Source organism: Capricornis sumatraensis, chromosome 7 (assembly GCF_032405125.1).
Source record: "Capricornis sumatraensis isolate serow.1 chromosome 7, serow.2, whole genome shotgun sequence".
Taxonomy (NCBI): Eukaryota; Metazoa; Chordata; class Mammalia; order Artiodactyla; family Bovidae; genus Capricornis; species Capricornis sumatraensis.
In genome coordinates, this window is record NC_091075.1 from 79155571 (window position 1) to 79227659 (window position 72089).

The window sequence follows — 72089 nt, forward strand, 5'->3', positions numbered from 1 at the left end:
TACTAATCATTTCATTATATATTCATCTATTTGCTTATTGTCAACTTTCCCTGTCAATTAAAATCTCTAAACAGAACCTTGTCTAGCTTACCTAATTTTTATACCTATTACCTAAAATAGTATTTGTCTCAGAGGAAACTATATATGTTGAAGGAAAGAAGTGCAAGTATATATAGATGTGTCTATTCACAATATGTATGAAAATGGTATCAGATATTTGAGCAGACTTGAATAGTCTCCAGGAAATTATCAAAATGGCAACTTGGCTTAGGCTAAGAGGAGATTTATATAATTTGGTAATAATCAGAAATCAATAATTTTTAGTACTTGTGAACAGCATAGAAGAAATGATTTTTTGTCTTTAGAACCTGTATTTATTTTCTAAAGAACATCTTTCCCACACCAAAGCAATTCTAGCATGCAGCACAGTGGTAAAGAATCTGTGCCAATGCAGGAGATGCAAGAGCCAAAGGTTTGATACCTGGATCAAGAATATCCCCTGGAGTAGAAAATGGCAACGCCCTCCAGTATTGTTCCCAGCAAAATTCCATGGACAGAGAAGCCTGGTGGGGTACAGTCTATGAAATGGCTAAGAGTCATACATGACTGAGCAAATGAGTACACACACACAGGCAGCCACTGAAAACAATAGATACTAGAGGAAAGCAGTGTCTAAAGGTCAATAACTGTTGACTTGTTAACAGTTGTGCTAGTTGGCATATGAGTGTGAATCCGTAATTAAGTCTCTGTCTCTAACTTAACCTGAACAGGAAGAACTGGACAAAACAAGTCAGGACAACCATTTCTATATAATTTCACTGGCAAGTTCAGTTTTGGGGAGTTCCAGGCACAGGCCTGATAGTTTCATTCTTCCAGAAGTCATTGTATTGATATATGGACACAACACAAATATTGAGATTTGGAACTGGGCCACATTTTCTAAGTCAAGAGTCAATTTTCCTATTGTTTTTGGAAAATCTAAAATTGCCTCTAATAATTTACACTATTGTTGGCATATCTTTAAGGATTACTAATATAATGGGACACAATTTCCTTAAGAATTTTCTAAAGAGTTACCACAGTATTGGAAACAATATGTGATTAACCTTAAGTATCTCTAATAAGCACAAAGAAACCCCTTCCCTGCTATGTAATTCAGAGCTTCACTTAGCAAAGAAAAGGTTAGTATTTAGTGACCTGAATCTTCCAAGTACTTTCTTGAGTGGCTGTTGTCAAACAAAGACTGCATTGCTGAGGGTTTAGGAACACTTGCCTATTTGCAGATTCTCATCTCTGTAGACAGCTCACCATTAGACCAATGTAACAGGACACAGACAACCCTCTTTTTCACAAAAAAATTATCTTTCCTTATTCTTTTCCTCACCAGCACAAAAAAACCTGATAATGACACAGTTCTTTAACAAGCCTAACCTCATTTATCACTATATGTGGTCTAATTTGATTTCTTTAATTATTCTCCATTTTGCTAATTGTGATTATCCAGAGTAGCACAATTTATCATATTCCTCTACCTCTTAAAAGACTCATTTACAGTTCTTGTTCTTTCATGAATTCTTATTAACATTTTCAATTGCAGCTGCTTTAAAGGACCTTCCATACTTCCCTCTTCTTCTCAAAGGGTAGAAGTATTTATCTTTAATGTTTCTAATTATTTTTTTCTTATTTGCTCTATTCCATGTTGCCTTTGTAAGTGTATTTTCTTACTGTAGGCTTCTCTACAAAAGAAACTTAAGTCTGTCATTGACTTTCTGTTAAGACAGTAATGGCATGAATGTCACCTTAGGAATGTAAAAGCAGATAACTTGAATGTTTTATTTAATAACCAATAAAATACACTGGACTCAATTCAATGAGTTAGATTTAAAAATATTTCACAAATAAATAAATAACACCTAAGTTCTACAAAACAAACATGGATTTTCATGCAAAGTTTCTAACTTGTGATATCTTGACTTTCACCTATGTCTATATTCAAGAAACATATATTGTTTATCCACAGATTTACAATGCTATTTTAAGTGATGATAAAAACTAAAGATGGCTTCCCAGGTGGTGGTAGTGGTAAAGAACCCTCCTGCCAGTGCAGGCAGACTTAAGAGATGTGGGCCCTATCCCTGGGTCAGGAAGATATCCTGGAGGAGGGCATGGCAACCCACTCTAGTATTCTTGAGTGGAGAATCCCAAGGAAAGAAGAGCCTGGCAGGCTGTAGTCCATCGAGTTGTGCAGAGTTGGACAAGACTGAAGTGATTGAGCATGAAAACAAAAGATGTATTCCTATATTAAATATGTAGCACCTTATATATTTATAAGATATGTATGGTAATACAGGAAGATGCAATGTGCTTTAAGAAGCCAGCAGAAGTTTCTTCTAACTAGGAAATTCATGGAAGACTTTTAGGAAGAGATGACATTTGAGTTGGAACTTGAATAAGATTTGGAATATATTATAAAATTACTAAAGCTTGTATCCCAATAAAACACAGAAGCGAAAAAAAATATATGGGATATATTTTGAGAAAATAAATATGGTAAGGAGAGAGGAAAAGTTCCAAATGGAATGGTATAAGATAAAACTTAAGCATAATTTGGGCTTTGATCACAGGGAACCTGAAATTAAAATATTGCCCTATTAGGCAATAATAAGCATTCAACAATTTAAGTTTGAGAGGAATATGGTTGCCTGTATAATTGGAAAACAAATCTTATAATGAAAGGCAAACCAGTTATAAGCCTACTAAAATGACAAGAAGTGAAAGAGAAGCAAGGTTGATTTAATGTTATATTTCAAGATAAAATCAATAGAGGGAGAGGGTGGGATGATTTGGGAGAATGGCATTCTATCATGTATGCTATCATGTAAGAATTGAATCGCCAGTCTATGTCTGACGCAGGATACAGCATGCTTGGGGCTGGTGCATGGGGATGACCCACAGAGATGCTATGGGGAGGGAGGTGGGAGGGGGGTTCATGTTTGGGAACACATGTAAGAATTAAAGATTTTAAAATTAAAAAAATAATAAATAAAAAATAAATAAATAAATAAAAATAAAAATCAATAAATCAGAAAAAAAATCAATATATTGGTAGCTAATTAGATTAGAATAAAGCTGAAACTAAAGCAAGTCAAATATTCTGTAGCCAGGTTACTAAAAATAATAAAAACAATATCTAACACTTTCTGAGAGGTTGTTAAATTATAAGTGCCCCAAATGTATTCATGTGTTTATTCCTGAGACCATTTATATGAAGCTGAGGAACCAGTGTGCCATTAACAGAAATTAGAGAATTTAATGAAGTAGTAGATTTGGAGTGAAGGATAATGAGTTCTGCTTCAATTTTGTGGTTTTAGACACAGTTTTAGTCAAGCCAGGGTAAGTAAGGCTGCAAAAAGTTATTTCCCATATTTTAGAAATCAAATCCGATGCAGGTTGATTCTTCACACTGATTAAATATCCCACAAAGACTGTCTGAGAACTTTTTCTATATAGTACCAGGATGGTAAAGGTTTTGCCCTCTTTTATTTTACATCTGAAACAGAGGACTTCTGAACAATCCACACAAGGAGAAAGTAGGAATGGAGGATGTATCCATTTTTTACTGCATCAGCCGAGACAGCACAGGCATCACTTCCTCTCACAGTTTTTTGTACAAAATGTATCACATGGTTTTAACACACTAGTTGCAAGGGAAGCTAGGATATGTAGGTGAGCAGGTGGGTTTCCAGGTGCTGCTTGTGGTAAAGAACCTGCCTGCCAATGCAGGAAGACCTGAGAGATGTGAGTTCGATCCTTGGGTTAAGAAGATCCCCTGGAGGAGCTGATGGCAACCCACTCCAGTATTCTTGACTGGAGAATTCCATGGACAGAGGAGACTGTTGGGCTACAGTCCATGGGGGTCACAAAGAGTCGGGACAGGACTGAGTGACTAACACTTTCACTTTCACACGTGGACAACTTGGTGAACACTACCATCTCTGACCCAGTCACAATCTGTTCCTTTAGAAGACATTGTATTGTAATAGAAACATGGTCCCAAACTAAGTGTAGAATTCCAAACTAATTTTTCCACTTATGTGCCAAACAGGAAAAGGAGTACGTCAAGGCTGTATATTGTCACCCTGCTTATTTAACTTCTATGCAGAGTACATCATGAGAAACACTAGGCTGGAAGAAGGACAAGCTGGAATCAAGATTGTTGGGAGAAATATCAATAACCTTGGATACGCAGATGACACCACCCTTATGGCAGAAAGTGAAGAGGAACTCAAAAGCCTCTTGAAAAAAGTGAAAGAGAAGAGTGAAAAAGTTGGCTTAAAGCTCAACATTCAGAAAACGAAGATCATGGCATCTGGTCTCATCACTTCATGGGAAATAGATGGGGAAACAGTGGAAACAGTGTCAGACTTTATTTTGGGGGCTCCAAAATCACTGCAGATGGCGACTGCCACCATGAAATTAAAAGATGCTTACTTCTTGGAAGAAAAGTTATGACCAACCTAGATAGCATATTCAAAAGCAGAGATATTACTTTGCCATCAAAGGTCCGTCTAGTAAAAGCTATGGTTTTTCCAGTAGTCATGTATGGATGTGAGAGTTGGACTGTGAAGAAAGCTGAGTGCCGAAGAATTGATGCTTTTGAACTGTGGTGTTGGAGAAGACTCTTGAGAGTCCCTTACACTGCAAGGAGATCCAACCAGTCCATTCTGAAGGAGATCAACCCTGGGATATTTTGGAGGGAATGATGCTGAAGCTGAAACTCCAGTACTTTGGCCACCTCATGTGAAAAGTTGACTTATTAGAAAAGACTCTAATGCTGGGAGGAATTGGGGGCGAGAGGAGAAGGGGACAACAAAGGATGAGATGGCTGGATGGCATCACTGACTCAATGGACGCAAGTCTGAGTGAACTCCGGGAGATGGTGATGGACACGGAGGCCTGGCGTGCTGCGATTCATGGGGTCACAAAGAGTTGGGTACGACTAAGCGACTGAACTGAACTGAACTGAACTGAACTGATGTACTAAATTAATTATAGGTTCTAGATTCCACTATTTTATTAATTGTGCTTTTGTCTTCCACCATTTGACCGCATTTCCTGAAAATCCCTTTCTTGTCTACATAGTTAATCCCTATTAATTATTCAAAATGGTGCTGTGGTGCTTAGCTATCTGTATCAAAGGGAAAAAGATTCATCTCAAAAGAATAGATGCTGAGTAAAATAAAGATTAAACATTAATTTAAAATTTTATTAAACATTAGAAGAAAATCTAAGTTAAAATTTTAAGTATGCCCTGGGCTTCCCTTGTGGCTTAGTAGTTAAAGAATTCACCTGCAATGCAGGAGACCTGGGTTTGATCCCCTGGGTTGGAAAGATCCCCTAGAGAAAGGAACAACTACCCACTCCTATATTCTGTCCTGGAGAATTTGATGGGCTGAGGAGCCTGGCAAGCTACAGTCCATGGGGTCACAAAGAGTTGGACATGACTGAGTGACTTACAAATAAATAAATAAATAAATAAATAAATGTATAGGAAGAGTCACAGTAAAGATCAATTTGATCTCAGATCAAAGATCTAACTATATAACTGCAAAGTTTCTAGATAGAAAATACATTGAAAAATAAAAAAAATAAGCAAAAAACATTTGCAAGAAGTAAATCTTAAAAATACTTTGCATCCCCAAAATGAAAATTACAAAGAACAAGCCAATTTACAAAATAAATGTCAATAACCATGAGAAACTTTTAAAATTAAAAATTATTAATTACTGAAGAAATTTTTAGATGTTTGTAGCAATGAGGTTTACTTCTACTTCCCTAATATTGGCACTCAGAATTCTAAACACAAGTAATGAAAATGCTGACATTTTTGTCAGTATCATTGATAGAGACCATTTCTGGAAAGTATTTTCTAAATTTTTTCATTCATTCCATAAATATTTGCATATGTACTCTGCACTTGATTCTATTTTAAGCCTTTGAGATATGATAATTAAAAATACTACTAATAATAACAATAAAAGAAAAAATTCTTTCTTTATGAAACTTACACTACTGTTGATAGCTTGGTTTCCTTCAGAAGCAGATTCTGAAAAATATATTGATATTTGAGTGGAAATAATTTGTATCTTCTTTGACTTAGAAGATATGGTAGTGGGTAATTGAATTAGAAATAGAAAAACAACCAATCAGTGATGGATTTTTTTGTTATTTATCATGATGGGAGACTGTCAATCTTGTTCAGAAAGTCTGGCTCAGAGTGCAAAATATAGGCTTGAGAATTACCCACAAGAGGATTGAGAAAGCTCACATATTTATGAACTAACTCATGTGAGTTGGTGGAGAGCTGGTTTGGGGGTGCTGGTGTCTCCACACATTCAGTCTGCCACACATAGACATCTACAGATCCAGAGGAAAGTCATAGTCCATAGTTTCAGAAACTGGCCCTCAGGTAGGAGTAGGAATACAATAAAATATCTACTAGGTATAGGTAGGATACTGACAGATATGCTATACTCAGAAAAACAATAAGAACAAACATTATGAAATATAAGTCACAAGTATGCAAGATAGCCCATGTTATTGGCAAAAACAAATAGAAAGGTGAGAAATATTGGTATTTCTGGGCAGAAAAATGCCAGTTTCCAGTATCTAAATAGGGAGATCAGGGAAAACTTGAAGGAAAATTTGATCTGGAAAAACCTGAAGGAGGATAGAAAATCAACCAAACAGACATCTATGCAAGATTATTATAGACAGAAAGAACATTTGAGCAAAGGAAACATTGGATTTTGTCTGGAAAGTTTGAGGAACAACAATGAGGCTAAAGTAACAGAAATAATGGCAACAGTAGGAGAAAAACTAATAAGTTGGCTAGAGAAAGATGGTATGTGAATTGTGTAGAAACTTAGAAACCTTGCAAAGTTTTTTTTTTGTTTCTTTTGTTTTGTTCACTGTAACTGAAATGGAAATGAACGTCAAGTTTTCGAACAGAGGGAGATACAAAATGTTTTCTCTTACAAAGATATTGTTCTAGCATTTTCATTTCTGGTCATGAGAAAGTAACTGGTGTCAGACTTACTTTAAAGGAATACACAAAATAATAGATGAAACAGCTGAGGTAACTTTTTTCATACTTTAGAAAAGAGGCAGTTCAGGGCCCTGATTCTTGAGAGAAAAGAAACTTACAAGTTCACATAAAAACACTATGAATAGACTTAATGAACAACAAGCATAACCTCTACAGTGAAAACACTGCTAGGAGAAAATAAAGAATATTTAAATGTGTGCTGAGCTCAGTCAGTGCAGTCATAACCGACTCTTTGTGACCCTATAAACTGTAGCCCTCCAGGATCTTCAATCCATGGGATTCTCCAAGCAGAAATACTGTAGTGTGTTGCCATGTCCTCCTCAAAGGAAACCTAAATAAATAGAGAAATATACCATGTTCATGAATTGTAAGACTCAGTATTGTTAAAATATCAGTTTATCCAAATCAATCCAAATATTTCAATATAGCCTCAATCAAAAACCCAATACAAATTTTGGTAGAAATTTGGAAGTGAATTTAAAGTTTATATAAAAATGCAAAGATATAGATAGCATAAGTAAAACTATCTTTAAAACTTTTTCCCCAGCTTTATTGAAATATAAATTAAATATAACATTGTGCATTGTGTATGTTTAAGTTCAGTTCAGTCGCTCAGTCATGTCCAGCTCTTTGCAACCCCATGAATCACAATACGTCAGGCCTCCCTGTCGATCACCAACTCCTGGAGTTCACTCAAACTCATGTCCATCAAGTCGATGATGCCATCCCGTCATCTCATCCTCTGTTGATCCCTGTTCCTCCTGCCCCAATCCCTCCCAGCATCAGAGTATTTTCCAACGAGTCAACTCTTCTCATGAGGTGGCCAAAGTACTGGAGTTTCAGCTTTAGCATCAGTCCTTCCAATGAACACCCAGGACTGATCTCCTTTAGGATGGACTAATTGGGTCTTCTTGAAGTCCAAGGGACTCTCAAGAGTCTTCTCCAACACCACACTTCAAAAAAGCATCAAATCTTCAGCGCTCAGCTTTCTTTATAGTCCAATTCTCACAAACATACATGACCACTGGAAATGCCATAGCCTTGACTAGACGGAACTTTGATGGCAAAGTAATGTCTTTGCTTTTCTATCTAGGTTGGTCTTAAAGTTCCTTGCAAGGAGTAAGGGTCTTTTAATTTCATGGCTGCAATCACCATCTGCAGTGATTTTAGAGCCCCCCAAAATAAAGTCTGACACTGTTTCCACTGTTTCCCCCATCTATTTCCCATGCAGTGTTGGAACCAGATGCCATGATCTTCGTTTTCTGAATGTTGAGCTTTAAGCCAACTTTTTCTCTCTCCTCTTTCACTTTCATCAAGAGGCTTTTGAGTTCCTCTTCACTTTCTGCCATAAGGGTGGTGTCATCTGCATATTTGGGGTTATGGATATTTCTCCCGGCAATCTTGATTCCAGCTTGTGCTGCTTCCACCCCAGCATTTCTCATGATGTACTCTGCAAATAATTTAAATAAGCAGGGTGACAATTTACAGCCTTGGCATGCTCCTTTTCCTGTTTGGAACCAGTCTGTTGCTCCATGTCCAGTTCTAACTGTTGCTTCCTAACCTGCATATAGGTTTCTCAAGAGGCAGGTCAGGTGGTCTGATATTCCCATCTGTTTCAGAATTTTCCACAGTTGATTGTGATCCACACAGTCAAAGGCTTTGGCATAGTCAACAAAGCAGAAATAGATGTTTTTCTGGAACTCTCTTGCTTTTTCAATGATCCAGCGGATGTTGGCAATTTGATCTCTGGTTCCTCTCCCTTTTCGAAAACCAGCTTAAACATCTGGAATTTCACAGTTCATATATTGCTGAAGCCTGGCTTGGAGAATTTTGAGGATTACTTTACTAGCATGTGAGATGAGTGCAATTGTGCGGTAGTTTGAGCATTCTTTGGCATTGCCTTTCTTTGGGGTTGGAGTAAAAACTGACATTTTCCAGTCCTGTGGCCACTGCTGTTTTCCAAATTTGCTGGCATATTGAGTTCAGCACTTTCACAGCATCATCTTTCAGGATTTGAAATAGCTCCACTGGAATTCCATCACCTCAACTAGATTTGTTCATAGTGATGCTTTCTAAGGCCCACTTGACTTCACATTCTAGGATGTCTGGCTTTAGGTGAGTGATCACATCATCATGATTTTCTTGGTCATGAACATCTTTTTTGTACAGTTTTTCTGTGTATTCTTGCCACCTCTTCTTAATATCTTCTGTTTCTATTAGGTCGTTACCATTTCTGTCCTTTATTGAGACCATCTTTGCATGAAATATTCCCTGGGTATCTCCAATTTTCTTGAAGACATCTCTGGTTTTTCCCATTTTGTTGTTTTCCTCTATTTCTTTGCATTGATTGCTGAGGAAGGCTTTCTTATCTCTCCTTGCTATTCTTTGGAACTCTGCATTCAGATACTTATATCTTTCCTTTTCTCCTTTGCTTTTCGCTTCTCTTCTTTTCACAGCCACATTTAAGGCCTCCTCAGTCAGCCATTTTGCTTTTTTGCAGTTCTTTTCTAGGGGATGGGCTTGATTCCTGTCTCCTGTACAATGTCATGAAACTCCATCCATAGTTCATCAGGCACTCTATCTATCATATCTAGCCCCTTAAATCTATTTCTCACTTCCACTGTATAATCATAAGGGATTTGATTTAGGTCATACCTGAATGGTCTAGTGATTTTCCCTACTTTTTTCAATTTAAGTCTGAATTTGGCAATAAGGAGTTCATGATCTGAGCCACAGTCAACTCCCAGTCTTGTTTTGGCTGAATCTATAGAGCTTCTCCATCTTTGGCTGCAAAAAATGTAATCAATCTGATTTCGGTGTTGACCATCTGGTGATGTCCATGTGTAGAGTTTTCTCTTGTGTTGTTGGAAGAGGGTGTTTGCTATGACCAGTGCATTTTCTTGGCAAAAATCTGTTTGTCTTTGCCCTGCTTCATTCCACATTCCAAGGCCAAATTTGCCTGTTACTCCAGGTGTTTCTTGCCTTCCTACTTTTGCATTCCAGTCCCCCATAATGAAAAGGGCAACTTTTTGGGGGGTGTTAGTTTTAAAGTTCTTGTAGGTCTTCATAGAACCATTCAACTTCAGCTTCTTCAGCATTACTGGCTGGGGCATAGGCTTGGATTACCATTATATTGAATGGTTTGCCTTGGAAACAAACAGAGATCATTCTGTCATTTTTGAGTTTGCATCCAAGTACTACATTTTGGACTCTTGTTGATTATCATGGCTACTTCATTTCTTCTAAGGGATTCCTGCCCACAGTAGTAGATGTAATATTCATCTGAGTTAAATTCACCCGTTCCAGTCCATTTTAGTTCGCTGATTCCTAGCATGTCAACATTCATTCTTGCCATCTCCTGTTTGACCACTTCCAGTTTGCCTTGATTCATGGACCTAATATTCCAGGTTCCTATGCAATATTGCTCTTTACAGCATTGGACCTTGCTTCTATCACTAGTCACATCCACAGCCGGGTATTGTTTTTTGTTTGGCTCCGTTCCTTCATTCTTTCTGGAGTTATTTCTCCACTGATCTCCAGTAGCAATTTGGGCACCTACCAACCTGGGGAGTTCCTCTTTCAGTATCCTATCATTTTGCCTTTTCATACTGTTCATGGGGTTCTCAAAGCAAGCATACTGAAGTGGGTTGCCATTTCCTTCTCCAGTGGACCATATTCTGTCAGACCTCTTCACCATGACCCGTCTGTCTTGGGTGGCCCCAAACTGCATGGCTGGGTTTCATTGAGTTAGACAAAGCTGTGGTCTGTGTGATCAGATTGACTAGTTTTCTGAGATTATGGTTTCAGTCTGTCTGCCCTCTGATACCCTCTCATCTTACTTGGGTTTCTCTTACCTTGGATGTGGAGTATCTCTTCATGGCTGCTCCAGCAAAGCACAGCTGCTGCTCCTTACCTGGGACGAGGGATATCTCCTCATGGCTGCCCCTCCTAACAAACGTGGAGTAGCTCCTCTCTGCCCTTCTATGCCAAGTATGTAATAAATTGATATATGTATATATTGCAAAGTGATTACCAAAAAATTTTTAATTAATACATCTGCCATTTCATTTAGCCACAATCTGTGTGTGTTTGTGTGTATGTATATGTGTTGAAAACTTTAAAATCTACTCTCTTAGTAACTTTCAAATACGTAACACAGTATTATTAAGCATAATCATCATGCTGTACATTACATCCCCAGAACCTAATCATCTTATAAATGGAAAAAATGGCTTTTTAAAAATATGTATATTTGGAGAATTTTCATTATCTGATTTCAACAATTTCTGTAAAAGTATTGTAACCACACCGTGTAGTATTGATACAAGGAGAAAAGAGTAACTCAATATATCCAACAGAGGGTTCAGAAATAGAACATACAGAAACTTTATTTTCATCAGAGGTACAAAACAATTCAATGGGGAAAAGGAAATCAATAAATGATATTGGAACAATTAGATAAATATATGAAACAAGATAAACTGCAAGAGCAACATCACACTTTATACATTATATATATATACATACATATACCCAGGACTATTGTCTGGAAAACCCCATGAACAGAGGAGCCTGGTAGGCTACAGTCCATGGGGTCACAAAGAATCTGACACGACTGAGTGACTTCACTATAATTAATTTGGAACTGATCACAAACCTAACCATGCAAGATAAAAAATAAACTTCTTGGGGAATTCATATGACCTTAGAGTGGCAAAATTTCCTTTAAGATGATACTGAAAGTTATAACCACAAAATAAATTTGGCCTTATTAAAATTAAGCACCCAAATTTCTGTTTTAGTATAATGTGGCACTATTTGGAAAGCTAGGTATTTCATCACCTTTACTATACCCTAATAATTTTACTCTTAATTATGTACTCAAAGGACCTGACATCCATACACAGAAAGAGTTGTGAAAAAATGTTGATAGCTGTTCATAATAATCACCAACTGAAAACTACCAAATGTCCAACAAGTGAATGGACAATGTAAGTAGTATATGTATAAATTATAAGCAGTTTACAAAATCAGCGATTGATTCCACTAACAGAAGAATCTCTAAAGTATTAGGTTAAGCACATAAAATAAATGAACTATCATTGTGATGGACCAATAAATCTGATAAGAAGGAATTAACTATCATTATAGTTGAATAATATATGTGATAAGAAGTCAGAAATGTCTGTAGCTAAATTCCTCCAATTATAGATCTGCATGAGAGGCAGAAGATAGCTATGAAGTTTTTCATGAATAATCAGATCAAATTATTTAGAGTACAGTGTTTCTCATCTCTGCACTGCTGGTGTCATAGAAAGTACTGAACTCCCTAAGAGAACTGTAGAGTTATATGTAGTTAGTTGCTTTTTCCCAGTATGACAATCCTTGCCAGGCTCCTGTGGTGTCTAAAGCTAACTTTGCCTCTTGAATGTCTTTTAGGGGATGATCCAAGGGACAGCTGTATTGTTCTGCTGTTTTAGGTGCAAACACTGAGGGTAATAGAAAGGCGGGGAAAGGCTGGGTGGAGGAGCCCCAAGAAGAATCAAGAGTAAGTGTTGATTTTGGAAATTTGGGACTTCCTTGCTGAGGTGTATGGTACTATGCAACTCTTTTCACCACAATTAATATATTTAGGTTGGCTTTTATTATTCTTTTTGGTAGGAAAAAAAAAAAAAAGGAACACGTAATCTTCTTGGCTCATGAGCCTGTGATTCTTTGGAATAGTTTTTATCTCAAAATTGAATTCCAGATGGATAATGTGACATTTTTATAAAAAGAAATGAATATTGAAGTGGGAAATAAAAACTCTAGTGAAGATGTATTTATTATGCTCCTACCTTTCATACTCTGCAGCCACACTTAAAAGGGGCAACTCCATTAGTAACTCAAACTTCCTTTATACTCATTGTCTTCCACTTGTTCAACCAATGACCTCAATTGGGTAAAGTTATAGTTAATGCAAATGAGCCTAAATTTGAGGAACAAAAGCTAAAAAACAGTGTATTGGACCTTCTCTAAGGGTCTAAACTGAACATATCTCTCATTAAAATCAAGAATTCTCCTAATTTTCCCAGTTTTGGTAACTATAGATAGGATTCAGAAGGTAAATGGAGACCACTTCAGGAATATTTCATGGCTATACCCACTAAGCTTAGAAATCTCTGAGGAGTTCAGTTATTTTTAATTACACTAACTTTGGTCTGCACCTTTCCTTATATCTTTCCATTAAAAATCTTTACTATGCAAAGCTTCCAGAGGAGGCCCACATAATCTGGAAAATTTAGGCAAATATGACTCAGCTTTCTAAAACTTTAAATTTTTAAAGGAAAAAAGCATATAGAAAGAAACAGAATCCAGTGCCGCAGCTGTCTACAAAACCTGGGAAAGTGTGTTAAGTGGGTGTCTCTACAAGTAGTTAGATGGAAACACAAACTGTGAACACAACAGGATTTCCTTTTCATTTCCATGTTTTTGTTTTTGTTATTTTTAGGCACACAGGTACACATACATTTGCTATATCATGGAGCAGCTGAACCAGAAGGGGTCAGGGTTTACTGGAGCATATCAGTAAGGATCATAACTCCATAAACGGAACATAGAAACCCTGAGGACGTATGACTGTCAGTGGCTTTGTTGTCACTGTGGAAGTTTCCAGAGACAAACTTAATCTTCGGATGCTTCTCTCTTTCCCTTGTTCATTATATTCTGGGAATACAAGGCCACTGTCATGGGTGAACAACATTCATGGTGATTTAATGTTTATCCATTGATATTTAGATTTTGGCTGCTGTGTATTATTGCCAAAAGAATGGGTTTCTATGATTTTGTATTCTGATGTTCAAAATGACCAGAACCAGAAAAGCAGAAAAAGTGAGCGAAAAAGCCTAGCGGGCCATAAAAGGCAATTTTAACTCTATGGTTAAGGGCTGCAAAAGTTCATCAAGATCATCCTCTTTTCTTGAAACAGAACTTAATCCAAAAACACATTTCTCAGACTTCTCTGGCAGCCCAGTGGTTAAGGATCAGTCTTCCAATACAGGGGATGGTTGGGGAACTAAGATCTCACATGCAACAAGGGCTGTATGTGCCTCTTAAGATCTCACATGCAACAGGGGCTGTGTGTGCCTCTGAGGCTATGCCTCAGCTAGAGATCCCACATGCTCTAGAACCCACACACCACAACTAGAAAGAAGCCTGTGCACTGCAATGAAAGATCAAGAGTGCCACAATAAAGATCCCACACACTGCAACTAAGACCCAACACAGCCAAAAATAAATAAATGAAAATAAAAACATTTCTCATCTAATAAATGCATCTAAGAACTCTTAACAGTCAGAAATACTGTCTACCACCTCTTGTCAATTTCAAACTTCTACCCTAGGAACTCTAAATTTCTGCCTGTCTTTCTTCTCCTGCCTGTTCCTCTCACAGTGAACATGTGATTTAAGTGCTCACCATTCTCATTCTTTCTATATTTCTCCCCCTCTTACACACATACACATAATTCTGTTCAAATACCTTAGAATATTTTCTCTTGAATATTAGTATTATAATATCTGTAGCTCCAATAACATTGTTCTAAAAAAAGCACATCCAGGGATATATATGTGAACATATCTCAATAACCTATTTTCACAATAAAAATACAGCAATCCCCCAGTCTTTGCTTGTGCAACACCAAACTCCCAATGGCATTGTTCTGGTTTTTCTCAAAAGGTGGCGGCAAACACAGTGTTATCTTTACTCCTATTAGCTGCTTCATGTTGTGCTAGGTTGACATACTACATGAGGGTGGGGATGAGGAATGGTTGCCTGATCTTGGCCAGTGTGGATCCCATTACAGAGGATTAGGTTGACACTAATGGGGTTGATTCTGCAGCCTGTTCATCCTTTGTCTGCCAATAGTCAGAGGAACAGCCAGAGAACAGAACAGCTGACTGTTCATGCCAAATGACTGCAATAACCAAGGCTTACTGCTATCAGGGCCTCTCCAGAATGGAAGCAGAAGGGAGCTTGGACAAGGAGATGCAGCAGCAGAGTTTTCACAGTCACCTGGCAGGATGTAGCCGGGACTGTCAGGTGTCATGCTGTGCTGTCAATGCCTTTTGTTTAGGAAGGGTTGATTCCCATCCAAGTATGCCCCTCATACTCTAAATGCTGATTTGGGGAAGAGTCTGGGATTATTACAAATTCAATAAATAATGTTTTCTGCTATGCTTGGGATGATTTTTTCCTATATTTGGTGTGCCATAGATAAGATTGCATTCATATTTTTTTTTTCTTGGCACAAAATCTGGCAAAGGGGTAGAATTTGCACTCCAAATGGAAAGTTTCTATATATTTCCACATGAGCCTTCTTTGATGCCAGTTGATGCAGCCGCAGCTGATATACACAGCAGAAACCAGGAGCCAATTACCAGAAGCAGCAAGGAGGGGAAATTATGTCCAAAAGCAGATCCTAAATATTTAGTCCCCTAACTTCTCAGAATGGCATATAAGCATTTGACAGACCATAATCTTTGATTTATTTTTCTAAGAGAAAAGAAGAGATTTCTTTTTTTCCTTTCTCAAAATCAGTAGTAATGTCTTGATTGCACAACTGGCATTTTAGGTTTAGGGCTTTAGATGCCTCTGTACTGTTGTCTCACTTGCCCAACCTTGACAACAGCATTAAAACTGTTATACTATCATGTGAGTATTTCTTCAAATAAGAACAAAATGCCAACAAACAGAGACTAACATTTTAAATGTTTTTTTTAAGTGTTTATTATGTGCCATATATTTTACAAAGTACTAAATTCATTACTTTTGTATTAAATTTTGTATCTAAACATTTATACATTGTTTCAGTCATTTCCTGGAAACTCCTATAGATTTCTTTCTTTTTTTTTTTTTTTCTTTCTTTCTAAGTTGCTATAAATTTCTGAGACACCCTCTCATTTCTTGGTATCAGTCATCAGGACAAAACACTTTTTTTTTTTTTTTTTTCTCTCCATGATGTAGAGAGAGGGTATTATTCCAGGATAACTGAATAAGAATATGAGACAAAGTCTCTGACTTCCAAATACTAGCATTTCAAATAAGAATTCAGGGTAAACTCATGATTCAAAATAGTATACATATCTATATGCACTTCAATAGGAAGAGATGTTAAATATGACTGTATTTGTAATTCTTTCTTTTGAAGTAAGAAAAAGTGACACCATCAATAAACTATTAACAATGTACCTAAACCCTTTCTAATACAACTTCCTTTTTTCATAGGCATACATATAAATATTTTTTTCTTAATGTTGCAATTCCTATTTTTCAAAATATTTTAGATGGATTAATTCTATCAAACCCACCTTATGAAAACAGGGTAAAAATATATACTTTACTGTTTTTTAAGAAAAAACAAATATAAATTGAACATACTTACACAACTTCAGAAATAGTGCACACTACCAATTTCTTTTTTAATATTATAATCTCATCATGCTTTCTTTTGCACTGCACTCTTATTATAACATATGCTACTCATTACTCTACCTAGTCTGCAATGAAAAACCTTACCAGGCAATTCAAGAATATAAGAATGTGTGGCTGGGATGAGATTACTATTAAGAAATGGGTTATTTTTTTCACCAGTGTTGAAATTTGTGCCTATAGGATCGATATCAGAAGGCCACTTAACTTTTTCCTTCCATAATTCTGAAATCTCTTTCAGAAACTCCAATGTAGCCTTGTCTGTGCCTTAGACATTTTAACTAGCCTGTGCAGTGATCCAGTCCTATGTTTTTTGTCAGAATCCAGTCATGAGGTAGAGGTCAGAAGAGTTATGCAACAGAGAATATTTGATATTATCAGCAATTGTTAACCAGGTATTATAGAACTGAAAAGGGAAAAAGGAACACTGGGGTATCATGAAGTAGCAACTGCAAGAAGCAGATGCTAACCCAAGGCTTTGAGACAAAAGTTTAGAATTATTAAATATTAGAATCTTAGAGAAGAAGTCTCAGGGGAACCATGACTCAGATCTCATAGCAGAGAGTGGGCACTTCTTGGGTATTACTGAGCCTCAGGAACTCGTAGGAGGGACCCTACAGAGTTGTGATTCAAAATTCATAAAAGGATGTCTTTAATGAGGCTGGCTCTAGGATTGCTAAGAAAACCAGAACTTAAAATGTACTGCCATTCTGTGAAGGAATGTTGCAATGGGGACACTGCCAGACAGAAAATCTTTTCCACCCTCAATGCTCTAGCCTTCCTGTGGTGTCCCCTACTGGCAGAACCGGACAGGAACCAGCTGGCAAAGGGAAAAGCATGATTTGAGCGTCTCAGCCTCAGCATAACCAAGCAGCATGTGAAAGGGTAGGTTTGAAGCGGAGACACACTGTTTAAATAACTGTGACATATAAAGAGAATGTAAAAAAATAATTAAAATGTTCTGATAGGTTTTTTCACCAGTATTTATTATCATAATTTCATAGAGGGAGTCTCAAATCTGAAACTGAATGTATAAGAACACAAAATATTTATTAATGAATTTTAGTTATTCTCAATCTAGGTAAAGATGACTAACCTTTGAAGTACTTTATGTAAATGCCAGGATCCACAGTGAACAAATGAAAATAAGAACTTTCAAAGTAGATATTATTGTGTTTTCATAATTGACAAAATAATTTTCTTTTTTTTAATTTTTATTTTTACTTTATTTTACTTTAGAATACTGTATTGGTTTTGCCATACATTGACATGAATCCACCACGGGTGTACATGCGTTCCCAAACATGAATTCCCCTCCCACCTCCTTCCCCATAACATCTCTCTGGGTCATCCCTGTGCACCAGCCCCAAGCATCCTGTATCCTGCATCGGACATAGACTGGCAATTCGTTTCTTACATGATAGTATACTTGTTTCAATGCCATTCTCCCAAATTATCCCACCCTCTCCCTCTCCCTCAGAGTCCAAAAGTACGCTCTACACATCTGTGTCTCTTTTGCTGTCTCACATACAGGGTCATCATTGCCATCTTTCTAAATTCCATATATATGTGTTATATGCTGTATTGGTGTTTTTCTTTCTGGCTTACTTCACTCTGTATAATCGGCTCCAGTTTCATCCATCTCATGAGAACTGATTCAAATGTATTCTTTTTAATGGCTGAGTAATAATCCATTGTGTATACGTACTACAGCTTTCTTATCATTCATCTGCTGATGGACATCTAGGTTGTTTGCATGTCCTGGCTATTATAAACAGTGCTGCGATGAATATTGGGGTACATGTTTCTCTTTCAGTTCTGGTTTCCTCAGTGTGCATGCCCAGCAGTGGGATTGCTGGGTCATAAGGCAGTTCTATTTGCAATTTGTTAAGGAATCTCCACACTGTTCTCCATAGTGGCGGTACTAGTTTGCATTCCCACCAACAGTGCAAGAGGGTTCCCTTTTCTCCACACCCTCTCCAGTATTTATTGCTTGCAGACTTTTGGATCGCAGACATTCTTACTGGTGTGAAGTGGTACCTCATTGTGGTCTTGATTTGCATTTCTCTAATAATGAGTGATGTTGAGCATCTTTTCATGTGTTTGTTAGCCATCCGTATGTCTTCTTTGGAGAAATGTCTATTTAGTTCTTTGGCCCATTTTTTGGTTGGGTCGTTTATTTTTCTGGAATTGAGCTGCATAAGTTGCTTGTATATATTTGAGATTAGTTGTTTGTCAGTTGCTTCATTTGCTATTATTTTCTCCCATTCAGAAGGCTGTCTTTTCACCTTGCTTATATTTTCCTTTGTTGTGCAGAAGCTTTTATAATTGACAAAATAATTTTCATGTTCAACCCAGGTTAAGTATAATTCACAAAACCAGACTGAAGAAGAAATAAATTGGCAATAAAAATGAGACTTCAAAAATAAATTATAAATAATTCAGCCTCAATAATAAAGAAAATTCAAACTATACAAGACATTAATTTTTTACCCAAGAAGTTGACAGTATTTGTTTTTAATATAATAACTTTTTATTTGATGAATGTTTGAAAAACAGATATTCCCACCCATTGAACTAAAATTTAAGAAAATCTTTCCAAAAGAAATTTAGCTATTTGTTACAGAACACAATATTTTTACCATTTGGTTTTGAGATTCCACTTCTAGAAACTCATTCCAAGAACATTCACCAATTTATTTACCAAATGTTACTGAAATGTTATTATGAACTGAGATGATAAAAGCTCACCAGAAAACAGGAATAGACGGAAAAATTGCCTCAACATAATAAAGTCCATATCTGACAAATGCACATCAAAACTACAATGAGGTGCCATCTCATGCTGGTCAGAATTGTTGGTATCAAAAAGCCTACAAACAATAAATGCTGGAGAGGGTGTGGAGATAAGGGACCCCTCTCACACTGTTGGGAATGCAAACTAGTAAAGCCACTATAGAGAACATTGTGGAGATTCCTTGAAAAACTGAAAACAGAACTGACATACAGCTGCTACTGCTGCTAAGTCACTTCAGTCATGTCCGACTCTGTGTGACCCCATAGACGGCAGCCCACCAGGCTCCTCCGTCCCTGGGATTCTCCAGGCAAGAACACTGGAGTGGGTTGCCATTTTCTTCTCCAATGCATGAAAGCAAAAAGTGAAAGGGAAGTCGCTCAGTCGTGTCCAACTCTTAACCACATGGGCTGCAGCCTACCAGGCCCCTCCATCCATGGGATTTTCCAAGCAACAACCCAGCAATCCCACTGCTGAGCATACACACCAAGGAAACCAGAATTTAAAGAGACACATTGTACCCCAATGTTCATCACATCATTGTTTACAATATCTGGGACATGGAAGCAACCTACATGCCCATCATCAAATGAATGCATAAGAAAACTGTGGTACATATACACAATGAAATATTACTCAGCTATTAAAAAGAACACATTTGAATCAGATCTATTGAGGTGGATGAAACTGGACCCTATTATACTGAGTGAAGTAAGTCAGAAAGAAAAACACCAATACAGTATATTGACACATGTATATGGACTTTATAAAGATGGTAGTGACAACACTTTATCTGAGATAGCAAAAGAGACACAGATATAAAAATATAATTTTGGAATCTGTGGGAGAAGGTGAGGGTGGGATGATTTGAGAGAATAACATTGAAACATGTATATTACCATATGTGAAATAGATCACCAGTCCAAGTCTGATGCATGAAACAGGGCATTCAACACTGGTGCACTGGGACAACCCAGAGAGATGGTATGGGGAGAGATGTGAGATGGAGGTTTGAGATGGGAGACACATGTAACCCATGGATGATTCATGTCAGTGTATGGCAAAAGCCACCACAATATTGTAAAGTAATTAGTCTCCTTTAAAATTAATAAACTAATTTTTAAAATAATAAAATAAAATTATTTCTAAACAATAGTTTTTAAAATGTGTGGCAATTATATACAGGGTATTAACTAATAAGGCTGCTGCTGCTAAGTCACTTCAGCTGCGTCCAGCTGTGTGTGACCCCACAGACGGAAGTCCACCAGGCATTCCCATCCCTGGGATTCTCCAGGCAAGAATACTGGAGTGGGTTGCCTTTTCCTTCTCCAAGGCATGATAGTAAAAAGTGAAAGTGAAGTCGCCCAGTCTGGTCTGACTCTAAGCAACCCCATGGGTTGCAGTCTACCAGGTTCCTCCGTCCATGGGACTCTCCAGGTAAGAGTACTGGAGTGGGGTGCCATTACCTACTCTGAACTATTAAGGAGTAGTATATATGACCATCAGATAATGGCAATGGTGAGGGATAGATTGGGAGTTTGGGATTGGCACATACACACTGTTATATTTAAAATTGATAACTAGCTAGAACTTAGTGTAAAAAGATTAATTAATTTTAAATATTTACTTGTTGAAAGGAAAGAAAATTGACCAAAAAAATGATGGATTAGTAATCAGTGATAGAAATAATTAGTAAAGAACTAAACATAACAACTGGAATAAATTCAGAGTTTAATAGAAAATAATTATGTTTTTCTGATGGCCTTTCATTCCCCATTCTCTCCAAGGTGCTCTTAATCAACTGTATCTTCAGACAAGATAAGGAGAAATCAAGAGAGAAGGAAAAAGTGGGGGGAAATGAGGTTTTATAATTTGGGATAGTTTAGATAGGAAAGAAGCAAGAGAGAACCTAATTATTCTCCTTTAAAATTAGTCTCCCTGTTCCTAACATGTGAGTTTGAAAACAAAACTAACAAGTGTCATTAATTAATCTTGGAGCTTATATGCATTAGGTATCATATTTCCTGTAACTTGAAAAGTACCTAACCAATGAGCCACTTTCTACTACTCATAATTATAAAAAGTATACACGTTCATATTCAGAGACTTCACTATAAATAAATATAGAACCATCCTTAAATTAGCACTGCTTCTCTGTCACATGTCAGATGTATGACAGTTTTTCAAATGAGGCATGTTTTATCTGTTGAAGGGAGAATGATGAAAACTCCAAATCAATTGATTGAGAAAGAGAACACAATATTCTTTTCATTATATCAAATATCAAAAATATTGAGAGATTATCATTCATGGGCATGCAGATATTATACACAATAAATTCCTGAATAATAGTTCAGCTCCACAATTCTATAATAGTATTTCTCACCAATTATTATATAGATCCCCCAAAATTCTGTGCTGCAGGGTTGTGAAAACATTGTCATAGTACTCTTAATGTAGTGCTACAGTTGCTCAGTCTTGTCTGACTCTGCGATTCCATGGAGTGCAGCATGCCAGGCTTCACTGTTGTCTGTCACCAACTTCCAGAGCTTACTCAAACTGAAGTCCATCAAGTCGGTGATCATTTCATCCTCTTTTGTCCCCTTCTCCTCCCTCCTTCGATCTTTCCCAGCATCAAGATCTTTTCAAATGAGTCAGCTCTTCGCATCAAGTGGCCAAAGTATTGCAGTTTCAGCTTCAGCATCAGTCCTTCCAATGAATATTCAGGACTGATTTCCTTTAGGATGGATTGATTTGATCTCCTTGCAGTCCAAGGGACTCTCAAGAGTCTTCTCCAACACCACAGTTCAAAAGAATCAATTCTTCAATGCTCAGCTTACTTTATAGTCCAGCTCTCACATCCATACACGACTATTGGAAAAACCATTGCTTTGACTAGACGCAACTTTGTTGGCAAATAATGTCTCTGTTTTTTAATATGCAATCTATGTTGTAGTGTTACATGGTGCTCAATATCTAAAACCCTCACATAGGGCAGAAGGAACTGCTGATGGTATTTCAAAACTAGATTTTTGTGCTAAGTGGCTTCAGTCATGTATGACTCTTTGTGATCCTATGGTCTGTAGCCCACCAGGCTCCTCCAGGCAAGAATACTGGAATGGGTTACCATTTCCTCCACCAGAGAATCTTCTAACTCAGGGATCGAACTTGTGACTCATGTCTCTTCCATTGGCAGGCTGGTTCTTGACCACTAGCACCACCTGGGAAGTCCCAGAGCTAATTTTACCAACTCACAAATAAAATAAAGCAGAATTACTGGTAATTGAGAGAACTGAAAAGCAAGTTTTTTTTTAACTCAGCCTCAAACTCTAATTTTTTCTAAAAAGAATTATTTAAGTAAAACATTTAATGGAAGTGAAATATTCACTTATTTTCACTTTTTGAATGAAATCAATAGTGACTACTGAGGTTATTTTCTGTGCACAATATTAAGGAAGACACAAAGAAACATCTTGCTCCTAAAAATCTGAAATCTGGCTGCAGAAACAAAACATTGGAATATGAATGGATCAGCAAAAACAAATAATGGACACCATAAAAAAATACACATATCTGAAAAAAGGTGATCAGTGCAAGTTAAAATTCAAGATATAAGAATTTGGGACAGTGGCAAATATAAGATTTATTCATTTGTTAGTCTGCTTTGTTAAATACATTTTGATATATTATAGGTTTTTTGCTGATGTTAGAAAAAACCAAGATGAAAAGAATGCAATTCCTATCTTCTACATGTGAACTAATTTGTAAACCATTTTGTTGTGTGCTATATTTGAATGTGAACCAGAGGTTAGAGAAGTTCAGAAAATTTTATAAAACCTAGTTAAGTCAGGAGATGGCAGAGAATGTATCATTCAAAAAGTAATATTTGAGTCACTGTAAATGACAAATAAGAGAACATCTTAAGCAGAAGAAACCACAGGTCAGTGAGCAGGCATAAAATATTGATCATTTCCTGTGGTTATCTCCTAGGAGAAATGTTCATAAGTATCACAAATACTGCAAAGATAAGCAAGAATTGGATCAAGAATCCCTTGCATGTGATATTAAGAATTTTAAAATGTATCACATGAGATTTGTGAAATTATGGAAGAACGTTAAGACTGGTTGGTAGGATTTAAAATTTAAAAGACGTAGCTGGTGGTACTGTAGAAAACAGACTATATGAGATAAAGAAGGAAAAGGAGTTAGGAGCTGTGTTAGACACCTCTGAGGAAACGCTTCAGATCCTCTTTGGCTCAGCTGTCTTTGCATGGCTCCGTCTGACCTCAGACAGCTGCAGGCTGACAGCACTTTCCCACATGGCCTACTCTGATCATATGCTTTGTACTGCTATTCCTGAGGCTACCCTGTTGACCTTTGTGGTCCCACTTGATAACCACATATGTGCAACCCCAAAGTGTAAGGCTGTAAAAGCCCCATGATAAATCTTTGACTAATGGGACACGAGAACAAGTTGGTGTATTCTTCTAATTTTAGTTTACTAGTTATTTAGTATTATTATAATTTTAGAATCTAGTATAGTTCTTCTAATAATTCTAATTTCCTTAACCATGCTCTTTCTTATAAATGCAGGTCAAAGGACTTCTCAGGGATGGTGTTTTGAGGACTAGCAGTCACACTTAATGGCAGCCAGCTAGATACTGTGTCCACTGATATGTTCTCTTTCCTTCCCTTACTTATACCCCTGGTATTCCATAAAATAATTTATTTTAACTGTAGCAGTGAAAAAAGGAAGAGAATGGATTTAAGAGGTATTAAGAAGATAGACTAAACATGGACATGTGGCTGACTGGTGATAAGTGAGTAGTAGATAGTAAACTAGAGCAGCCTCTAAGACAGTAGTCTGGATGATATTTTGGAGAGTAGTGCCATAAAACAAATTAACAAATACAGAAAGAGAGACAGGCTTCAAAATGCAGAATATATTCAAGTTTAGATAAGACATCATTTATCATTGAGAAGGAACAATAAAAAGGTCATTGGAAATATGAGTATAGAGCTCAGAAAAAAAAAAAAATATGAGTATAGAGCTCAGAAAAAGTTTAGTCCAGTAGCTACAATTTGGAAGTCATCAGCTTTAAAGTAGCCAGGTAAAATCTTAGAGAAGAGGATCAAGGATAATATTCTTGTGTGTTCTATAAGTGAGGTACATAGAAGAAGAAAAGTAAGAAAAAGTCTTACAAACAGTAGTAAATGTGAAAGAAAGAGAGGAAAAATAATAAAAGGCTGGAGCCAAGGAAAGAAAGCACTTCAAGAAGAGAGTGATTAACTGTTAAATGTGGCAAAGAGATTAGATAAATAATAGAGTGAAAATCATGAACTGGTTTGATAGTTAAGTCATTGTTGACTTGAGCATTTTCAGTAGTAGACTGGGGGAGAAAATAAATCTATAGAATAAAATAGCTGAAAATAATGAAGTAAAGCAGGAAAACTGTAGAAACACACAGGTAAATATGTATGTAGGATTTCCCTGGTCTCAGTGGTAAAGAATCTGCCTGCCAGTGTAGGAGATATGGGTTCGATCCCTGGGTCAGGAAGATCCCCTGAAGAAGAAAATGACAACCCACTCCAGTATTCCAGCCTGGGAAATCCCATGGGCAGAGGAGCCTAGCAGGCTACAGTCCAAGTTGTCACAGAAGAGTCAGACACAATTTAGGGACCAAACAACAACAACAAATATTTGTGTAACAGGTATTTCTCAGTTTGTCCCATCTTGTTCCATCAGGATTTTCTCCACCAGTAACTTGAAGACACTTTCAATGAAAGAGGTCTGGCTAACAAATCCCCACTAAAACATGACATGGACTTAAGCCTTTCATTGTTCTGCTAGAGATTCACTACTGCTATTATTGGCAATTCTCTCACCTTCTGTTTTCCACTGACAAGATTCCTTGTTTTAATCCCTCTAGTGAAATGGTAGAATCAGGAAGACTTATCCATTGTTTCAGTTTGAAGAAGTACAACATATTTCCATTGAAATAATTAGCCATGGCTTTTATTTATCCATTCATTCATGGGAAACATTTTCACAGAACACCGGGAAACACTAAATGTCTAGAGCAGAGCTGCACTGAGATAGGCAGAGCCATTTTCTCACAACTACACTGGAAACACATATCCAGGATATGCATGATACTCAAGGAATAAACAAATCTCCACCACTTCCCTACTTCGTCCTCCACCCCTCAACAACTTAAAAACAAATAAATAAGCAAACAGCGTATCTCTCTCCTTTCTCTTCTCTCATTTTCCACTACATATATTGCCTTTCACAGTTCTAAGTCAAGCATCTTGTCCCATTTGGAGATTCAGTAACTAAGTAAGAAAGAAGACTGTAAAGTAATGAGAATCCTATATTAATATATTCAATCTTTAATGAGGTTTATTCTTTACTAAGCAAGGACTATGCTTCTTATTGAATAAGAGGGATTTCTAGTATTTTAACATGATTCAGAACAATTAGAATGAATCTTTATGTAAAGTGGAATTAAGAAAAGGTGATTTATGACTGCAAAGTTACTGTTTGAATAACGATTATGTGGGGATTTATTTTGTCACTGAACACATCAAATTGGTTTGGGACATCATTATGAATCCAAAAATTTATAAGAATGTGAAAGAATTCCTGCTCAGTTTCCTTTTCCAGTAAAAGCAAATCCTGAACATACCAGTATGTTAGAAACTATGTGTAGGGCATGCAGGATCAAGTTTACTAATAATTTGTGATGAGTAAAATAATATTGCTAGATTATTCCAGTAAAAATAAAGTAAGTTGGCACTAATGTATGCAAATATATTCAAACATGTTCTGAGACTCTGGTAGAAATGAGAAATAAAACCCAAAGTACAGATAAAATAACAAGAGAGGGATACAGGAGAAGAATGATAAAGAGATCTGACCTGCTCAGAAATGGAAAAGAAAACAAAATTCTAATAGCTCTAAATCATACTAAAATACTAGAAATGTGTCTGATTCAATAAGAAATACTGTTTTTGATTCATAAAGAATAAGCATAGCTCATATCTGACATAGAGATATAGGCAGCTTTGTTCACCAAACTAAGACTAAAAAGAGTTAAGTAGCTCTTAAAAATTGCCAGTTTTGAGGAGCTACTTCTAGAAGGGTTAAGTAAGGCCCTTCTAAAATATCCCTTGTGAATATAATTGCAAATGATGTTTAACAAAATACTAGCAAACCTAATCCCAGAAACATAAAAAGATTATATACCATGACCATGTAGGATTTATCCCAGGAGTGTAAGATTTGTTCAACTTACAAATGAACCACTTAATACCCCATATGACTAAACCAAAAAATACATATTCATCTGAGTAGGAAAAAAAATTGACAAAACTCAACATTCTTTCCTAACGAAACACTAAACAAAATAAGAATAAAGAGTAACTCCTCAGTCTGATTGTTAAAGGAGAACTAAAAAAAAAACTCACAGCTAATATTATACTTTATGTAGAAAGACTGCAAAACTTCTCTTTATAATCAAGAAACATAATTACATCTGTTCTTACCACTTCTGTTCAGCATTGAATTGGAGGTTCCAGCAAGGGCAATTGGGAAAGAATAAAAAATAAAAGACACCCATATAGGAAAGGAAGAAGTAGCTTGTCTCTATCCTCAGATGACATGAAAAATCTTACAAGATACTTGATCAAGATACAAAGATAATTTTGTATCTTTTTTGTATCTTTGTATCTGTTTTTATACACTAACAATGAACAATCTGATAGTGAAATTAAGAAAGTAATTCTATTTATAATAGCATAAAAGAATTACAAATAATAATTCAACAATAGAAAGTAAGATTTATACACTGAAAAACTACAAAACATCATTGAAAGATGATAAAGAAGACCTAAATAAATAGAAAAATTATCCTATCTACATGGATGAGAGGATCAAATATTGAAGCTGGTATAGCAGTCTGTTCCCTTAAAACTTCTGTGTGGAACCCTAATCCTCAGTGGAATGTGTTTTTATTTGGAAATAAGGTCATTGCAGATGTAATTAGTTAAAGTAAGTTTAGGTTATATTGGAGGAGCATAGGTTCCTAATCCAATAAAACCTGGTTTCCTTATGAAAAGAATGCCATGTGAAGAGAAAGAAATGTGTATAGAAGTCATGCAAAGGCACAGGAAGAATGCCATCTACATGGAACCTCGAAGGTTGCCAGCAAGCCACCAAAAGCTAAGAGAAAGGCATGGAACAGATTTTAATTCATAGTTTTCAGAAGGAACCAGTTCTGCTGATGCCTTGTTCTCAGGATTCTAGCTTCCAGAACTGTGAGAAAATAAATTGCTGGTGTTTAATAAATTTCTGTCAGTTTGTGATACTTTGAACAGCAATCTCAATAAATTAATAGATTTAGCAATACTCTCAAAATTTGCCTGCTGATTCAGTTGTATTGGAATTCAATACAATTACAAGAAGTATTCCAGCTGCCTTTTTTGCAGAAATAGACAAACTGATCTAAAAAAGTTCGTAGGGTAAATTGTGAGACTCAATATATCCAAAAAAAAAAAAGAGAGAGAGAGAGAGAGAGAGGAAAAATCTTGCTCCCAATTTCAGAACATAAAAAGTCACAATAATTAAGTACAACGTGGATGGGAATAAGAATAAATATATATACAAATGAAATGGGCTGAGCATCCGAAATAAATCCTTATACTCTTGGTCAACTGACTTTAACAAGGATGCCACTATAATTGGGCTTCCCATGTGACTGCTATAATAAAAAGGAGAAAGACCAGTCTTTTCAACAAATAGTGTCATGGCAACAGGATGCTGCTGCTGCTGCTGCTACTGCTGCTGCTGCTGCTGCTAAGTCACTTCAGTTATGTCTGCCTCTGTGCGACCCCATAGACAGCAGCCCACCAGGCTCCCCCGTCCCTGGGATTCTCCAGGCAAGAACACTGGAGTGGGTTGCCATTTCCTTCTCCAATGCATGAAAGTAAAAGGTGAAAGTGAAATCGTTCAGTCGTGTCCGAATCTTAGCGACCCCATGGACGGCAGCCCACCAGGCTCCTCCGTCCATGGGATTTTCCAGGCAAGAGTACTGTAGTGGGGTGCCATTGCCTTCTCCTGCAACTGGATATCCATCTGTAAAAGAATGAAATTGAATCCCTTCCTCCTATCTTATACAAAAGTGACTCAAAACAGATCATGAAACTAAACATAAATGCTAAAACTATAGAACTATTAGATGAAAACATAAGAAATGTAAACCTTCATTATCTTGGATTAGGTAATGGTTTCTTAGCTATGATACCAGAAGTATAAGCAGCAAAAGATACAATAGATAAATATGATGACTTTAAGTTGCTTCAGTTTTGTGTTTTCTTTCCATATTGCCTTCTCATATGCACATATCTTTTGTATTAGTTTTAGACATAAGCAAAAAATTATTATTCACAAAAAGTTTATTCATCATTCCATCATAATTATTTTTATAACATCCTCTTCTAATTTTATGCTTATCTGTATAAGTAAGATTATATATATTTTTGTTGTTTTTAGTTATTTTTAAATTTATATTTATTTATTTTAATTGGAGGCTAATTACTTTACAATATTGTGTTGGTTCTGCCATATATCAACATGAATCTGCCACAGACATACACATGTTCCCCATCCTGAATACCCCTCCCACCTCCCTCCCTGTACCATCCCTCTGGGTCATCCCAGTGCACCAGCCCCAAGGATCCTGTATAGAACCTGGACTGGTGATTCATTTCTTATATGATATTTTACATGTTTCCGTGACATTCCCCCAAATCATCCCACCCTCTCTCTCTCTCTCCCTCTCCCACAGAGTCCAAAAAACTGTTCTGTACATCTGTGTCTCTTTTGCTGTCTCGCATACAGGGGTATCGTTACCATCTTTCTAAATTCCATATATATGCGTTAATATAATGTATTGGTGTTTTCCTTTCTGGCTTACTTCACTCTGTATAATCAGTTTCATCCACCTCATTAGAACTGATTCAAATGTATTCTTTTTAATGGCTGAGTAGTAGTCCATTGTGTATATGTACCACAGCTTTCTTATCCATTCATCTGCTGATGGACATCTAGGTTGCTTCCATGTCCTGGCTATTATAAACAGTGCTGCAATGAACATTGGGGTACACGTGTCCCTTTCAATTCTGGTTTCCTCGGTGTGTATGCCCAGCAGTGGGATTGCTGGGTCATAAGGCAGTTCTAGTTCCAGTTTTTTAAGGAATCTCCACACTGTTCTCCATAGTGGCTGTACTAGTTTGCATTCCCACCAACAGTGTAAGAGGGTTCCCTTTTCTCCACACCCTCTCCAGCATTTATTGCTTGTAGACTTTTGGATCACAGCCATTCTGACTGGCATGAAATGGTACCTCATCGTGGTTTTGATTTGCATTTCTCTGATAATGAGTGATGTTGAGCATTTTTTCATGTGTCTATTAGTCATCCATATGTCTTCTTTGGAGAAATGTCTATTTAGTTCTTTAGCCCATTTTTTAATTGGGTCATTTATTTTTCTGGCATTGAGCTGCATAAGTTGCTTGTATGTTTTTGAGATCAATTGTTTGTCAGTTGCTTCATTTGCTATTATTTTCTCCCATTCAGAAGGCTGTCTTTTCACCTTGCTTATAGTTTCCTTTTTTGTGCAGAAGCTTTTAATTTTAATTAGATCCCATTTGTTTATTTTTGCTGTTATTTGCAGTATTCTGGGAGGTGGGTCATAGAGGATCCTGCTGTGATTTATGTCGGGGAGTGTTTTGCCTATGTTCTCCTCTAGGAGGTTTTTGTTGTTGTTGTTGTTGTTGTTTTACTTTATTTTACTTTACAATACTGTATTGGTTTTGCCATACATCAACATGAATCCGCCATGGGTGTACATGGGTTCCCAATCCTGAGCCCCCCTCCCATCTCCCTCCCCATACCATCTCTCTGGGTCATCCCAGTGTAGTTTCTGGACTTAGGTTTAGATCTTTAATCCATTTTGAGTTTATTTTTGTGTATGGTGTTAGAAAGTGTTCTAGTTTCATTCTTTTACAAGTGGTTGACCAGTTTTCCCAGCACCACTTGTTAAAGAGATTGCCTTTACTCCATTGTATATTCTTGACTCCTTTGTCAAAGATAAGGTGTCCATAGGTGGGTGGGTTTATCTCTGGGCTTTCTATTTTGTTCCATTGATATATATTTCTGTCTTTGTGCCAGTACCATACTGTCTTGATGACTGTGGCTTTGTAGTAGAGCCTGAAGTCAGGCAGGTTGATTCCTCCTGTTCCATTCTTCTTTCTCAAGATTGCTTTGGCTATTTGAAGTTTTTTGTATTTCCATACAAATTATGAAATTATTTGTTCTAGCTCTGTGAAAAATACCGCTGGTAGCTTGATAGGGATTGCATTGAATCTGTAGATTGCTTTGGGTAGTATACTGATTTTCCCTATATTGATTCTTCCAATCCGTGAACATGGTATATTTCTCCATCTGTTAGTGTCCTCTTTGATTTATTTCACCAGTGTTTTATAGCTTTCTATATATAGGTCTTTAGTTTCTTTAGGTAGATATATTCCTAAGTATTTTATTCTTTTCACTGCAGTGGTAAATGGAATTTTTTCCTTAATTTCTTTTTCTACTTTCTCATTAGTGTATAGGAATGCAAGGGATTTCTATGTGTTGATTTTTTTTAATGTGTTGATTTTATATCCTGCAACTTTACTATATTCATTGCTTAGCTCTAGCAATTTTCTGGTGGAATCTTTAGGGTTTTCTATGTGGAGGATCATATCATCTGCAAACAGTGAGAGTTTTACTTCTTCTTTTCCAATTTGGATTCCTTTTATTTCTTTTTCTGCTCTGATTGCTGTGGCCAAAACTTCTAGAACTATGTTGAATAGTAGTGCTGAAAGTGGGCACCCTTGTCTTGTTCCTGACTTTAGGGGAAATGCTTTCAATTTTTCACCATTGAGGATAATGTTTGCTGTGGGTTTGTCATATATAGCTTTTATTATGTTAAGGTATGTTCCTTCTATTCCTGCTTTCTGGAGAGTTTTTTTTTTTTTTTTAAATCATAAATGGATGTTGAATTTTGTCAAAGACCTCCTCTGCATCTATTGAGATAATCATATGGCTTTTATTTTTCAGTTTGTTAATGTGGTGATTTCTGATTACAATTTCAATTTCCATGCTTGTGATGGGTCTGTTGAGATTTTCTATTTCTTCCTGGTTCAGTTTTGGAAAGTTGTACTTTTCTAAGAATTTGTCCATTTCTTCCATGTTGTCCATTTTATTGGCGTATAATTGCTGACAGTAGTCTCTTATGATCCTTTGTATTTCTGTGTTTTCTGTGATCTTTCCATTTTCATTTCTAATTTTATTGATTTTATCTTTCTCCCTTTGTTTCTTGATGAGTCTGGCTAATGGTTTGTCAGTTTTATTTATCCTTTCAAAGAACCAGCTTTTGGCTTTGTTGATTTTTGCTATGGTCTCTTTTGTTTCTTTTGAATTTATTTCTGCCCTAATTTTTAAGATTTCTTTCCTTCTACTAACCCTGTGGTTCTCCATTTCTTCCTTTTCTAGTTGCTTTAGGTGTAGATTCAGGTTATTTATTTGACTTTTTTCTTGTTTCTTGAGGTATGCCTGTATTGCTATGAACTTTCCCCTTAGCACTGCTTTTACAGTATCCCACAGGTTTTGGGTTGTTGTGTTTTCATTTTCATTCATTTCTATGCATATTTTGATTTCTTTTTTGATTTCTTCTGTGATTGGCTGATTATTCAGCAGCGTGTTGTTCATCCTCCATATGTTGCAATTTTTAATAGCTTTTCTCCTGCAATTGAGATCTAATCATACTGCATTGTGGTCAGAAAAGATGCTTGGAATGATTTCAATTTTTTTTGAATTTATCAAGGTTAGATTTATGCCCCAGGATGTGATCTATCCTGGAGAAGATTCCATGTGAACGTGAGAAAAAGGTGAAATTCATTGTTTTGGGGTGAAATGTCCTATAGATATCAATTAGGTCTAGCTGGTCTATTGTATTATTTAAAGTTTGTGTTTCCTCATTAATTTTCTGTTTAGTTGATCTATCCATAGGTGTGAGTGGGGTATTAAAGTCCCACTATTATTGTGTTATTGTTAATCTCCCCTTTCATACTTGTTAGCATTTGTCTTACATATTGTGATGCTCCTATGTTGAGTGCATATATATTTATGATTGTTATATCTTCTTCTTGGATTGATCCTTTGATCATTATGTTTTGTCCTTCTTTGTCTCTTTTCACAGCGTTTGGTTTAAAGTCTATTTTATCTGATATGAGCATTGCTACTCCTGCTTTCTTTTGGTCTCTATTTGCGTGGAATATCTTTTTCCAGCCCTTCACTTTCAGTCTGTATGTGTCCCCTGTTTTGAGGTGGATCTCTTGTAGACAACATATATAGGGGTTTTGTTTTTGTATCCGTTCAGCCAGTCTTTGTCTTTTGGTTGGGGCATTCAACCCAATTACGTTTAAGGTAATTATTGATAAGTATGATCCCTTTGTCATTTACTTTATTGTTTTTGGTTGGAGTTTATACACCCTTTTTGTGTTTCCAGTCTAGAAAAGATCCTTTAGCATTTGTTGGAGAGCTGGTTTGGTGGTGCTGAATTCTCTCAGCTTTTGCTTGTCTGTAAAGCTTTTGATTTCTCCTTCATATTTGAATGAGATCCTTGCTGGGTACAGTAATCTGGGTTGTAGGTTATTTTCTTTCATCACTTTAACTATGTCCTGCCATTCCCTCCTGGTCTGAAGAGTTTCTTTTGAAAGATCAGCTGTTATCCTTACGGGAATCCCCTTTTTTGTTGTTTTTCCCTTGCTGCTTTTAATATTTGTTCTTTGTGTTTGACCTTTGTTAATTTGATTAATATGTGTCTTGGGGTGTTTTGCCTTGGGTTTATTCTGTTTGGGACTCTCTGGATTTCTTGGACTTGGGTGATTATTTCCTTCCCCATTTTAGGGAAGTTTTCAACTATTATCTCCTCAAGTATTTTCTCATGGTCTTTCTTTTTGTCTTCTTCTTCTGGTACTCCTATGATTTGAATGTTTGTTGGGATGTTTAATATTGTCCTGGAGGTCTCTGAGATTGCCCTCTTTTCTTTTAATTCATTTTTTTTCCTCTCTGATTCATTTATTTCTACCATTCTATCTTCTACTTCATTAATCCTATCTTCTGCCTCTGTTATTCTACTATTTGTTGCCTCCAGAGTGTTTTTGATCTCATTTATTGCATTATTTGTTATATATTAACTCTTTTTTATTTCTTCTAGGTCCTTGTTAAACATTTCTTGTATCTTCTCAATCCTTGTCTCCAGGCTATTTATCTGTGATTCCATTTTGATTTCAAGATTTTGGTTCATTTTCACTATCATTATTTGGATTTCTTTATCAGGTTGATTCCCTATCTCTTCCTCTTTTGTTTGGTTTGGTGGGCATTTCTCCTGTTCCTTTACCTGCTGGGTATTCCTCCATCTCTTCATCTTGTTTATATTGCTGTTTTGGGGTGGCCTTTTTGTATTCTGGCAGTTTGGGGAGTTCTCTTTATTGTGGAGTTTCCTCTCTGTGGGTGGGGTTGTACAGGTGGCTTGTCAAGATTTCCTGGTTAGGGAAGCTTGTGTCAGTGTTCTAGTGGGTGGAGCTGGATTTCTTCCCTCTGGAGTGCAATGAAGTGTCCAGTAATGAGTTATGAGATATCAGTGGGTTTGGAGTAACTTTGGGCAGCTTGTATATTGAAGCTCATGGGTGTGTTCCTGTGTTGCTAGAGAATTTGCATGGTATGTCTTTTTCTGGAACTTGTTGACCATTGTGTGGTGCTTGGTTTCAGTGTACATATCAAGGCATTTGATGAGCTCCTGTAGATTAATGTTCCCCAGAGTCAGGAGTTCTCTGATGTTCTCAGGATTTGGACTTACACCACCTGCTTCTGGTTTTCAGTCTTATTTTTACAGTGGTCTCAAGACTTCTCCATCTATACAGCACCATTGATAAAACATCTAGGTTAACGATGAAAAGTTTCTCCACAGTGAGGGACACCCAGAGAGGTTCACAGATTTACATGGAGAAGAGAAGTGGGAGGAGGGAGTTAGAAGTGACCCAAATGAGATGAGGTGGAATCAAAAGAGGAGAGAGCAAGCTAGCCAGTAATCACTTCCTTATGTGCACTCCACAGTCTGGACGGCTCAGAGATGTTCACGGAGTTATACAGAGAAGAAAAGAGGGAGGAAAGAGATAGAGGTGGACAGGAGGATAAAGGGAGGAATCAAAAGGAGAGAGACAGATCCAGCCAGTAATCAGTTCCTTAAGTGTTCTCCACCATCTGGAACACACAGAGAGATTCACAGAGTTGGGTAGAGAAGAGAAGGGGGAGGGAGGAGATAGAGGCAACCTGGTGGAGAAAAAGGAGAGTCCAAAGGGGAAGAGAACAATCAGGCCATGATCTTGCTCCCAAGTAAAAATGGGTAATGAAGATTGTGTTCTTAAAGGTACAAAATTGATAGCAAATACCAAAAAGCAAAGATTAAAAATCTAGAGTAGAGGTTGGATTTTCAAAAATACAATATTAAAGAAAAGAAAGAAAGAAAAAAGTCACAAAATTATAAATATATATATATGGCATTTGCTTTAAAAAATATGGTCTCTCTCTTTTTTTTTTTTTTGCAAAGTAATAGTAGGTTATAAAAATGAAAATTAAAGGAGTAATAGAGGACTTAAAAATTTAAAAAAAAATTTTTAAAGAATGATAGTAAAAATATATCTAGGACTTTCTCTGGTGCTGTTGTGGGCAGTGTGGGGTCAATTCATTTTTGGATAGTTCCTTGATCTGGCTTATATTTCTCAAGGTCTATAGGCCCCTTCCTATGTAGTCAGTACTAACTGCAGGGTTTTAATCTATTGCATCTGTCACTTCCAACGTGGTTCCCTCTGTTTTAGCTTGTTCTGTTTGCTGGTCTCTTCAGTGTCTGATTTCCACCCTGACACAAGGGGTGGTGGTGGACACTTTTTTAGGCTCACTTGTTCAGTCGCACTGTGGGGAGGAAGGGACGCTGCAAACAAACAACACCAGCTGTGCTTGCAGTGTCTCAGCCACACTGGACCTGCCCCCGCTCACAGTGCATGTGCCCTCCCTGCCCATACAGCTCAGGCTCTAGGTTGCTCTGCCAGGAACTGTTGGATGCTGGCCCTGGGCTGCATGCATCTCCCAGGTCTAAGCTGCTCAGGTTCAGGAACTCAGGTATTCCTCAGAGGCACAGACTCGGTGGGGCCTGCGTTTTGTGCCCTTCCCAGGTCTGAGAAGCTCATGTGATGAGGTGTTTGGCGAGCATGGTCACTGTGACTTATCGCCGCCCCCATTCCTGCCACTCAGTTTTCTGGGTGTAAAACCGGCGCACCTTCTTGGGTGGATGTTGACCATCCAGAACCCCAAGAAGTCTTAGTTAGCAAAGAAGCCTGCTTACAGTTTGGTAGATAATGTCTCTCTGGGGCTGTGATTGCCCCCTTCCAACTCTGACTGCCTGTCATTGAAGGGGATGGTCTGCAGCAGGCTAGCTCTGTTCAGTCCTTTGTTCTGTGAGCGGGCCTGATGGTGGCTTAGGTTAGGGCTTTTCACATGATAGCTATCCCACAGTCTGGTTTGCTAGCCCAAGTGAGTTCCCTCAGATTGACCTCAGGGATTTCAGGACCAGTCCTTACTCTAAGCAATGCAGCCTGTGCCTCCCTGCCCAGCCCCTGCTTGCTACTGGCTGGTGCAGGCGTCTGCGCTGCTTCTCTTCTGCGGAAGTTACCGTTGGGCATGTAATCTGTGGGATTTAATTATTTATTTATTTTTCCTCCCAGTTATGCTGCCCTCTGTGGTTCCAAGCCTCATCACAGACTCGGCAGTGAGTGTTTCCTGGTGTTTGGAAACTTCTCTCTTTTTAAGACTCCCGTCCTGGGATGGAGTTCCATCCCTACCTCTTTTGTCTCTTTTTTTGTCTTTTATATTTTTTCCTACCTCCTTTTGAAGACACTGGGCTGCTTTTCTGGGAACCTGATGTCCTCAGCCAGCATTCAGAAGTTGTTTTGTGGTATTTACTCAGCGTTTAAATGTTCTTTTGATGAATTCGTGGGAGAGAAAGTGGTCTCCCCGTCCTATTCCTCCACCATCTTAGGACCGCCTCCAAGTAAGATTATATGACACATAAATTCTTATATATTTAGTATCATAGCAATTGCAATGAAGTGAACCAATAAATCAAAATGAGATATATTTTTATCTCATTTTATCTCAATATAATGAGATAAATATATCTCAATATATTGGAGAACATATTTGCAGTCATACAGCTGATAAAAGACTTGTATCTGTAATATATGAAGAACCACTGCAACTCAACAATATAGGCAGAACACACTTGGACATAAATCCTAGCAAGATCTTTTTCAATCCACCTCCTGGAATAATAAAAATAAAAATAAAAAAATGGAACCTAGCTAAACTTAAAAACTTTACACAGCAAAGGAAATCATAAACAAAATGTAAAGACCACACTCAGAATAAGAGAAAATATTTGCAAGGAAGCACTAACATGAGATTAATCTCCAAAATACACAAACAGTTCATGCAGCTCAATATAAAAAAATAAATAAATAAACAGCAGAAGACCTAAATAGACATTTCTCAAAAGAAGACATACAGATAAACAACAAACAGATGAAAAGTTGGTCAACATCTAAGTAGTAGAGAAATGCAAATCAAAACTACAATGAAGTTTCACTTCACACCAGTCTGAATGGCCATCATCAAAAAATCTACAAACAATAAATCCTAAAGAGGGTGTGAAGAAAAGGTAATTCTCCTACGGTGTTGGTGGAATATATATGGGTACAGCCACTATGTGGAACAGTATGCAAGTTCCTTAAAAAACTGAAAATAGAGCTTTCATATAATCCAGCAATCCCACTCCTAGGAATACATCCAGATAACACCATAATTTAAAAAGATATATGCATCCCAATGGTCATTGCAGCACTATTTACAACAGCCAGAGCATTGAAGCAACCTAGACATCCATCAGCAGAGGAATGGATAAAGAAGATGTGTTCCATATATATAATGGAATGTTATCTGCCATAATGAAGAACAAAATCATGCCATTTACAATCACATGGATAGACCTAGAGATTGTCATGCTGAGTGAAAGTCAAATATAGAAAGACAAATATCTTATGATATCACTTATATGTGGAACCTAAAAAATAGGGTACAAATAAACTTATCTACAAAGCAGAATTACTGATGTAGAAAACAAACATGGTTACAAGGGAGCAAAGTGGGAGAGGAATAAATTAGAAGATTGAGATTGAAGTATACACACTACTATACATAATAATTGGAGAAGGCAATGGCACCCCACTCCAGTACTCCTGCCTGGAAAATCCCATGGATGGAGGAGCCTGGTAGGCTGCAGTCCATGGGGTCCCTGAGGGTCGGACACGACTGAATGACTTCACTTTCACTTTTCACTTTCATGTATTGGAGAAGGAAATGGCAACCCACTCCAGTGTTCTTGCCTGGAGAATCCCAGGGACGGGGGAGCCTGGTGGGCTGCTATCTATGGGGTCACACAGAGTCGAACACAACTGAAGTGACTTAGCAGCAGCAGCAGACATAATAAATAATAAGGACCTACCTTATAGCATGGAGAACTCTACTTAATACTCTGTAATAGCTTACCTCAGTTCAGTTCAGTTCAGTTGCTCAGTTGTGTCCGACTCTTTGCAACACCAGGAATTGCAGCACGCCAGGCCTCCCTGTCCATCACCAACTCCCGGAGTTCACTCAAACTCACGTCCATCGAATTGGTGATGCCATCCAGCCATCTCATCCTCAGTCTTCCCCTTCTCCTCCTGCCTTTGTTGTACACTTGAAACCAACACAACATTGTAAATCAACAATGCATGCAAAGTCACTTCAGTCTTATTTGACTCTTTGTGGCACCATGGACCATAGGCTGCCAGGCTCCTCTATCCATGGGATTCTCTAAGCAAGAATTCTGGAATGGGTTGCCATTTCCTTCTCCAATACCCTAATATAAACTTAAAAAAAAAACCTAAAAATTGACACTGAATTTGACATTTCTCCAAAGATATACTACAAATGGCCAATAAGCATATAAAACAGTAACATCATTAGTCATAATAAAAATTCATTATGTGACTGTGGTCAAAAAGACAGATGATAGCAAGCATTGGCAAAGACATGGAAAAACTAGAATTCTCAGACATTGCTGATGGGAATGTAAAATACTATAGATGTTTTGGAAAATAGTTGGCCACTGTCTCTACCATATGACCTAGCAATCTCACCTCAAACTATATACTCAAACCTTGAAAATACCTGCTCCAACAAAAGTTTAGACATGAATGTTCATAGCATCATCATTCATTACTGCTAAAAATGTGAAAACAACACGTGTCCATCAATTAATGAAGAGGTAAACAAAACTACAATGAAATATTATTCAGATTAAGAAAGAATTAAGTTCTGATATAGGCTACAACATGGTTGAACCTTGAAGATCCTATGCTAAATGAATGAAACTGAACACAAGTACCACATACTCTATGATTTCATTTATATGAAAAGCCCAAAATAGGGAAATCCATAGGGACAGAAATAGATTAATGGTTATCAGGAGCTGGGAATGTCTGCTCACGTGTAAGTGGTCTTTTGGGGGTTGATAGACACTTTCTACTTTCATGCATTGGAGAAGGAAATGGCAACCCACTCCAGTGTTGCCTGGGACGTGGCTGCTGTCTATGGGGTTGCACAGAGTCGGACACGACTGAAGCGACTTAGCAGCAACAGCAGCAGATATATTTTGGAGTTAGATGGTGATGATTGTACAACTTTATCAATATTCCACTCTGTACACTTTTAAAATAATACAAGTGAATTATACACTTTAAAATAAATCAATAATAATGCTAGCAAATAAACTATTACGATTTCCAGCATTGGGTATGACATAGACTCTTGAAATCAAAATTTCTAAAGATAAGCTGAGTGTTAACATTTTGAATACTTTCAAATAGAAACTAATAGAAACAAGTAGCCCATTTTCTCATAGTCAAATATATGAGACTCCTTATTAGATAATTACTTTGAGATAGCTCCTTCGTTTATCATGATTATTTTTTATATTAGGGGAAAACTATAAATGCTAAAAAATGTTTAATTACTTATCATCCTACAATTATAACATAATTATTTCCATTTTAAATACCTTTCAATCCTTATTCTTTCCCTTATAAATGTAATTATGTTATATATTTAAATATTTTAATCATCATACAATTACATTGTGCTGAAATTAACAAGTAAAATATCTGTTACTAACAAGTTAATATTTCAATAATGAGATAATCCTAAAATTAGAACCTTGGTACACATAGACTTTCTTGTCATAGACTTTTTCCTTAAGATTATCTTCCAGAAGCGATTTTTGAGCCAAAGTGCTTAATATTAGCATAGTACACAACTCTCCTTCCCAGAAAAGGTGGTACTAATCTAAATGCCATTGTTATTTAAGAAAAATTTTTGCCACTCTTCACAAGCATATTATCATGGCCATCAATTATTTTTGCTAGATTAGTGTTGTCATAATACAATGTTTAATGGTCAAAATTGTATTGTTTGTTTTGGTGTTGTTGCTTAAGCAGATGTCAAGTTAGGCCCTCCTAGAGAGTTGTTCCAGATGATACTATGAAACTACAATAGTAGGCTAATTAAACTAGCAGTATTCCAGAAAAATCTGTAATACTATCTGTTTTGGAAATCATCAGAGCTGAGCTTTCTAACATCCATACTACATTCATTAAAACCTTCACAATATAGTCCTGAGTAAAATTATGAAAACTATAAGAATTGCCATCTCTCATAATGACCCCTTCCCACTTAATAGCCCTATTACTGCCACTCTAATTTTGATTTTCATTCTTCTTTACATTGCATAAAAATTGATACATTCTTTATAACAAACAAAACACTGCAAGGATATATAAATTTTAAAATTGCTTATCCATCCCCCTCAATATTCATACCAGTCAAATCCCAACTGTATGATAACAAATATTAACACTCTAGAATGTATCTTTAATTATTTTCCTCTATTTTTATGCAGTCATATAAAGATATGTTTAGCATCCATTTTTCTCTATGACTACTAAGACTGTCATAATTATTCCATAAGCTTCCCACCAAAATATATCCTCTATTTATTTTCATTCATGAATGACTAACCACTTATGGTATTAATCTTCCAATAATAATTCATTGCCAATAGGTCAAAAATTTGTAAATTAGAAATCAAATTGTGACAGCAGAACTGCAAGCATACATCAGTGTATAAAAGAGGATTGTGGATAATTGGAGTAGGGGAAGGAAAGTAGGTGACCTTCCAAAACCTCAGAAATATCTTTGAGTTATTAGCCTTTCTTAATTTATAAAATATATATGTAGTAGTCTTTGAGCAATTCTTATTTACCAAGTGTACATTACCTGGTAGGTTTCTGTTTACAGACAGATGTTACAATAACCTCACAGTCACATACAAACATGGTTATTCTTTCATCCATTTGAAGAATATATTAGTTCTTTCATGTTACAGAAGAACAGTACATGTTCATCAGTGAAAAGTGTCTTTGTGATTTATGATCTGACTTTTTATATGAGAATAAAATAGGGGGACTATGGTTTTTCCAGTAGTCATGTATGATGTGAGAGTTGGACTATAAAGAAAGCTGAGCGTCAAAGAATTGATGCTTTTGGACTGTAGTGTTGAATACTCTTGAGAGTCCCTTGGACTGCAAGGAGAGCCAACCATTCAATCCTAAAGGAAATCAGTCCTGAATATTCATAGGAAAGACTGATGCTGAAGTGGAACTCAAATACTTTGGCCACTCATTGGAAAAGACCCTGATGCTGGGAAAGATTGAAGACAGGAGGAGAAGGGGATGACAGAGGATGAGATGGTTGGGTGGCATCACCGATTCAATGGACATGAGTTTGAGTAAACTCTAGGAGCTGGTGATGGACAGGGAACCCTGGCGTGCTGCACTCTAAGTGGTGGCAAAGAGTCGGACACGACTGAGTGACTGAACTGAACTGAACATGTAATGTATTAAACAATAAATATGATTATGAAATAATAGAAAACAATGAGGAAAGAATGAGGTAATGTGCAATGTGTAGGTAGCTCCTCTCACTCTGTCCCAGGTGATATGTGGGAGAATAAAATGCAAAGAACATCTAAGCTCTCCTTTTGTCTGTGTCTTTGAAGTTCACACCTGCTAATTACACCACTATATCTCTAACTGTATAGCTTACTTGAAGAAATTACTTCTTGGGATTACAGAAAATTTGACCACTGACTGCACTACACAGAGAACATCAATCGTTTTCCTGTTTAAAAAAAAAAATCAAAACTCTAAAACACCGTTTAAAAAATTGCATGGTTCTGAAACAGTAATGAAGACAGTTTAAAATGAAATGTTACCAAATGTCGTGGGAACACTGTTTAGAGATTTTTCAAGATAGATAATATTAGAAGGTAGATGTTTATCATTTCATGCATTCCTCTAGGATTATTTTTACTTACATTTCCCTGAAAATGGCAATGAAACCATTTCATGAAATAATAAACTAATTTATTGTGCCACCATGAAATCAATATATTTCTGACATTAAAGGTAGCTGAGTTCACTTGGGTCATACATGTTTACATTCTAAGTATGGAAGTAACATTTCAACACTGGAAACCTATGACTTCGTTTTGTGTATTATTTTCTAAAAATATTGTTGAGTGTATCAACTTTGCTTCCATTTTCTCATCTTTCTTCCTTAACACAAACCTGCTTTGTTTCCAAAAACCTAGTGCAAATCACAATCAAAGAGGAAAGATGAAGAGAGGGGAAACAGTAGTAAAATCCAGTTTTGATGGGTGAATTAAGATCCAAGACATTAATAGTGTTCATGGTAGGAGTGGCTGAGGATTTTAGAAGCAATTTAGAAAGTAAGGTAGAATAAGGTAATGGTCACCAGGTCTATGACAAAAGAGACAAAGGATGAGTTTTATTATCTGGCAGCTGACAGCCCTGAGTTAAAACTTCAAGGTTAACACAGCTATAAAACTGGATTTCTGTGTTATATTAGCAGAACTATTTGTGAATGTCCAAAGCTTACTTGATCTAGTATTTTATATCCATTAGCATATTAAAAGTGATTTATTATGTAATCTTTGGAAAATGGGACACAAAATATGTGGTAGAGATAAAGGTTAGGGCCAGAACATAAATCATACTTAAGGTGAAACATCTAAAATATGGTACCTGCTAAGTCCTGGGGCAGCATGAGGCAATTGATAACTCAAAGGACAAAATGTATACATGATTACAGTCATCTTTGCCTGCATAAAAATATATATTTTCCTCAATAAATTGCCATTAATATTTTTAGAACTGAAAATGGACCATAACAAAAGATTTACAGATCACAAAAACAGCTTAGAAAAATAATATTTTAAGAAAACATCAACAAATTTTCAAATATGTTTTTTAACAATGATCAAGTGCCAGACTTAAATATGTCCTCAAAATTTCAATAGACAATATTCAAAGATTTTAAATGCTATTACAAATTGTTCTCCAAACAAAACAAAAATATGCACAAAATCTTGTATAATCCTACTTGAAATTAATGGGTTCATGATTTGCAAAAAGTGTATAATTTAACTAGAAGATACATGTCCACAGCCTTCATGTATAAAAATATATACACTATGTTATACAGCGACTTCCCATTAGTTATCTATTGTTTATGGTAATGTATAGGTTTTGATATTTGTCCCACTCTCTCAATTTGTCCCACTTTCTCCTTCCCTCACTGTGTCCAAAGTCTGTTCTCTATGTCTGCTTCTCTATTGCTGCCCTGTTAATATATTCATCAGTACCAATTTTCTAAATTCCATACATATGCATTAACATAAGAAATTTGTTTTTGCTCTTTCTGACTTACTTCGCTCTGTATAACAGGCTCTAGGTTCACCTTACTAGAATCGATTCAAGGGAGCCCAGTCTGGTGTTCTGTGACAAGCTACAGGGGCAGAATGGGGTGGGAGGTGGGGGGAAGGTTCAAGAGGGAGGGGACATATGTACACACATTTTTGTATGGCAGAAGCCAACACAATATTGTAACGTAGCTATCCTCCAATTTAAAAAAAGAAAAAAAAAATGCTTACACTAGCTTTATGTTTCACAGGAAAAGAAAAAAAAAAAGTATTTCTTAATGAAATGGATATAATTGCCTAAATTTAAATTTACTCTGATCCATAGGAGGGAAATGAACACCCAAGAGCCAATAAAGAATTAGAACAATTAGAAATGTTAAAGCTTTGACACGGTTATTAGATTCTAGACATTAATGAATGGACTGCTATGACGACAAATATGATTTGTTTAGTCTATGAAGCACAATTATATGAGCCAATTTTTGAAAATTGTAAAATATTTCTAGTTTTGATTAGTTAAAAAGGATAATCTGTATATTTGAATTTAAATTTACTTAGGTCTAAACGTTATTAACAGAAATTAAGTTGTATAACTTTTAAGAAAAATCAAACAAGAATTTCTGCTTATTAAACTAAAAAAATGTTTTGGCATATCAAAGTACCATCCTGCCATTCAGTTTCATATCACACTAAAATGACCTAAAATGCTTAAAAATAGTGCCTTCTTTCCTGAGGGTAAACAGGCTCCTTGACATTGCCTGAGGCTATTTGCATTAAAACCTGCCTCTTCACAATTGGTGCTAAGTAAACCATAATTTAACCCTTTCACTTCTCTCATTATTACAAACAGAAAATTTTGATGTCAAGCAAAGCAAAAGATAATCTAATCCTTGTTCACACTTGTATTTGCATGCTCAGTTTTGTCCAGCTCTTCATGACCCAATGCATTATTACAATTAGAGATGCCTGAGGTAGTGAGAAGGGCACTGAAAGGAAATATGAGAGAAACACCTGGGTGCAGGTCATTGCTTACCACTAGTTCGCAGTAATGCTTTGGTCTCATCACCTTATCTTTGACTCTAATTGCTTTCACCTCTATACTGAGGGCATTGAATAAGAGAATGTATCACCGATTTTTCCAACTGAACTGATGAAATAATAATTAATGTAAAATTACTGTTCTAGACTATTTGATTTAATAATCTACTGTGCATTGATGCTTTAATAAATCAGTCAAGACAGTTGGCAATAAATGCAATGTAATGTAAGACTTATGCTTAAACTTTCAGAGTTGTTTGATATATTTTTAAGAACATATTTAATTGTCAGCTCTTGTTAGTACTATATAACTAAGTCTTCTAAAAATATCTAAGATAGAATTTAAAAAAACAGCAGTGTATGAGTTAAATCTCTTCAGCAGTTGATGTTTAGGTCTGTGTTCACATAAAAGAAAAAATAAACCTTTTAAATTAGGAAAACTATGATTTAAAAATAAGGATTCTAACTTCTTTAAAAAAATGGAAGGTTTGGAAAAACTGGTCCACTCATTAATACTGAAAAACAATTGTCAGATGAAGGCATCTGTGGCCGCTTGATAGAGCTGTTCTCACCTCAGTTTCCATTCAGCCTCACTTTCTTATTTACATTGTAGGTTTTGGGTTTTTAGATCATAATCTATTTCAAAGATTCATCAAGTGATTAATCTGAGTTGAGAGAATATAAGGAGACTTGGTCATCAGGGAAAGTGATGACCTACAGGAACTCTAGCAGAAAACGTGAAATCAGCAACTTTAACTATTACCTTTCTCTATTTGTCACTAAGAAACATATCATCCTAGGAATATGCAAACAAAATTTTTTCCTCTAAATATGTACAGACAAAAGGGCATTTTTAAAATTGTTATATGAAATATATAGTGCCTGAGCTGTGTGTAATTTTGAATTGTAGCAGTAAAAAATTAGCTATGTGAACAGGAACCAAAAGACAGACTGTGCACTATATTTCCTGCTCATATGTTGTCTCAGCTGTTTTGCACTTTACAGTTTCAGTTGAAGAATGTCCATTTATCATGTAATGCTAATCAGTTATCATTCTACTCTACATTTTGCACAAAACATTGCTGGGAAGTCTGTTCTGGATTTGATGGATAGCCAGAATGGGACAGCACATAACCAAAAAAGGCATAAATACTCACAGATGTCTGGTCATAGAGATGAGCTAAAATCAAAGAAAATTAGAGCTGGATAAGACAGACGTGATCATAGAGCACATCAGGGGAGCATAAACTTGCCTTTTCTTCACCTTTTTCATCCAAATGGTCTTTTTTCTCATTCAAATAAATATTCAAACCAGAAGGCCTTTCATTTGTTTCCTTAAACTAGTAGACTTTTCTTTTTTTCACCTCAAATGTAAACCCCACATCAAGAAGACAAAAAGCAGAAATCCTGTTTATTACCAAAGACATCCAAAAAGCTTTCCAAATCCAAATGAGAGCATATGGTACAAATCCCCCCTTTTTATCCTCCAGCATTCCCCATCTCATCCCCTCATCTCACTGTCTGTATGGTTTGAGAAATCTGTATGTCTTTTAAATTCAGGAGCCACCTAGCAAAAGTCATTTTTCCATGCTGAAATAATTGACTAGCTGAGAATAATGCAATAAGTTTACTGTCTTCTTATTCCATCAATGATTTTTATTTTTGCCAAGCAGTATCCGATTATTGTGAATGTTTCTCAAATGATAATTTTATTGTTGAATATTATTCTTTCAATGTATTGTTATCTGTGCCTCAGGCTTTCATTTGTTCATACTGTTGGTATTCTTTTAAGAGTGCCAACCAAACGTTGCTCTCATAGCCACTCATGAAAATTATTCCATATGAACTAGACTCAACCTGAGCATTATGACTTTAACATTTCTGCCTGTAAAAAGAGTTACTGCTGTTTTCTCTTATATCATGTCAACTAATGGAAATTTAAAATTAGAGAATACTAGTTGTTTTCTTCTTAAAAATTGTCCTTTCACTTCATGATACAACAAAATATATTTTATGTGGATATTCTATCATATAGTTAATGTCCAATACACAGCAGCAGCAGCTCTCTCAAAGTTGCATTATTTTCCAAATTTCTTAAGAGATTTAAATCATAATATTTAAACATATAAAAGAGACTTTTAAAGTATTTTTGATATTTGCCTAACACATGTCAAGATTTCAAGTCAATTGGTGACTGTGTGGATCACAATAAACTGTGGAAAATTCTGAAAGAGATGGGAATACCAGACCACCTAACCTGCCTCTTGAGAAATCTGTATGCAGGTCAAGAAGCAACAGTTAGAACTGGACATGGAACAACAGACTGGTTCCAAATAGGAAAAGGAGTATGTCAAGGCTGTATATTGTCACCCTGCTTATTTAACTTCTATGCAGAGTACATCATGAGAAATGCTGGGTTGGAAGAAACACAAGCTGGAATCAAGATTGCTGGGAGAAATATCAATAACCTCAGATATGCAGATGAAACCACCCTTATGGCAGAAAGTGAAGAACTAAAGGGCCTCTTGATGAAAGTGAAAGAGGAGAGTGAAAAAGTTGGCTTAAAGCTCAACATTCAGAAAATGAAGATCATGGCATCTGGTCCCATCACTTCATGGGAACTAGATAGGGAAACAGTGGAAACAGTGTCAGACTTTATTTTTTTGAGCTCCAAAATCACTGCAGATGGTGACTGCAAGCCATGAAATTAAAAGATGCTTACTCCTTGGAAGAAAAGTTATGACCAACCTAGATAGTATACTCAAAAGCAGACACATTACTTTGCCAACTAAGGTCTGTCTAGTCAAGGCTATGGTTTTTCCTGTGGTCATGTATGGATGTGAGAGTTGGAATGTGAAGAATTGATACTTTTGAACTCTGGTGTTGGAGAAGACTGTTGAGAGTCCCTTGGACTGCAAGGAGATCCAGCCAGTCCATTCTGAAGGAGATCAACCCTGGGATTTCTTTGGAAGGACTGATGCTAAAGCTGAAACTCCAGTACTTTGGCCACCTCATGTGAAGAGTTGACTCACTGGAAAGGACTCTGATGCTGGGAGGGATTGGGGGCAGGAAGAGAAGGGGACGACAGAGGATGAGATGGCTGGATGGCATCACAGACTAGATGGACATGAGTCTGAGTGAACTCCAGGAGATGGCGATGGACAGGGAGGCCTGGCCTGCTTTGATTCATGGGGTCGCGGAGAGTCGGACACGACTGAGCGACTGAACTGAACTGAACTGAAATGGCGACATCAATTCCAGAAAGAGATTTGAAGATTAGGAAAGCATTGTAGATTATAACTCTTCACACTAGATTTTTAAAGGGAAATCTTGTCACTTCAGCAACCTTGTAAAGACCAAGGTAAGAATTATAATAAGGAAGGCTCAAAGTAATCATCCACTTCAAACTCATATCTCCTGAAGATATTTTTCAGCACAGATGTTTGAACATATATTTCTTTACAGTTTATTTTTAGTTGTAGTTGCTAGAAGGAAATTTACTTGACTTATACATTATTATGCTTTCTTTCCAAGAAAGAAAAATATCACATTATTAAGCAGAAAAATTACTATTTCTCAAAACTAACAGTTCATTCTTTACATACATGACCATTAGTTCTATTTCATTCTTTAACAGAATTGTACAATTCTTGCCAATAGTTCTAAACGATTTAGCAAAAAAAGACCATCCCCTCTTCTTCCAGCTCAAATATTTTAAAAGGTAAGGGGAAAATTGTGAATTATAAAATCTTGTTAGCATATTTTACCTGGTGGGTAGCAAATGAGAAACATAGAAAATAAAAATAATCATATAAAATGAAAAATAAGCAAAAAAATATGAATTTGAGACATACCTTTTAAAATTTAAAACAACCATCTGATGATTTATATATAAATTTAAGACAGAATCTACTTAGTTCATTAATTTATTCCATTTAAAAATTTTATTTATTCAATACATAATTACTGAGTAATTGCTATTTATAAGACACTCCACTAACATGTGAAAACATGTTATTAGAATCAGACTTCTAGTGTCAAGGCCAATTAATTTCAGCTTGATTAGAGGGCACAGAAGATATGTTTTGCTGCTCTCTATTTGACAAAAATCTGTATTTGGTGAAACTGATAATACAAATTCAGGATCAAAATTAATTCACTAGCACTGGGTATGTCACCAATGAATGCTAACAACACAATTTCCCATTCAAAGAGCACTGCAATTAACTTTATCAAAAAATGAAAGGAAACATGAGTAACTCCAGTGCTTCATAATAATGCTTTTTATGTTTTGGCAAACATCTTAAATGTATTTATTCATCATTAATTTCATAAATGGTTCTGAGTTAGCTGTGGTGAATAAGCATAAAGATCCAACAAACTAGAGAGGAAGACAGACAGGAGAGCAGGCAATGTCAATATAAGCAGTTGAATCAAGGGAGACATCTCGGAGAAGATGGAGAGGAGAGACCATGTTTAGGGATTTCAGATTTTATCCTTCAGATAACAGGAAGATACTAAGGATAAATAAACTGGGAAGTAACTTAATACATTTCCTTTTTAAAAAGATAATTCTCATTGAAAGTTTGAAAAAAGGGAAAATATAATAGAAAAACAAAATACTAGAAGTAAAAAGAGCAGTTGGAGGATATTTTCAGGAAATAAGATAAAACAGAATAGTGTCTGGAACTAAAATCATGATTATAAAGATGGAAAGAAGTAATTTGATGTGAGATAAAACAAAAGAGTTAGAAAAGGTTTAATAAAGTGATTGATTTGATATTTTGGCTGGTGAAAAGAATATTATAGATGGCACTGAGGAACATGTATGATAACTCAGATTCACCGTATGCAAAAATCATTCAGCTACATGAACATTCATCACATATATTTATTATTTCTATGCTTAAAATTAGCTTATTAATTTGATATATGTTATTCCCCCCAAAAATTCAAACATTGATTCATTCTTCATTCATGTGTTCATTCAGTTATTAATCTGTCAGGTATTTATTGAGATTCATCCGAATAAACACAGTTCCATACAGTATCAAGGTAAATGGGGCATAACTAGTTAAAAAGATATAGAAGAATAGAAGAAAAAAACATGTGCAAATGTGATAGTAGGGACCCAGCATGTACAGTGAACTTAGAAAGGTAGAAGATAAGAACTGAAAATGCAAAGAAAATGTGATGCAAGTAGGAGCTGATTGAGAGACCATGCTGAAACCTATATTCAACATATTACTTATAATTAATCTAAGAAAAACTGGCAAACTTCCAAGAATTTTAAGCAGAGGAGAAAAAGGTAGTGCCATTACGACATTTGTGTTTTGAAAAGGTTATTCTGGCTACAATGTGAAAAAATGGATTGCCAGTTGTTAAGGAAATAAATAAGAAAGTGCTTTTAGGGGATATATTTAATGATATTAAGCAGCAGAATAGTGAAGTGAAGAGTATGGAGAACAGATAAATATATTTAGAATACATAAGCTACAAAGTTTAGCAAAAAAATATAAAAAGGAGGGAGAAAAGAAGGGTTATCAAGATTTCTGGCTTGAATTACTATATGGATAGAACTACCATTTACCAGATAGACAACTTTGGAAGGAGACAGTTTCATTTGGGGAAAGATCATACTTTTGTTCCTTTAAGACAAGAAAAAAGATCTCATAGGTGGCTGGATATACAGTGTGATCCAAATAGACTAATAAGCTTGACCTCAGAAAGGTGAGCACTTCTATTTTCTCTGTGAAGTGGAATATAACATCAGAAATGGAGTAGGAAATAATGGAAATTGGGGTTAGTGAAGAAAATAAAAGTTTTAAATATTTGAATGAACAAATTGGTCAAGGAAATATTAATATGTTAAGGTTGGCAAGCAATGTGGAGATAAGTACCATGCATTTGTAGTGGAACTTGTCTCCACTGGGATTTCTCTTTCAGTGTTGGGTCATAGGCAAGACATAATTAGGTTCATCCATGATTTTCTGGAAAGAAAAACGAAAGTGAAACAAGGATGTTTTGTATCTTGATAAGATTGCAACTGAAATTATTAATCATTGACTTTAATTTGGATAAAAAGAAAACAAAGGAAGAAGCCTTAAATATTGGGAAAATTAGTTATAACGGCTTTCTTATGGTGCTGAGGAAGAATTAAAATGGCAATTGTAGAACTAGAAAGGTGGAAGAGAGCAAAGTGACATTTAAGTGAGAAATTTTGGAAACAGGGCTGTTATGGGTGATGATAGTCCAAAATGTTACTGTGGAAGAGAAAAACTTAAGAAATCGAAGAGCTGCATGAAACAGATTATTGGAGGATGATACATTCATGTGGATTTGAAATGATTCAAGATGAAAGCAAAGCTTGTATAAATAAGGTACTTACATTTCTGCTAGGTAAGAATGAATAACATGATAAGAGAGAGAATAGAACCTTAATTTTCAAAGATGCAAGACCAAGTAGGAAGCTGTCATGGGCTGATTGCTACCCCCTTTTTAAACATATATGTTGAAGTTCTAACCTCTAGTACATCAGAACATAACTCTATTTGGAGATGAGTTATTTTAAAAGGCAGTTAAGATTGAATGAGGTGATTAGGGTGGGCTCTAATCCAATAGGTCTGGTGCCCTTATAAGAAGAGAAGATTAGGTCACAGATGCTCACAGAGGGAAGACAGTATCTAGATAACAGGGAGAAGATAGCCACCTATACATCAAAGAAAGGCCTCAGAAGAAACAACCCTGCTGACACCTGCATCTGGGACTTTGAGTCTCCAGAACTGTGAGAGCATAACTTTCTGTTTTTAAGCCACTCAATCTGTGGTACTTTGTTGCGGCAGAAAATTGACATAGGGGAATCAGGGGAAGAATGGAGCAGCAACACGGAACTACCAACCCCTATTCTTGGCCCTGAGGTTCTTGGACTATGATTTTTGAAAAAAAGAAGAAGACATTCACTGAAAAGTACTATACAGGATATTAGTCCTCAAAGTTTCAGTTATGACGAGGAAGTAGAATAGTTCTTGGTAAAACACATGAGGCTATAGAGAGTAATATGGATACTTTTCTATTTCCAATAATTCAAACTCAATTTTAAGGAAGAGAGCAATCAAAGGACATCAAACTCTCTAGCAGCTGAGGTCAGGATGTAAGCCAGTGGCATTAACTTTTCTAAGAGGCACTCCTAAATACAAACAAAATAGTTTAATTAAGTGCACCATTTAGATCAATCCAGATTTAGATAGCCAATTTAGATAGCAGCCAGTCTGGTATAAAACAGAGAGAAAAACCAACAATCTGTCTTTCACATATCTTCTATTTTCATACTGACTAAAATATGCTCTTTTTCAAATGGATATTTGCTATACATTCTTAATAAGAATAATGGAAGGGGAACTGAAGGCAGAAACACTTATTGATCTGTGTAAAGTTGGAAATTTCCTCAGGTGAGAGTTCGAGATCCTAGCGGCCTAACTAGACAGATAAGAAAAAGAAAAATGATATATCCAATTACAAATCCTTTTAAGGATGAGTATAGAAAAGTGAAGATATCCAAATTATTTTCTTAGAAAAAGTGCCCACGATTCAAGTGCTTTAAAAGGATAATAAGATTTGCCAAAGTAAGCTGAATTCAAAGTAAGCGTCTTCTGAATCCCAGGAAGACAAGATGAAGAAACTATTGAGGCTCTCTGAACCCATAGAAAAGAGTTAGTATTTGCAGCAACTGGGGAACTTATTTTTCATGACAAATTGACTTCATTAGAGGTGAACATATTTGAAAGAGGGAAAACTGGAAAATCATGGATGAATACTGTTGAAGCCATTTAGTAGTTTCAAAGGGACAGAGTTTATTGTACATGGGGAATCAGTTTTGCCCTGTGTGACGGTCCAGGGAAGGTGAAGAGAAGAAAGAGCAGTGGCCAAATCCACTAAAAAGAAGCCAGATGAAACAATTTATCCAAAACTATTATAAAAGTGTGCCTCCTGTGTGAAAATGTCACAAGCACGGAAAAGATAAGGAGAAAGTCTTTTGTTTAGTTTGTTTGTTTGTTTAATATAATAGATGCTTTGGAGACACCTACTATTCATTGGTTTCTAAAGAAACCAAGGCAAAATTTAGAAAAATATGCTCAGAAAATAAATGTTCAAGCCTGAAACAAAGAAAAAGGAAACATTTTAATTCTACCAGGAATATGATATTATTTCCTATAAAAAACATAAAAGAAGCATGTACAAATAAAAAGTAGATTGGATATGTTTAAGCTTAAATATTTGAGAGGATTGGGGTATATCAGGGAAAAGTGGAAGCCTTGCAAAATGGGACCTTTGCTTTAGAAGTAAAGGAAGTAAAGAGTTTTTCTGGTGCCTTAAAAACAGCTAATAAAAGATATTATGAATTGGAAAATTAAAACTCTGAAGGGAAGAACATATTGTGAAGTACCAAAAACTACATTTTTTTTTATTCCCTGAGTCATTGAACCTATAAGTTTATTTATTTATTTATTTGAACCTATAAGTTTAGAAATGTCAATAGCTCACTCAGTCGCTCAGTCGTGTCCAACTCTTTGCAACCCCATGAATCACAGCAGACCAGGCCTCCCTGTCCATCATCAACTCCTGGAGTTCACTCAAACTCACGTCCATCGAGTCAGTGATGCCATCCAGCCATCTCATCCTCTGTCGTTCCCTTTTCCTCCTGCCCCCAATCCCTTCCAGCATCAAAGTCTTTTCCAGTGAGTCAACTCCTCGCATGAGGTGGCCAAAGTACTGGATTTTCAGCTTTAGCGTCATTCCTTCCAAAGAACACCCAGGGCTGATCTCCTTTAGGGTGTACTGGTTTGATCTGCTTACAGTCCAAGGGACTCTCAAGAGTCTTCTCCAACACCACAGTTCAAAAGCATTAATTCTGCAGCGCTCAGCTTTCTTCAAAGTCCAACTCTCACATCCATACATGACCATTGGAAAATGTCATTAACAGCACCTTAAATTCAGGACTCTGTTGAGAACGGTCCTCTAGTTAGCAGTGAGAATACCAGGAGGAAGCATCCTTAGAAGGTAGCAGCAGGAGGCTCTACAGCACAAGGCAAAAAAACTGAGGGTTCCATTTGTGTTGAAAAGTACAAATACAAGCATCTGATTGGGCTTGCATGGAATCATAACAGTTTACATCACTTGAAGAGCTAGCTGCAACAAAGGTGAAGTATCCTACTCATATGTGTAGAAGATACCAGAAAGCAAGCCAAGCTTCATAGTGTGGAGCTGATGTAGAACTTTTTATTTTTATTCAATCATGGGAATTTTGAAACTGAAAAACAAGAAAAGTCTGGGGTTAGAATAATTCCCCTTTGGAGTGGAAGAATGCCCAGGCTAAAACTACTAGTGCATGTGTGTGCATGCACAGTCTCTCAGTCATGTCTGACTCTTGCAATTCCATGGACTGTAGCCCACCAGGGTCTTCTATCCTTGGGATTTCCCAGGTAAGAATACTGGAGTGAGTTGCCATTCCTTCTCCAGGGGATCTCCACAACCCAGGAATCAAGCAAACATCTCTGGAATCTCTGGCACTGACAGGTGGATTCTTTACCACTGTGCCACCAGGGAAGCCCCTAATATTAGCATATAATTAAGAATTGTATTGTTGAAAGGGTTAATATATATGGATGAATTCAGGATTTAACATCCTTGAAATTGAATTTCTCCAATCAATAAGGGAATTTCATTTTGTTTTATCATTTCACTCTGAAATGCATAGGGAGGAATGATTTGTCTTGTAAATGTCCCCTCCTACACAGTATGATTGGATTAATTTTTAGGGCTCTCAAATCTTCTGGTGGAAGAGCAAGTTTGTTTTTTTTTTTTTTTTAAAGTTGAAATATTTAATCAAATGGGTCAAATTTCAGTTTAATGTACAAAGTTTCTTTGAATTGTTTTAAATTACTGTTCTAATTAAATCAATTTCAAAAACTAAATTTCTGAGAATGAAACTACTCATTTTGGTGTGTGTGTGTGTCTATGTGTGTGTGTGTGTGAGAGAGAGAGAGAGAGAGAGAGAGGGTGTGTGTGTGCTTGCATATCAACCAGAAGCCCAAGGTGGACCCAGGCCTGTCTTCCCAGACCAAAAAGAGGTTCCACAAGCTGGATTACCATAGTCTCTCTGGGTATCCTAATGAGCTAAGAGAGGACAGGCATAGAGCATCAGGAAAGAATACTTACCCCTTCTCATAGCCTAGCAGAGCAACCTAGCATTGTGAATGAAAACATTGCTATCATCCTTATTTCACAAATTATCAATATTTAATCTTGAATGAGTTATTTATTAGGTCAGGAGCAGCGGCTGAGAGGGGCAACCCCACATCCAAGGAGTGGTGGGTGCGTGGGCACAGGAGGGCCAAGGGGAGCTACTCCACATTCAAGGTCAGGAAGGGTGGCTATTAGGCAATACCCCTCATCCAAGGTAAGGAGCAGCAGCTGCGATTTGCTGGAGCAGCCGTGAAGAGATACCCCACATCCAAGGTAACAGAAACCCAAGTAAGACGGTAGGTGTTGTGAGAGGCATCAGAGGGCAGACACACAAACCATAATCACAGAAAACTAGTCAATCTAATCACACGGACCACACCTGTCTAACTCAATGAAACTAAGCCATGCTGTGTGGGGCCACCCAAAATGGGCGGGTCAAGGTGGAGAGGTCTGACAGAATAGGGCCCACTGGAGAAGGGAATGCCAAACTACTTCAATGTTCTTGCCTTGAGAACAGTATGAAATGTATGAAACAGTATGAACAGTATGAACAGTATGAAAAGGCAAAATGATAGGATACTGAAAGAGGAACTCTCCAGGTCAATAGGTGCCCAAATTGCTACTAGAGATCAGTAGAAAAATAACTCCAGAAAGAATGAAGGAATGGAGCCAAGGCAAAAACAATACCCAGCTGTGGATGTGACAGAAGCAGAGTGCGATGCTGTAAAGAGCAATATTGCATAGGAACTTGGAATGTTAGGTCCATGAATCAAGGCAAATTGGAAGTGGTCAAACAGGAGATGGCAAGAGTGAACATTGACATTCTAGGAATCAGCAAACTAAAATGGACTGGAATGCATGAATTTAACTCAAATGACCATTATATCTATTACTGTGGGCAGGAAACCCTCAGAAGAAATGGAGTAGCCATCATGGTCAACAAAAGAGTCTGAAATGCAGTACTTGGATGCAGTCTCAAAAATGACAGAATGATCTCTGTTTGTTTCCAAGATAAACCATTCAATATCACAGTAATCCAAGTCTATGCCCCAATCAGTAATGCTGAAGAAGCTGAACGGTTCTATGAAGACCTACAAGACCTTTTAGAACTGACACCTAAAAAAGATGTCTTTTTCATTATAGGGGACTGGAATGCAAAAGTAGGAAGTCTAGAAACACCTGAGGTAACAGGCAAATCTGGCCTTGGAATACAGAATGAAGCAGGGCAAAGGCTAATAGATTTTTGCCAAGAGAACACATTGGTCATAGCAAACACCCTCTTCCAAGAACACAAGAAAAGATTCTACACATGGACATCACCAGATGGTCAACACCGAAATCAGATTGATTATATTTTTTGCAGCCAAAGATGGAGAAGCTCTATACAGTCAGCAAAAACAAAACCAGGAGCTGACTATGGCTCAGATCATCACCAACCTAGACAGCATATTAAAAAGCAGAGACATTGTTTTGCCAACAAAGGTCTGTCTAGTCAAAGCTGTGGTTTTTCCAGTAGTCATATATAGATGTGAGAGTTGGACTCTAAAAAGCTGAGCACTGAAGAATTGAAGCTTTTGATCTGTGGTGTTGGAAAAGACTCTTGAGAGTACCTTGGACTGCAAGGAGATAAAACCAGTCAATCCTAATGGAAATCAGTCAGTCCTGAATATTCTTAGGAAGGACTGATACTAAAGCTGATGCTCCAGTTCTCTGACCAACTGATGTGAAGAACTGACTTATTTGAAGATCCTGATGCTGGGAAAGATTGAAGGCAGGAGGAGAAGGGGATGACAGAGGATAAGATTGTTGGATGGCATCACCCACTCAATGAACATGAGTTTGAGCAAGCTCTGGGTTTTGGTGATGGACAGGAAAGTGTGTTATGCTGCAGTCCATGGGGTCGCAAAGAGCAGGACATGATTGAGCGACTGAAATGAATTGGTATTTTTCAATATTTGTAAAATCATGAGTTATTATAGAAAAAATAAAACAAAATAAAATATAAAGTTTAAAACCATTAATAAAACAAATTACAATCCTCATTATCTAAAAAGAAACAGAATATTATAAATATCCTAAATAACAACTTTTTGTTAATTTCCTTCCTTGAATAATACTAGTACTACTACTACTACTACTAATAATAATAATACTTCCTTGAATAATAATAATAAAACTTTCTCAACATAAAATGTTCTCTCCACTTTTTAATGAAATCACAATAATCGATGTTAATGTATTCCTAAGTAATATAGTACAATCAGATACACCATTATTCATCTTTATGTCATTATTTGATTTGTAACATTGAAATATCAACTTTTGACATTCTGGACTTCTTGAATGTAGTTTTACTATACATTTTAGTAGACTTAGTATACTCTGATAACAAGATTTGGGGAAGGAAATGGCAACTCACTTCATTGTTCTTGCCTGGAGAATCCCATGGACAGAGGCGCCTTGTGGGCTACAGTCCATGGGTTGCCAAAGAATTGGGCACAACTGTAAAGGTCTTTGTCCAAAAGACCACTGAAAAAAATGTTGCACATAGTAATATAGACAGGGAAATTTTCTGTAGGGAAAATTGATCATAAGTAACAAAATAAGCTTATTTTTTAATGAAGTATAGTTGATTTATAATATTGTATTAGTTTTAGCTGTATAGGAAAGTGTACAGAGATACATATGTATATATCTATTTTCATTTTTTGTTCTTTGCCATAATAGTTTACAAAATAAGCATTTTATATTTCCTTGAATCAGTAATTCAAATTTGGGTGTTTAAATATATATTCAGAGAAGTGTGCAAAGATATGTATGCTTATTGTAATAGTTTTGTTGTCTTTGCTGCTGTTTATGACAATATGAAAATAGCCTAAATACCTATTACTAGAAGAGTGGGTAATTAAAGTAAATGTCTTTATATCCCAAAATCCTACACAGTAATTAAAAGGAATTTAGGAGAATTATGTCTATTAAAATGGTTCAAAATAATTGAAAAGATTACCAAGAACCTATATAGTATGATTTCATTCACTTTTTTCAGGTGTAAAACTTTTAATGGTAGTCACTAAATTGTTAACAGAGGTTATCACTCAGAGCTGAAAAACTACGAAGACTTCCCCTGTTTTAAATTTTAATACTTTAACATTATACAATTAAGTGTATATATGAACACATTTTATTTCAACAAGTGAGTGAGATGAAGTTGCTCAGTCGTATCTGACTCTTTGTCACCCCATGGATGGTAGCCTACCAGGCTCTGCTGCCCATGGGATTTTTCAGGCAAGAATACTGGAGTGGGCTGCCATTTCCTTCTTCAGGGCATCTTCCCAACCCAGGGATCAAACCCCGGTTTCCTGCATTGCAGACAGACACTTTCCATCTGAGCCACCAGGGAAGGAAACAAATGAGAAAAGAAAGGTCCCCTGAATATTATTTTCTTCAGTCTTCTGGTATTCAATGCCATTCTAACATGGATTATGTAAAAGTAACTAGTCAATATTTAAAGTACTTTTATAATCTCATGAAGATAAAGGAATGTATACAAAACAAGTCCATTTATAAAAGGGCAGGGAAAGAATACAGGATGGTGCTTAGTGAAGAAGAAAGAAATGAAAGAGAGATGTATAGTGGGGTTAAGAGAAACTTGGGCAATAATTTGTGTATGCTCCAATTTTTGCAGGTAGCAAGATTTACTATTCAAAATTCATTGTTGTGTTAGTCACACAGTCATGTCTGACTCTGCAACCCATTGGTCTGTCCATGGAATTATCTAGGCAAGAATACTGGAGTGGGTTGCCATTCCCTTCTCTAGGGGATCTTCCCTGCCCAGGGATCGAACTGCATTACGGGCAGATTCTTTACCATCTAAGCCACCAGGGAAGCCTGAATTTGGGGTGTCTTAAAACATATAAAGTAATCTCTAATGAGCCATAATTAGGAGAATCACATCAAAAGAATAAGCTGACATGGCTCTCCCATGTATTTTCCTACACCAATGTTAAAATTGAGTTGACATCTTGCTTTTGAACCTGTTAATAGAATGAAGTATCCAATTCTTGGCATTTCTTCTGATATCTACCACAAGCCATTTCTGCAAGCAGTTTCAACAATAAAACAACATCAAGCAATGTAATTGCTGTTTGAAAAAGCCAAAAGATACAATTAAGAAAAGAATCTCTCACACAAAAGTAAATAGAGGGGAAAAGCACAACTTCTACCCACCACCAACCTCTTTCATGATTCATTCATGTTCCCCTTCCTTGTTGATATCCTACCACCAGAAGTTCTATATCTGAAATTCAAAGCAACTCTAAATAAATGATATACAGGAAACGAAATGCTAGTTTTTACTTCCCATGACTTCCACATTTTATGCATTTTCCGTTTTAACAAATGGCTTTCATTTGTGCTAAATGATTAAAATTGAGTTTTCCTTGTTAATCAGTTGAGGTGTGTGTGCTCTTAATGTATTGCACAGAGTAGAACTGAGTTTGCAAGAAAAAATATCCTGGTGATCATAAGGCCTTTAAAAGCCACTGCCTCTAAAATAAATGGTTAACACTTTCTCCTGTATGGTGAATAAACTTTGACTGGTATTAATAGAGCTTATAAATATCTACTCATGAACTGGTTCTTAAATCTGCTTTCCCATTTCAAACCTTACAAATATGCAAAGGGTTTCTTATTTGGAAAAATGGAGTACATTACTGAGTAACTGTTGAGCTGCCTATGATGTAGCCAAAAAATACAAATAGTTCCACTTACTGAGGCCTCTCCTGAGGATTTTAAAGACCACAATTTGCTGCCTTCTAATTCTGGGTTTCTGGAATAAAAATAAGACATCTTTGGAATGAAGGAGGCTTACAATCTATCCACAAGGCTAGTGCCAGAAAATGAAGTCTATTTAATTTCATTTAACATTCAGAGTAGCATTTTTTTATGAGAAATGTAGTCATACTTAAATTATATGGCAATGTTTTGTTGAGTTTGAATCCTATAGGAAGAGCTCATTCCACTGTACATTCATCTAATTGAATATTTTCCACTGACAGTCAAACCAAGATTGTGTTATTTGGCCAACAGCCAGACGTTAACTTTAGAAATGTTGTAAGTGTCCTGTTCAGAGTACTCCAAGACTGCAGTTAATTTGTGAAGCCAACACTGATGGACAGGGGTTCAGGAAATCCATTATTGAATGTTAGTGGTTTGTAATATTTTTTACTCTGTTCTCAAGACTTGAACTATGTGACTCTATACAAACCTGTTTGCTGTGTCAGATGTTTATCATTAGAAGTACATTTCAATAAAGTATACTCCTAAACTATAAAAACATACATATGTACATACATAACACATCCATACCCATATACACATGATAGAACATTACATGTGGTGATACTGAAATATGTATATGTTTATATACAGTGTGAAATTCATCATAGTTTTCTCAGATATACATTACACATTCACATGCATATACAACACTGTACATGCAAAGATAATTCTGGAAAGACAAGACACATTAAAAATTGTTATGGAGATAATACCCTGGGAAGTACGACTGGAGAGTTGTGGAATTATGGAAGAAATCTTTATTTTTCACCATATGCTTCCTTGAATTACTCATTTTATTTTGAGCAATATTTAAAATTTCATAAATTTTAAAACTACAAATATTTATGTACACAGGATTAAAGACAAATTATTAATGTTGATTTCTGATAAATATGCAATTAATTTTCTATATAAATCAAGAAAGATTAATTCCTAAGGAAAACTTTTGTCTTATTTACAGATCTACATCTTCTGGGAAAAAAATCAATCTGTTTTTCTTATGTCGTATATACTCACTTAAAACAGGTTTAACTTTTATATTAACCTTTTTTTCATGTTTACAGGATATTTAACTCAGAGAGCACAGATTCACACATATTTATATATACTGATGCAACATCTCCTTGTTGCAGCTAATTTAGCCATATTTTCTAACATTGGAATGGTTATTCTTGATTAACACTGGAAACTTCACCTCCTTGTGGGTGACTCACAAGTGATTTAATGCAAACCAATAATGTCTCTAAAATAAAATACTTTCAAGTAATCTGAAATCTCTAATATAAGACTTTTGCACAAGAGGGGGATATATATTGTCATAATTGGGCTGAAAATGGCAAATTCAAGGTATCTTAAGGTATTTAATAAAATACCCTCATGTGTAGATAGAAGTCAAATGGCTGTGCCTCAGTTTTACTCAATATGCTCTTTACTTCAAGAGATTAGTGAGGGATGTAAAAATAATTTCCTCTCAGATAATCTATGTACAGAGTATCCAAACTGCAGTAACAAAAAATTGGAGAGTAATATCTCATGAAGATAAGAAACCAGGCTTCATGAGGATCCCTCATAGAAAGATTATATTCCACCAAAACAAAACCTAGAAATGTACTCCTTTGGAAGAGTCCAGAATCTTGGTGTTAGTCTAGCAATTGACTCTGTGATTAAGACGTTGTTTCCAGCTAACAAGACTTCAGACCTATGTACTTTTTTTCCCCAGAGAATTCCAACATATCCTTCCCTCCTCCTTCAGTTTCCCTTCTTATTAACACATTGGTTTAGCACATTTGTTATAATTAAGCAATAAGGTACATTATTATTAACTAAAATCTATAGTTCATATTAGGATTCATTCTTAGTGTAGTATTTCTATGGGTTTTGACAAAAATATGTCATTTATCCACCATTACAATAGCATACAAAAAAGTATCTGTGCTTCATACATTCACTCGTCCATTTCTCCCTCCCTCTTCTAAATCTCTGACAAGCATTGTTCTTGTTACTATCTCTATAGTTTTCCCTTTCCAGAATGTCAGATGGTTGAAATCTTATAGTATGCAGTCTTTCAGACTGGCTTCTTTCCCTATACAAATATATATTTAAGCCTCTTCTGTGTCTTTTCATGGCTTGATAACTCATATCTTTTAATCACTGGATAATATTCTCTTACATAGCTGTACCACATTTTGTTTATCTGTTCAGCTTTAGAAGGACCTCATGGTTGCTTGTAGATATAAGCACTTCTAAATAAAGTTATCTTTCTGCCATCCCTTCTCTGAAGTTTAATTGCCATTTCAAGTAGGTAGCTGATAATTGCATTATACTGAGTTATAGATGATCTAGCTTTAGTCTCTCCCACTCAAGAGTGCTTGTATTTCCTCAGCCTTTCTGTTTTTCTAGTACCTCTTGTATGAAACATCAGCTAGATACATTTGAATCTCTGCTTGCTCCACAGGTCTCTCCCCTACATCCTGACACTACAATCTATGCTCAAAATGGGAGTCAATCTGCTCTCAAAAGTATCCCTGGAAAGAAACATGAGAACTCCTAATCTTATATTTGGCTTTGTAAGTTTAGATGCATTTATCTATACTCACTGAAACCATAAAGATAAAGCTTACACTTGGAGAATTTCAATCAACTGTGTAGGGTTTGGACCTCCCCCCAACAAAAAAAAGAAAAGTTGCTGGGAGGGGAAATAGAAAAGAAAAAAACAGTATAAACTAAATATCTTCATAGATCTTAAATAAAAGGAGTTTGGGGTTTATAGACCTTGAAAGAAAGTGGGCTTGATGATATTATTTATCATTCAATATTACCATATGACAGTCACATAGTTTAGCATAAGACAAATTATTTAACACATGATGGTCTATAACTTCAACAGAAATCTCTGCTTGCTCCACAGGTCAAACATAGATTGTTTGACCTGAATGTACCATTCAAACATAGATTGACCTGAATGTACCATTCAAACATAGATTGACCTGAATGTACCATTCAAACATAGATTGTAGTGTCAGAATGCTGGGGAGTGACCTGTGGAGCAAGCAGGGATTTTTGTTGAAGTTATAGACCATTCACATTCTGAGACTACAATCTATGTTTAAATGAGAGATGAACAATATAAAAGGCTGACACTACAATCTATGTTTAAATGAGAGATGAACAATATAAAAGGCTGACACTACAATCTATGTTTGAATAAGAGATGAACTATATAAAAGACTGAGTACCGAATAATTGATGTCTGAACCAGGATGTTGGAGAAGACTCTTCAGAGACCCTTGGACAGCAAGGCAAGCAAACCAGTCAGTCCTAAAGGAAATCAACTCTGAATATTCATTGGAATGACTGATGTTGAACCTGAACCTCAAATATTTTGGCCGCCTGGTGGGAAGAGCTGACTCACTGGAAAAGACCCTGATGCTGAGAAACATTGAAGGCAGGAGCAGAAGGGGATGACAGATGATGAGATGGTTGAATGACATCACCAACTCAATGGACATGATTTTGAGCAAATTCCAGGAGATAGTGAAGGAAAGGGAAGCCTGGTGTGCTGCAGTCCATGGGGGTCACAAAGAGAGTCAGACATGACTGAGCCACTGAATAGCAACACACTCTCCCCAACCAAAGATGTCAAAAAATGCTAATTCCTTGAACCTATGAATATGTTACCTTATATGTCAAGAGGGACTTTACAGAAATGATTAAATTTCAGTCCTTATAAAAAAGAGAGCATTACAGATTATTCAAGTAGGTCCAATGTAGTCACAAGAGTTCTTATAACTGGGATGTCAGAGGATCAGATTTTTAGAAAAGGAGATGTGAGGATGAATCAGAGGTCAGAGTGATGTCATGAGCCATGGAATTTAAATGTTTTAGAAGCTGGGAAAGGTAAGGAAAGCATTTTCCACTAAAGCTTCCAGGAGAATTTAGCTCTGTAGCCATCTTTAAGACTTATTTCAGATCTAACTGCCAAATTGTAAGATAATACATTAATATTTATAGGTATACCTCATTTTATACTCTTTTGATTAATCACAGTTTGCAGATAAGTGTGGGGATTTTGTTTGTTTGTGTGTTTTACAAATTGAAGGTTTGTGGCAACTGTTCATTGAGCAAATCTATCAGCACAATTTCTCCAATAGTATTTTCCCATTTCAATCTCTGTGTCACATTGAAGTAATTCTTAACAATATTTCAAACCTCCACCAGAAGAAAGATTGAAACCACTGAAGGCTCAGATGATAGTTAGCATTACTTAACAACTAAGTATTTTTTACTTTTATTTTTTAAATTGGGTTTTCCTGGTGGTTCAGTGATAAAGAATTTGCCTGCCAATGCGAGAGACATATATTCAGTCCCTCGGTGGGGAAGATCCTCTTGGAGAAAGAAATGGCAACTCACTCCAGCATTCTTGCCTGAGAAATCCCATAGACAGAGGAGCCTGGTGGGCTCTCTTATAATTACATGTTGAAAAAATACAAATTGTAAAATCTTGCACATTTTTATTCAAAATATTCCCTTAAATGTGTCCCAGGCTCCTGCAATATGCTACCCAGATCAGATCTTTCAATATCCCAAACAGATGATTGTGCTACCTAATGTTGGTTGGATTTTTATAACTTATTACTTTTTCTCCATTTATGTTTTTTTCGGAGAAGGCAGTGGCATCCCACTCCAGCACTTTTGCCTGGAAAATCCCATGGATGGAGGAGCCTGGTAGGCTGCAGTCCATGGGGTCGCTAAGAGTCGGGCACGACTGAGCGACTTCACTTTCAATTTTCACTTTCATGCATTGGAGAAGGAAATGGCAACCCACTCCAGTATTGCCTGGAGAATCCCAGAGACAGAGGAGCCTAGTGGGCTGCCATCTATGGGGTCGCACAAAGTTGGACACGGCTGAAGTGACTTACCAGCAGTAGCATTTATGTTTTTAGTTTGAAATTTCCAACAACTGGCCTTCCTGGTTGGATCTGAGTTTTCATAACACAGCTATCCCATCCCATCTTCTTCCTCTTTAATGCCACCTTTTAACAGACTCAACACTTTCAGGCTTCCAGCCCAATGAATATTATCTCCACCTTTCATTCTGGTCACGAAAGAGTCAGACATGGCTTAGTGACAAAATAACTTTTAATTAAGGTATATATATATATATATATATGACAATACTATTGCACATTCAATAGACTACAGTACAATGTAAATATAACTTCCATATGCACTGGGAAATCAACAAATTCCTTTAACTTACTTTATTGCAATATTCTGGAACTGGACCTGCAATATCTGTATAAGGTATGCTTGTGTGATGTTTTAAGTCACTAAACTTTTGGTAATTTGTTACAGCAGCAACAGGAAACTAATACAAAAAAAAAAAAAATCAGCCAGTTATTTGCTTGTTTCTTCTCAAACCTATTGTATGCTCTATATTCTATCTTCAGTTCTTTTTCCTCCAGCTTCTAAGGAATGTAGCTAAATGAAGAATGGATGGGTGACTAGAGGATGTACAGCAGGGAGAATCTCAAGTACTGTCTTCTTTGATTCAGAATTCCTTCTGAGCTGTGCCCTCATATGATGCCAGCTTCTGCTTGATAGATCTCCCTTATTTATTTAAAACCAATAGAAAACTGCTCATACATTCCACAGATATTAATATTTTGAGAACAGATATTTAAATACATTTCTAGATTTCTTTTAGTACTAGTTTGCTAGCTCTCTTATAATTACCTGTTAAAAAAAAAAAAACAAATTGTGAAATCCTGCACATTTTTGTTCAAAATATTCTCTCAAATGTGTCCCAGGCTCCTGCAATATGCTACCCAGATCAGATTTTTCAATATCCCAAACTTAGATTATTGTGCTACCTAATGATTTTTATAACTTGTTACTTTTTTACCATTTATGTTTTTAATTTGAAATTTCCAACAACTGGCCTTCCTGGTTGGATCTGAGCTTTCATAATACAGCCATGCCATCTTCTTCCTCTTTAATGCCCCCTTTTAACAGACTCAACACTTTCAGGCTTCCAGTCCAATGAATATTATCTCCACCTTTCATTCTGGATGCTTCATCAAGGTAATTAGTCTTAAAAGCTATGACACATGCAGTTTTTTGAAAGATATATTTTATATAGTATATGCTCTTAATAAAAGTATAGAGCAACACACCCTTTCACATTAGAAAATTAAGATAAAGTAATGAAATATTTACTGATACTTTCATAGACAATTTTAAATTAGAAATTTAATAGACATTTTAATAGAAATAATTAAGAACAATAAAAATAAGAAGGCAGTAAGTCTGCCGATGTCAGAGTTGTTCAAGTTCTACCTTTTCCAAGACAACCTTCTTGACCTGCTTCTTTATAATAATTTTTTAAAAATTCCTTAGAGTTAATTTTTGAGTGAACTTTAATTTTATTTTTTTCATAAATCCTTAAAAACAGATTTTTTTCACCCACCATATGAAATAAGGTATACAAAAAACACAGGCAATATTATTTTTTATTTTTCTACTCACAAATGACTATTACTTTCCCAAATACAACTTAACAATTCTATAATATCTTCCTAATATGGATGAATGCATTACTCACAGACTACATATATCATCGATGCCCTATCTACTTCTTCTCAAAGTGAACTGGAATTTCGCAGTAATAAGCATTTATGATTTTTTTTCCTGAATAAGCTTATATGAATACATTACTTGCAGGCAGAAAGAAAAGTAGCAGTAAGCTGCATTGAATTTGAGTCCAATTTGAAAAAAAAACAAAAACACTTAAACAAACAGTAGTGCACAATTTGCATAGTGCTTTTGGAAAAGCAGCAAGATGTCCAAGTATGATTGAGATTGGTCCCTAAATCCAAAATTACATCAACTCCAAGAGTTATGGTTACTTTCATCAGAAAGGTGAAAGTTGCCTGCTCAGTCAGATTACTTTCAGCAATATGCCAGAGCTTGTTGGCCATATGTTTCAAGTTGTAAGATGTCCTGGTAGAGTTATGGATGCAGTTTAGCAGTCAGGAAAATGACAGATTTCTCTTCCTTGAAGACATTAACTTTATTCCACTTTGTTCTAACACTGTGTGCAGACAATGAGAATGATATAGTAGTCCCCTGTTTTCTCAATGAGTATAATTCAAGATGAACCTACTGATACATTCTCATATGGCTTCTGTCTGACCTTTAAATTTCAGGTTACTCTCAGCCTTGTCTTCTATCAGTGTTGTCTCACTTATGCTCTTCCGTGATTCATTTCTTACTCATTTAATAATAATGAAATGTTATTTATTCAGTAATAAGCATTGTTTATTCTTACTGCAGCTGAAGAAAAGTATTAATCTTTTCATCTAGTGATTCAAAATTTACTGCACAAGCAACTATTAAGTGTAAACTTAAGTAGAAAATTAAAAAATACAATTAGTAACCATTGTTATACGGAACATTTCACACTGATAATTAAAATTTTTAAATATACAGATATTTTAATACTATAACTTGTTTTTATATATGAATCATTTATGAAAACATTTTCTTTCAAAATCCCCTAAATGCTAGAATTTTTTGTTTAATCCAAATGTACCTGATCCTTTAGTTTACATTTTAAATCTCTCTAACAATCCTTCCTCAAACAGATACACACTTATTTCCTGACCTCAGGATCAACCCCAGGATCACCTTAGCCTTTCTATTTTACTTAAGCATCTTTCCTTGCACTTTCCTAAAAATTTTGCTTTACTTTAGTGCATATCAATTAACACATAATTTTTTGTTGATTTTCACGTTTAATACAAAGTTGCACCCATTTTCCCCTCCATTTTAAAGAGGTATAATTGACAAATAAAATTGTATATTTAATGTGTACAACTTGATTTTTTGAGATATATATATGTACACACATATATGCATATGTGTGTGTGTATATATATATACATTCTATTTCCTTTTCTTAGATCATTTCATTATATCTGGACATATTTGTTTCACTCATTTAAAATCATGAATGGCTGGAGAGCACAGCAATGCACTGATTTCTCCTCAGAGTTTTGGGTTTTATCAAACAATTAATGGTGTTTAATTATGATGAAAAACTGCTTTGGAAAGAATATTGAGTCATTATGGTGTTTTATTTATTCAATGAACACTGAGCACCTGCTCTTTATCAGATATATTAGAGACATGGTACACGTGGTAGAGAAAACACCCTGCCCTCACAGAGCCTATACTAACACTTGAAGAATACAGACAATGATCAATGAATCACACAGAATCATGATGTAAGTAGAGTTCAGATAGTAATATATACTTGAAGAATAAAAAGCAAGTCATTATGATAAAAAGTGAATGGGACTGGAAGACTACATTGGTCTGAGGATGAAGGGAGGCCTCCCTGAGAAGATGACATTTAAGCTGATGCTTAAAGAACATGGCAGCTATGCAGAGCTTTTGCAGATTAGCATCCTGGTAGCAGAAAAGCTAACATAAAGAACCTAACACACTCTGCTCAAACTTGAAAAAAAAATAGGTACACATATATATATAACTCAATCACTTTGCTGTACACTTGAAACAGACACATTGTTAATCAACTATACTCCAATATGAAATTCCAAAAAAGAATCTAAGGAAGAATTAACAATGGTTTTGAAACAGCAACCAGATACAAAATCAATATACAAAAATCAATTATGTTTCTAGAAACTAATGGCCAGTGAGTGAGTAAAAGTTGCTCAGTTGTGTCCAGCTCTCTGTAACCCAACTGCATGGACTGTAGCCCACCAGGAACTTCTGTCCATGAAATTCTTCAGGCAAGAATGCTGGAGTGGATAGCTATTCCCTTCTCCAGGGAATTTTCCCCACCTGGGGACTGAACTCAGGTCTCCTGTACTGCATGTGGATTTTTTACTATTTGAGCCCCCACAGAAGTTAATAACAAACTATCTAAAAGAGAAATTAAGAAAACAATCCCATTTATAAGTACACCAAAACAATAAAAACCTAGAAATAAATTTAACCAAGGGGGTGAAAGACCTGTAAACTAAACACTGGAAGATATTGAAAAAGAAATTGAAGAGCACACAAATATATGGAAAGGTATCTCATGTTTATCAATTGGATACTTAATATTTAAATGCCTATAGTACCCAAATATATATATATATATATATATATATATATATATATGCACACACACACACATGTTCAGTGAAATTTCTGTCAAAATCCCAATGATTTTTCCAAAGAAATAGAAAAATCAGAATCAATTCTAAAATCTGTATAGAACCACAAAAGACTTCAAATAAAGCAATCTTGAGAAAGAAGAACAAAGCTGGAAATATTATGCTTCTTGATTACAAAATATATTACAGAACTACAGTAAACAAAAGAGCAAGTTATATGCATAAAAATAGGTGCCTAGATTAACAGCACACAATAGAAAGCCCAAAAATAAACTCACACATATATGGTTAATTAATGTGTGACAAAGAGCAGAGACTATACAGTGGGAAAAGGGTAATTTCTTCAAGAAATGGTGTTTGAAAACCGGACAGCCATATGCAAAATAATGAAACTGGACCACTATCTTATATTATATAAAAAAATAATTCTAAATGGATTGAGACTTGATTATAAGACTTGAAACCATAACACTCTTAGAAGAAAACATAAGCATTAAGCTCTTTGATATTAGTCTTGATATTTTGTGGATTTTAAATGAAAAGCAAAAGGAATAGAATCAAAAATAAGTAAATGGGATTACATCAAGCTAAAAAGCTTCTGAACAAAACAGAAAACCATCCCGCAAAGACAAACTACTGAATGGGAGAAAATATTTGCAAATCGTACACCTGATAAAGGGTTAATATCTAGAAAATATAAATAATTTATTCTATTCAGTACCAAGGGGGCTTCCCTAGTGGCTTAGTTGGTAAAGAATCTGCCTGCAATGTAGGAGACTCAGGTTCAATACCTGAGTCAGGAAGATCCCCTGGAGAAGGGAATGGAAACCCACTCCAGTATTCTTGCCTGGAGAATTCCATGTACAGAGGAGCCAGGTGGGATACTGTCCAGGGGATCACAAAGAGTCGGACACAATGGACAAGACTGAGCAACTAACACCACACTCAATCCCAAGAAACAATTGACTAAAATATGGGCGGCTGCTGCTGCTGCTAAGTCGCTTTAGTCGTGTCCGACTCTGTATGACCCCATAGACGGCAGCCCACCAGGCTCCCTCGCCCCTGGGATTCGCCAGGCAAGAACACTGGAGTGGGTTGCCATTTCCTTCTCCAGTGCATGAAAGTGAAAAGTGAAAGTGAAGTCACTCCTAGCAACCCCATGGATTGCAGCCCACCAAGCTCCTCCATCCATGGGATTTTCCAGGCAAGAGTTCTGGAGTGGGAGGCCATCACCTTCTCTGAAAATATGGGCAGGGGATCCAAATATAACTTTTTCCAAAAAGAAATACAGCTGGTTAACAGGCGCATGCATAGGTGCTTGACATTGCCAAGCATCAAAACCACAATGGGATATGGCATTACACCTAGTAGGCTCGCTATTATCAAAAAGGAAAAAAAAAGTTGGCAAAGATGTAGAGAAAAGGGAACCCTTTTGCACTGTTAGTAGGAAAATAAATTGGTATAGCTATTATGGAAAACCATTTGGCAGTTCTCAAAAATTTAAAAATAGAACTACCGTATTATCTAGCAATACCACTTCTGCATATTTATCTAAAGAAAATGAAAACATTCTCTCAAAAAAATATTTAAACAATGGAATATTATTCAGCCATAGAAAGATGGAAAATTTGCTATTTTTGACAACCTGGATAAAACTTGAAGGTATTATGCTAAGTAAAATAAGTCAGAAGGAGAAGGGCAAATAATGCATAATCTCACTTAAATGTGGAATTTTTTAAATAAAAATTGGTGATATGATTTGGTTGGTTTTTCAAAAAGATCATCTGGAGAATGAAAAATATGCTAGCAAGGTTTAAACAAGACCGTCAGTGAGGAGGTCATTGTAGCAATCAAAACGTTCTACAATAGAGATTGAAAAAAAAAAAATGGAGAGGGAGGAATTACATTTCACAGCAGCACTTTCCCAAACTGTTTAAAACTTCAGTACTTGACTATAGTACTCTCCACCTTGGAAGGGTTTCATACTACTAATTCCTCCAAATTCCAAATGAATTTTTTTGTTAGTTTATATATCTATTGTTGTTGTTGTTGTTTTCAGTAAAACAAAGAGTGGAGTTCTAATATATATTACTTCAGTTCAGTTCAGTCATTCAGTCATGTCCGACTCTGTGATCCCATGAAAAGCAGCACACCAGGCCTCCCTGTCCATCACCAACTCTCGGAGTTCACCCAAACCCATGTCCATAGAGTCGCTGATGCCATCCAACCATCTCATCCTCTGTTGTGCCCTTCTCCTTCTGCCCTCAATCTTTCCCAGCATCAGGGTCTTTTCCAGGGAGTCAGCTCTATGCATCAGGCGGCAAAAGGATTGGAGTTTCAGCTTCAACATCGGTCCTTCCAATGAACACTCAGGACTGATCTCATTTAGGATGGACTGGTTGGATCTCCTTACAGTCCAAGGGACTCTGAAGAGTCTTCTCCAGCACCACAGTTCAAAAGCATCAATTCTTCAGCGCTCAGCTTTCTTTATAGTCCAACTCTCACATCCATACATGACCACTGGAAAAACCATAGCCTTGACTAGACAGACCTTTGTTGGCAAAGTAATGTCTCTGCTTTTTAATATACTGTCTATGTTGGTCATAATTTTCCTTTCAAGGAGGAAGCGTCTTTTAGTTTCATGGCTGCAATCACCATCTGCAGTGATTTTGGAGCCCAGAAAAATAAAGTCAGCAACTGTTTCCATGATCGTATTTTTCTGAATTTTGAGCTTTAAGCCAACTTTTTCACTCTCCTCTTTCACTTTCCTCAAGAGGCTGTTTAGTTCTTCTTCACTTTTTGCCTTAAGGGTGGTGTCATCTGCATATCCGAGGTTATTGATATTTCTTCCTGAAATCTTGATTCCATCTTGTGCTTCCTCCAGCCCAGCATTTCTCATGATGTACTCTGCATATAAGTTAAATAAGTAGAGTGACATTATACAGCTTTGACATACTCCTTTTCCTATTTGGAACCAGTCTGTTTTTATTATATTATAATATAATGTATATTATTATATATAGTCTGATATATATTACTTGCATGCATTTAAATCTGCAATATCCTGCTTTCCTTTGATGCAAGTATCTTCCTTTTCTATTGCGCTACATAGAATCAGTTAAATGATAGAAAATCATAGTTAAAGTGCAATTGGAAAGAAATATCCTACTCATTCTCTGCCTCCAAGTGTGAAATTCCTACCGTATCTATCCATATTTTTAGAGCTATGGTCAAGACTATATTTTGTCTATTTTTACCTATTCACTCATGCATTTTATAGACAAACTGTCAGAGTCCTGACTCTGCCTATTAA